Source organism: Dendrobates tinctorius, unplaced genomic scaffold (assembly GCF_039654945.1).
Source record: "Dendrobates tinctorius isolate UK_male_01 unplaced genomic scaffold, ASM3965494v1 ptg000065l, whole genome shotgun sequence".
Lineage (NCBI taxonomy): Eukaryota > Metazoa > Chordata > Amphibia > Anura > Dendrobatidae > Dendrobates > Dendrobates tinctorius.
The window spans coordinates 14,847,985-14,911,426 of NW_027361733.1; the positions used below are offsets into that span (position 1 = coordinate 14,847,985).

Here is a 63,442-nt window from a genome sequence, read left to right on the forward strand (position 1 = left end):
GCGGGTTATGTCAGGTTTGGAAGCAATGAAGGGTCTCTCTAGCAGTTAACCATAACATGCAACACAGTTTCCACTCCAGGCCAGCAGAGGGAGCTCTGAACCAGAATTGGGGGAGGAGTGCTCTCTGAGGGTCAGGAGGGGAAATTAGTCAGTTCTGTGAGGAAGGCAAAGTGTGTAGATGTGGAGAGAGAAGCTGGGGGACTGAGCAGAGTTGAGAGCTCGTTCCTAGCTGGAGCACATGATCTGGAGCCTGGTCTCTACGGTTATTCCACCACTCTACCCCTTTTACATGGACGCCCAGGGCCACGGACTGGGTCACCGCTGCTGTGACATTCCCCTCTGTGAGACCGGCCCGGTACCGAGTACCCCACAGCCCTGGGAGGGCGACCCACATGCACTTTTGACACGCTTTTCATGTGCGCTCGATACGCTGCGCAAAAAGGCGCAAGTGTGAAACTAGCCTTAGTTCTCTGGAAAACTGTGCACCCCAACTGATCCTCATAGCTTCCTGACACCATACTGCTGTCATTAGTAAAGTCTATTAAATGATTGGGCAGTTGGATGCTGTGTGGTAAATCCTTGACATGGAACTCATTCTTGCAAGGTTGAAACAGAGATGGGCGTCCTTTCTCCAATGTATTTGGGGGCGTGCATGTGTCCCAAGCATACGTTTCCTATTATGACCCATCCTAGGTCTAGCTTTTGGGCATAGGGAGCATTGTGGAGTCCATTGATATGACTTCTCACTTTATGAACCTGTAGGATATCTCTTACCAACAGCAGTATTATCTGTGCCTGAGGGTCGAGTTCCGGTATAAGGTGTGCTATGCGTTTCAAGTGAGCATGATGGATTGCCACATCTGGTGTAGGGATTTCAGATCTGTTGTCTGGGATCTGATTACACTCGAGGATTGTATGTAGTGGTAGGTAGAATTGTCCATCTAAGGAGTCAATTTGGTAGTCAGTGGCTTTCCTACCCGCTGTTGTCACAGTACCTGCACATGTCTTTAATGAGTAAGGAGTGCTTGATCCTTTGATGTTGAATAGGTCAAAGAATGTTGATCTAGCCAGGGATCGATTACTTTGATCATCCAAGATAGCATACAGTCTCACAGCTTTGTCTCTATGACCCTTTGGGTACACTCTGACGAGGCATATTTTTGATCAAGACCTACTGGCTATTGTCCCTTTACAGACTTCAGTACATTGTGAAGTGATCTCTGGCTTAGCGGCATCAGTGCTCCTTTCCTCCCCACCATGGTCACTGTCAGCTGGCGTGTTTTGCGCACTCCATGGAGCTAGGCCAGGGTGTAGGGCAGTGTTATGATCTGTGGTGCCACCTTCAGTGCATTTTACACTGACCTTACAATCTTTGGTGAGATGAGTGGTGGATGAGCAGCACTTGTAGCAGATACTGTTCTCTTTCAGGAAGCTTTTGCGATCCGGCATGGATTTTCCTCTGAAGGCTCTGCATTTCAGGAGAGGATGAGGCTTCTGATGAAGCGAACACTGCTTGTCAGGGTCCTGCACCTTTGTCTCTGATTGAGAGCGGCCAGCAGACGTGTAATTGGAACTTGGAGAAGAAACATAAGTCTTGTGCACTGCCACAGATGTTCTGCGTGGGTTTGCAGCTGGTGGTGGTGCAGCATATGACATTACAAAGTCAAAGCTGGGATCATTTCTGATTGTCGCTTGTTCGTGTATAAAGTCTACAAAAACGGAGAAGGGAGGGAATGAAACACTGTGTTTGTATTTGTACGTGGAACCACATGTGAGCCACCTCTCCTGTAGATTGTAGGGCTACTTTTGGACTACAGACCTTTGGCTGTTTCAAAGTATGCAAGTCCTTGTAGGTCACCTTCACATTTGGCAACTAGGACCTCTTGTAGCAGGTCACCTAGCTCCCTAAGTTTTGGGAGACATTTGTTAGATATTTTAGGAAAGTCATCGATTCTTTTGAACAAGGCTCCCTCTATGACCTCTGCTGAGCCATAACACTCATCCAGCCTCTTCCAGATCTCTTTGAGGCTGATTTGAGGGTGGTTTATGTTAATGTCTTTGATCCTTACTGCGTGTTTGACTGACTCATCCCCTAGGTATTTGACCAAGAGGTCTATCTCTTCCCTGTGTTGTAGCCCCAAGTCTCTAGTGTCATTTTGGAAGGAAGCTTTCCAAGCTCTGTAACCTTCAGTGTGGTTAGTGAATTTCATGAGTCCCTTGGCAACCAGATCACGTCGTGTGATGAGCTTAGCAAATTCTGATGTGAACCGGTTGTCAGCAGAGTATACTAATGATGGGTCACCCTGACAGTGATGTGAGGTGCGTTCATACCTGATAGTATCCTCAGGGTGGCGCCAGCCAATGTCATTTTGCTTCGGTCTGATGTGTGGTGTGTGAACAAGGTGATTCACATTGGTTACCTGGTGAGGGGCAAGATAGAGATTAGCAGAATTGTGTTGTTCCACGTTTTCCTGGAGCTGAGCCTCATGGTGACTCTCACTCGTTTCACTAGATGTGTCGTGTTCTTGGTTATAGTTTGGATCAGGAAGATCATTAACATATTGAGATGTGCGTTGTGGCAAATCTTGCAGCGGCAACTTCAGACTTGACGCGCCGCTACGGTTAGGCAGCTCAGGGTTGTGCGCGGCTTCTTGTGATTCTGCCTTGGCTAGAGCTGCAGCAGCCTCTCTTTTTACTGCTAGGCTCTCCAAGGCGGCATCCACACACGCTTTCTCATTATCTATGCATGCTTTCTCTAACTTAAGTTGCATCTCTTCTTCAGCATAGCATGCTCGCATTTTGGCAGCGTCCACATTTGCGCTGGCAATGGCGACTGTGCTGCTGATGGATACAGTCTTTGAGGAGATGGATGTAGCGGAATTTGTCCTGTGTGATTTGTGGGACATGGTGTTTTAGAGGGATGCTTGGCTGTGCAGAGATTGCTGTAGCTGTATTAGTCTCTACAAATGCACGATTACCGAGAGGTAATGCCTCCTTAGCGCCCTCTTAAGGGGGGAGGTGTGATGTACAATATCTGCAAGATATGTTTTCTGTTGCAATGTGCTAACAAATCCTCCATCCTAGGACATTGTAAACTGTCAGTAGTAGGAATTCCTTCCCCCCAGGTTTTACCAACCCTGCCACTTCCTCTGGAAGAGCAGGAATGTTAATTAGCTAGACCATCTTCCTCACACCATTTGGCTTCTCTCAGCTGAAAGAGAAAAAGTGCGGGAACTAAACTTCTTTGTTTGAAACGAATAAAACTATGAGAGACTATACCATAAGAACCAAATACCCTAGAGATATGAAAATCATATTTTTGTAACCTGAGCGGTCCCAGCTTCGAGACCGCGTATGTTTCGAAGTTCTACCCTGTCCAGAACATGAGATAGGATTTGCGCCCAAATGGACGGTCATATCGCATAGATGTTTGATGTTTTCTTGATGGGCTCATTACGCTGGGAAACATGATACCACTGATGAGTCCATACCAGCTTCTCCCATAAAGTTATAGCTAATCTAAGTTTTGTAGCCAAAACATAACTTGGATAAGAGAGGTGGGATCAACCCAGAATGCACCTCTCTGTGATGTCACATAGGAAAGTCTATAAGCCATTTCCTGGGCAAACCAGCTCAGAACAGCTGCAGAGTCCGTGCTGACAAGAACTCAGATGAGCGGAGAAGTGCAGCTCCGCCTCCACCCACCTTAGCCGCATGGTCTGCCTAAGGAACAATATGGAACTGTGAGTGTAATCTCTTTGTTTTCTCCACTTTTATTTTATACCTGTACTGTACATATTTTATGTCTCAATTTTATAGCAACTTTTATCTGTAATCACTGTCCTCTTTCGGGAAATAAATGAAATAATTATTTAGATCTGTCTCTATGCTCTAAGACTCGAACTATACGCCTTTGATAGATAATCGCTACTAATTCAAGGGGTTTGCCATGGACCCTCTTAATTTAACACTGTGAATTAAGTAACCATGACTGGTGGCAGCGCGTTGTGTACGGCTATTACGGCTTGCTGGCAGTACAGAAGGGTCTTATATTGCTGAATAAGGGTCTGCGGCCACAGCATTGATAATTCCCTTACTGCAGAAGCCTAATTGCCGGTTCACAACAGGCAGCCCGTCCGGTGACTAATTATCCTAGGTGCAGTTCCCTGACTGACCTGAGGGTAAGGGGGGCACCGGAGAGCTGCGAGTTCCAAAGTGGAACTGAGAAAGTGGGATATACATAAATCCCCGCAGTACTTGAAAGATTGATAGCAGTGGTGGGGCATCCAAATTAAACTCCCCCTGCGGCAAATTGTAGAGCGAGATTAGCTTGCTGGATATTTTTGGTCACATGGTGCCAGTGTTGGGATAACTAAGATAAGCCCCACTGCGCCTGTGATAGCCGTGTGCCGGCATTGTGTCACGTCCCTCCGTCCGCTGATACACCCGTGTCAGTGGTGGGACTGTGACATAGTGGTGACACAGGGTCCGCTGTCCGTCGCGTTTTGGTGGCAGCGGGACTCCCGTTAGTGTCGCCCGTAAGTAGACGAACGGCGGTGGGCTGTTCGTCACATATACACGCTCTGCAAATGACTTTCGACTAACCTCTGCCCTAATCCGTACCTCCCACTCCCGACTCCAAGACTTCTCCCGTGCTGCGCCAATCCTCTGGAATGCTCTACCCCAAAATATTAGGACCATCCACAATTTGCATAGTTTTAGGCGCTCGCTCAAAACACATTTGTTCAGAGCGGCCTATCACATTCAGTAATCAAAGTCATGTTTGTGTGTGTGTAGCCCATTCACTATCTCCATCTAACCCCCACCCCCTGAAGATGGCTGGACCGTCATTGTAAATACATCATTGTAAATACAAACCTGTGCTTTGTATCCCCCCCACCTCATTGTAGATTGTAAGCTCCACGAGCAGGGTCGTCTTATTTCGCTTTAATTATTGTATTGTTAACGTTGTTACTTATGACTGTTGTGTTTGAAACTGTTCAACTGTAAAGCGCTGCGGAATATGTTGGCGCTATATAAATAAAGATTATTATTATATTATTATTATTAGTCTCTGTGTAGCCGGTGACTTGAATCTCACTAGATGGATTTCTGCAATTTCACTGGTTCCTGCAAGCTGGATGAAGGGCTGTCTTTTCCCTGAATTGCACTAGCTGGATGGTGCTGTGTAACTGGCCTCTGCTGGACGGAAGACTCTTCTATCTCTGAGTTCCACTAGCTGGAGAGCTCTTGTTTCACTGCGGACCTGCAGGATGGAAGGCTCTTCTCTCTGTATTCCCACTAGCTGAGAGCTGCTGTTTCACTGTCATGTCCTCACTAAATGAACTGAGATTCATGTAGCTTAATAGGCAGCTAAACCGCTATATCAGGGTCCAATAAGGGAGACTGTAGTTGAATCTGTGCTTTATTGAATGTAGAGTATATTGATGTGGTGAAACTACAACAAAACATATAAATACAATCAGTACTGGGTTCATAGGAACACATATATACATAACATACATTATCTGCACTAATAGCTGACCAAGGGAGCTAACTATGCTGGCTAATATGAGATAGGGATTACATACAGGAAGCGTGACCACCTACCAGCGAGTAGAGAAATGAGATGTTCACAAAATGCAGGCTCGATAGAAAATGGAGAACTGGAGGGAGAAATGGGGGCTGGACTTAACCATGATGCTTTGCAACTCACCAGGGTGCTTTGCAAACCTTCCCAAAATACATTGTGAAGAGAGGGAAATAGAATTTAGGAAGTACAGTGTATAATAACATGCAGTTATGACTCTGGTCACTAGATGGAGCCAAAAACAATGAAAATGCCAAACCCATGGCTGAAACTGAACTTTATGGGTGCTCTCAGCAAATCACTGTATATTATCAAATAAACAAGTAGACAGTCAAAGAACATTAATTATGTCGGAGACAAAACAGCAACTTACAATCTAAAATAAGGTGGGGGAGATAAAAAATATTCAGGGGTGTATTTACAAGAAGGTATTTATAATGATGTTTGTACAATGATATTACTGAGGTTAGTTCTAAGTGTTGGAGGTCTGAGGACAAGGAGGAAGAGGAGAGCATGGTCAATCCTCCTCTTGGTGAGGACACGGAAGTATTGACTGTTAGCAGTCTTGCACGCATGGCTGAGTTTATGTTACGCTGCCTTTCCCATCACCCTCGCGTTATCAAAATTTTGGGTGACGGGCAATACTGATTGGTGACACTTCTAGACCCATGCTACAAGGAGAACTTTACATCTCTTATTCCAGGGACAGACAGATGTACTAAAATGTTGGAGGATCAGATGACCCTTCTTGCAGAATTATTAAAAAAAATCACATCTGAAAATGCTGGCAGCAGAGGTCAAAGTTTGTTGGCCAAGCAAGGAGTACAGATGAGAGAGACACAACTCCAAGCCAGCTAACCACCTCATTGATGTTATTGAGTTTCTTTGTTGAGAAAACAACAGCTACACCAATGCCACGTGCTTTTCCTATTAATTATTAATTCATCATGCTGCTGAAGTAGAGGTGAGATTAGGGACCTAGGGACTTACATAACATCTGGGGACTGTAGACAACTTGACACAGTGCCAACACCCACTGGGGTATAGCTACCAAGTTGATATAATTTGTGCACAGCTGAACAGCTGAACAGAGTTGTCAGAAAAAAAATTCCTTCAATAACATGTTTGATAGATTGTCTAGTGGAAACACCCATATAGTATTATTATTATTTAGTTATTTATATAGCGCCATTAATTCCATGGTGCGGTACATGACAAGGTGTTACATAAATAGTAATAGATATCGTTTACCCCGAAAAAATTACAATGACAGACTGTTACAGAGGAGAGAGGACCTTGTCCTTTCCGACTTTCATTCTGTGGGAGAATGGGAAAGAGACAGAAGGTGGTGGGTGCCGCAACTCGGGTGGTGAAGAGGCAGCAGCTCGTGTGGTGGTGTAGAAGTCACATCTCCGACCACCACGCTCTCCAATTGACATCTCTGGAAATGCATCTGAAATGTCAAAATCTTTAGCTTCAGTTATAGAAAATGCATGGGCTCCTTTTAAATGTCATCGCCCAACCAGTTCAGTATAAGTAGGTGAAGGCTTGTCAGAATCCTTCCCAGGAACACCAGGCTTCAGTAGTTGCGAGTCCTGTCCCCGTGATCTTCAACATTATCTTGCTATGGCTCTTCCAGGCATGATTTCATCAAGAAGATTTAGCCTTCATAATACAGAGACAGAGTATAATACAGAGTACAACACCGCCTAAGCGTTCATCTTCTGCTACTTAGACTTTCTATCTGCACAGTGACTGCCTCTAGGCTGAAGATGATGATGGTGGTAGTAGTTGGAGCATTTAACACAGTCATGAAGCTGCCATAACAACTTGAAACAGAAATCTTTTTACCGACATACTCCACTGTAAAAAAATTGTAAAAGAGTGCTGGATATAACGAGAGTGACAGACTGCAAAAACAAGTGAATTTAGGCCTAAAAAGCCTCAATTTTTGGTACACGGATGTATGAGGCATGTCACCGATATACCACACTGTAAAATATGGGTTTTTTTTTATTTGGTGGATGCAAAAGATTGCTGGATATAACGAGAGTGACAGACTGCCCAAAAAAGGGAATTTAGGCCTAAAATGCCTCAATTTTTGGCACACGGATGTTTGAGGCGTGTCACAGATATACCCCATTGTAAAATGTGGCCTGTTTTTTAAAATAACGCAACACAGTGCTGTATATAACTTGAGTACCAGACAGGAAAACACTGGAGTACTGACCTAAAATCCACAAATTTTTATCACATGGACGTATGAGGCGTGTCACAGATAAACCACACTGTAAAATATGTTTTGTTTTTTTTGGTGGATGCAAAAGAGTGCTGGATATAATGAGAGTGACAGACTGCCCAAAAAAGGAAATTTAGGCCTAAAATGCCTCAATTTTTGGCACACGGATGTATGAGGTGTGTCACAGTAAGACCTCACTGTAAAATGTGGCCTGTTTTTTAAAATAATGCAACATAGTGCTGTATATAAGTACTGTGACACCCAGGACAAAAAAAAGAAAACTGCCTTAAATTGGCCAAATTTTGAGCATGCACAGATATGAGCTGGCAAGGAGATACCATACCGAAGAATGTGTGGCCTGTTTTTTTTTCTTTTGCGAAATACTGCTGTATATAAGTACAGTGACACCCAGGACAAAAAAAGATAACTGCCGTAAGCTGGCCAAATTTTGAGCACGTACAGATATGAGCTGGCAAGGAGATACCGCACCGAAAAATGTGTGGCCTGTTTTTTTTTGCTAAATACTGCTGTATATAAGTATCGTGACACCCAGGACAACAAAAAAACCCCGCCGTAAACTGGCCAAACTTTGAGCAGGCACAGATATGATCTGACGCGGAGATACCACTACAAAAAATGTGTGGCCTGTATTTTTTTATTTTTTTGGCTAAATACTGCTGTATGTAAGTACAGTGCCAGACAGCAAAAAAAAAATTGAATTTAGGGCTAAAAAGACCAAAATTTTTAGCAGATGATGGATGAGGCGTGTCACAGATATACCACACTGTAAAATATGTGGCCTGTATGTATTTTTTGGGGGGTTCAGCAAAATAGTGTCAAGAAATTGTGTAAGACACTCAAAAAAAATCTACTCAACCATATCACATAAAAATTAAATATTTCTCTGCGCACTCAAAAGGGATGTTTGGGACCCCTTTATAATTGCTGGATGGTCACCCTGTGCTAGGAAAAGGATCTGGCTGTATTGTGCACTGTCAAAAAGCAAATGGAGGAAAAAAAAGGGCTCTGGATTGCTTTGCAATAAAAAAAGCTCTATTAGCCCTGGCTAAAAAATTTTCAAAGCCTATTACACCTGGGGCTAGGTATATACGGCCAATATATCCTACAGGTAGCAGCAGCAGCACCAGAACACAGGAAGAGAATGGACCCTATTCATGTATGCAATGATCTATATACACATATACAGTGCCTGCAGGCTTTGCACTGATGTGTATAGAGTGACGTACACTACTCTGCCTACCTAACACTGGAACCTATATGCTCTGGAATTAGTCCTTAGAAGGACTGTTGGTTTATCTGGATTTGAGTAGTTTACGATGGTAGACCCCACACTGACTAATAAATGCCCAATTCTGACCCTATCTCGGCAGCAGCTCTCCCTACACTATCTAAATCCGGAGCTGAATGAGCCGAGCAGGTCGGCGTCCGGTCTCTTATACCCCTGATGATGCTGTGCGGCCAGCCAATCACTGCACAACCACAACAAAGATGGCTGCAGCATTTCGTAGCCTGGCAGACAATCCCTGCATCGTTATTGGGTCTGTAAAATCCGCCAAAAAAGCTGGGTGGAGACCCAAGTTCCCACCGAGTAATCACAGAAATGCTCGGTGCTCGCCGAGTACACCGATTACCGTGATACTCGGGCGAGTAACGAGTAGTGGCAAGCACATTCGCTCATCACTAATTATAACAAGCACCACAATTTTATTAAAAAATGTTCCCCTATTTTTCTCCTCAAAATTTGAGGTGCTTCTTTTAATCCGGAGCTTTTCATAATCCGAAAAGTACGGTAAGTGGTCAGCGTAGAGCGCCGGATAACTGTGATCCAAAACATTATGTAAAATGCTCCCAATAAAATTTTCAACTCAATCCACAAAATAAAGCAAGTCCCCAATCAGATCTGTCGTCTGTTAATGGAATTATAGGGGGCTATATAGGGGCTTCCATGTTACTTGTGGTGCAACAGGCTCGGGAAAAGTGAAATGGCTCCTCAGCTGCCAAAAGAAATTCAACAAATTCTTCGCTCTCAAATCCAAATGTCCTCTCCCTTCTGAGCCCCATAGTGTACCTAAACCACATATTGCATCCACATTTGGCATTTCTGAAAAGAGCCCGCCTAACTTACGGGTGCATGCCTCCAGAAACACAGGCTGAGCATAACATACTGGTGACTGCAACATACTGGTCACTACAGCGTACTGGTCACTACAACAGCAGTTTGCAATTTTCACTCAGCAACATTAATTACTGCTTGCTTCTGGAAAATACCCATGGAGTCAAAATTGTCGCTATACCTGTAGATAAATTCCTTAAGGGGTATAGTTTCCAAAATGGGGTCACTTGAGAGCGGATTCAGCTCTTCTAGCAATTAGGAGCTCTGTATATGGAGTCCGCAAACTGTTCTAGGAAAATCTGCGCTCCAGGAGGCAAATAGTGCTCCGTTCCTCCCGAGTCTCTCCATATGGCTAAGTAGTACTGTACAGCCACGTATGGGATATTGCCACGTTCAGTAGAAATTGTGGGACAAATTTTAGTGTCATTTTACTCACTTCTTGTGTGAAAATGTAAAATCTGGGGTTAAAACAAAAAATTTTGGTGGTAAAAATGTAATTATTTTTTCTTCACTGCCCAATGGTATAAAATTCTGTGACACACCCATGGTGTCAATATGAATTGATCACTGCTCCTCTAGAAGAATTCATTGAGAGGTGTAGTTTGTAAAATGGTGTCATTTATGGGGAGCTCTGCTGTTCTGGCACCTCATGTGCTCTTCCAGTGGGTCATGGCATCTGCAAACCATAACAGTAAAATCTGGCACTACTTGCCTTCTGAGCTTTGCACTGTGCCTGAAAATATTACCCGATTACATTTAGGGTATTTGCGCTCTCAGGAAAAAATGGACCTTTTAGCCCTTAGAAAAATTAAAAACTTGGGGCTAAAACAATATTTTAGTGGTAAAAATGTAATTTATTCTTTCTTCACAGCTCAGTGGTATAAAATACTGTGAGGCACTTGTGATGTCAATATGATCACTGCACCACTAGATGAATTCATTGTGGTGTGTAGTTTGTAAAATGACTTCACAAACAGCGGGTTTTTGTTATTCTGGCACCTCAGGGTCTCTGCCAATGTGACATGGCACCCTCAATCCATTCCAGCAAAATCCGATCTCCAATATGACGCCTCTTCCCTTCTGAGCTTTGCACTGTGACTCAAAAGTAATATTCCCCCACATGTGGGGTATCACCATACTCAGAAAAAAATGCACAAGATACTTTATGGTGCAATTTCTCCTGTTACTCTTATGAACATGCAAAATTTGGGGTTAAAATTAAAATTATTGTGGGTATTTTTTATTTTCACGGCTCAATGTTATAAACTGTTGTGAAGCACCTGGGGGTTGAAGGTGCTCACCACGCATCTAAGTACATTCCTTGAGGGGTCTAGTTTCCAAAATGGGGTCACTTGTGGTGGGTTTCCACTGCTTAGGCACATCACGGGCTCTTCAAATGGAACATGACATCCGCTAATGATTCCAGGAAATTTTATCTTTCTCTTCTGAGCCCTGTTGAGCACCCAAAAAGTTAGTTTTCTCCCTCATATGGGGTATCAGTATACTCTGCCGAAATTGCACTACAAATTGTATGGTGCAATTTCTCCTGTTACTTATGAAAAAGCAAAATTTGGGGCTAAAATATCATTTTTGTGAGGAAAATGTGATATTATATTCACGGCTCAACATTATAAACGTCTGTGAAGCACCTGGGGGTTCAAGGTGCTCATCACGTATCAAAATACCTTCTTTGTGGGGTCTAGTATACAAAATGGGGTCATTTGTGGGGGGTTCCACTGTTTAGGCACATCAGAAGCTTTCCGAATGGGATATGATGTCCGCTAATGGTTCCAGGAAATTTTACATTCAAAAACTGAAATGACGCTCCTTCCCTTCCGTTCCCTGCCATGTGCCCAAACAGTAGTTTTCTCCATCATATTGGGTAATGGAGTACTTTTTTTTTTATTTTTACGGCTCATTGTTATAAGCTTCTGTGAAGCACCTGAGGGTTCAATTTGCTCACCACACATCTAGATAAGTTCCCTGAGGGGTTTAGCTTCCAAAATGGTGAATATAATAAACTAGGCACTCAATTTGTGAAGAATTATTTTTGGGTTTTTTAATGCAGCCAAAAAATAAAACGTTTCGGCCAACTGGCGGCCTTCCTCAATTGCTACAAAAAGAAAATAACATAAATAAATAGTTTCCATTACAAGGACTATTGAATAGAAAACAAAGGAAAAAGAAAAAAAGAGAAAAAATTACAGTATATATAATGAAAAAAATATTAATGTTTGGTCAGTGGATACATGGTTACATAGATATGCGGGAGAGACAGGAAACATGGCTCATAACAGATTATAATCGATTTTAATGATTAGCCAAAGGCAGGTTAATTGTTTGGACATAATAGTAAAATCTAGTGAATTTTAGTTTAAAAAAGGTTATATTCAATAAGAACCTACCAGGCTGAAAAGAAGAAGGTGGGTACGTAGTGAATGTTGGTGGATTGATTAGACACATATCTGTTATACAGTAGAATGGTGTGAGATATATTGAGTTAATACCTTACAGATAAATATTCTCTATGTATGGTATGGGAACCTATTAAGACACCTATTCTAGTAGTGCATACGGTATTTCTTCACATAGCTTCCAAAATGGTATCACGTGTGAGGGATTTTCATTGTTTAGGCACATCAGGGATTCTCTAAACGCGATATGGCATCCGCCAATTGTTCCAGCAAATTTTACATTCAAAAAGTTAAAAGGCACTCCTTCCTTTCCGTGCTCTGCCATGAGACCAAACAGAGATTTTGTCCACTCCATCGTATGGGGTATCGGCATGCTCAGGAGAAATTACACAACAAATTTTGGGGTCCATTTTTTCCTGTTACCCTTGTCAGAACAAAAAAATTGGATCTGAAGTCAATTTTTTGTGAAAAAAGTTAAATGTTAATTTATTTTTTTAAATTCCTGTGAAGCACCTAAAGGATTAATAACATTTTTGAATGTGGTTTTGAGCACCTTGAGGGTTGCAGTTTTTAGAATGGCGTTACTTTTGGGTATCTTCTATCATATAGACCCATCAAAGTGAATTCATATGTGATGCGGTCCCTAAAAAAATGTTTTTTTAAATTTTGCTGGAAAAATGAAAAATCGCTGGTCATCTTTTAACCCTTATAACTTCCTAACAAAAAAAAAATGTTGGTTCCAAAATTGTGCTGATGTAAAGTAGACATGTGAGAAATGTTATTTAGTAACTATTTTACGTGACATATATCTGTGATTTAAGGGCATGGCTATTCAAAGTTGGAAAATTGTGAAATTTTCAAAATTTTCACCAAATTTCCAATTTTTTCACAAATAAAGTCATACCAAATAAATTTTATCATTATCATGAAGTACAATATGTCACAAAAAAAATCTCATAATCAACGGGATCCGTTGAAGCATTCCTGAGTTATTACCTCATAAAGTGACAGTGAGGAATTGTAAAAATGGCCTGGTCATTAACGTGCAAACCACCCTCGGGGGTAAAGGGGTTAAGTGATTGGATTGTTTAACCTGAAACTATAATCATTGTTCTCAGCAGCACATGTCTGGAGAAAATTGCAGATATGCATGATAACATGATACTGTATGGGGACAGATTGATCAACTAGTGATCATTCTGTGCTCATCATTCTTCCTCAGCCGGTGTAAAGAGGCCGGGAAACAAGAATAGAATGACTTCAATACTGTCGATCACACTCGTTTAACGGCCTCAACTCAGCGTATGGAAATACAACTGAAATGTTTCTGTGTGATGGTGCAATATGTGAGCATTAAAGTTTAAACAATGTCAGAATCACCAGGATCCATGGAAGAATTCCAGAGTTATTACCTCATAAAGGGACAGGGGTCAGAATTGTAAAAATTGGCCTGGTCATTAACGTGCATCCCATCTTTAGCGGGACAAGATTACGTTTTCAGTGGTACCATGTTTATTTATATATTTTTGATTGCTCGTTATTGCACTTTTTGTTCGGCAGTATGATGATAAAGCATTGTTTATTCTTTTTTTTCTAAAGGGTTCACTAAAGGGGTTAACTAGTGGGACAGTTTTATAGGGTGGGTCGTTACGGACGCGGCGGTACAAAATATGAGTATTTTTATTGTTTTTTTATTTACAAAAAAATGAATTTATTAGGGAATTTTTTTATTTATTTAGGATTTTTTTAAAAATTGTTTCTACATATGGTTTTTTTTTAACTTTATTATATTGTCCCGGGGGGTACATCACTGTATAGTGTCAGATCGCTGATTTGACACTTTGCAGTGCACTGTATCAGATCAGCGATCTGACAGGCAGTGTAGTGTAGGAGGCTTTTCAGCGCCTGTACTCAGCAGGCACTGAGAAAGCCGCCTCCCTGCAGGACCCGGAAGGCCCCCACGGCCATTTTGGATCCGGGGGCCTGCAGGGAGGATGCCCTCGGAACAACCCGAGCACATCACGTTGTTCCGAGGGTCTCAGGTAAGCACACAGGGTGCCCACTCACTCCCTGCGTGATTCTTGCTTATGCCCCTGGAACACTGCGATCATGTTTGATCGCAGTGTGCCGGGGGTTAATGTGCCGGGAGTGATCCGTGACTGTTCCTGGCACATAGTGCCGGTTGTCAGCTGTGATAATCAGCTGACACCCAGCCACGATCAGTAGCGCTCTCCCTGTGAGCGCTGCTGATCGGCTATGACACACTATCCTGTCCTTGGGAATTAAGTCCCAGGGCACATGGATGGGATAGTATGTCATATGGCCGAAAGGGGTTAAAGACACAGGATTTCCCTAAATATAAGAGCAATCTAAGAGGAACTAATGAATGTTTTGTCTGTAAAAAGCCCAGCCACCTTAAAGCAGACTGCAGAATTTGGAAAGCAAGAATGAGTCAGCTTAAAAAGCTGAACAGTCATCAAAGGTTTAAAACAGCTGTAAAGTAAGATTCTGCACATATTGAAGCTGCATTTAATGCGAGTACAGGCTCATCTGCAAAGCATATATGGTGTATAGATTCTGGTGCACGCAGTCATATGACAAATAACAAGGATTTCTTCACTGACCTTAATGATAGCAAGTCAGACAAGGTCATCTTAGCTAGCAGTCACTATATGACTTCAGAAGGAGTAGGAGACTGCTACCTCCACTGTCCAGTTTCCTCAGCACAAAGCAGAAAGAGCCCAATAAAGGATGATCTCTATGTTCCCAGCCTTGAAAGCAATCTTCTGTCAGTAAAGAAGCTCAGGCAAAAGGGGAATGTAGTTACATTTAGAGATAACAGCTGCATCATCTCAAAGAAGGGTCACACTCTTGCAGAAGGAAAAATCCAAGATGAACTTTATCAGCTAAAATGTAAAGAAAGAGTGTACAGTATTAGACAAGACCTACATAAGAACTGTATCCATGTATGGCACAGACGTCTTGGGCACAGAAGTGATGAAAGAGGAACAGCATCCACTCCAGGTGAAGAAATAAATGTCTTTATTCTGCCAATGGTAGATACAACATTTTGTCCATAAGGTCTTTATCAAGTACTTTTATCATCACTTGGTTGCCTTATTGATCCATCCTGGGATCTTTGGAGCATGCATCCCATTAAGTCCGTGTGCTGTTGGCTGCTTTTTTTCCTTCTTTTTTGTCTTGGGCACAGAGTCTGAAACAAAAAAAACTACTTGAAAAATAATTACAAAAATTCACTTAATATATTCCATTTTATTTAGTTAAGTATAGACACCACAAATAAGAAATATTAAAAAATAGAAGACAAGACATGATAAAAAAAAGAAAAAACATATAATAAAACCAAATGAGAGCAAGTCAGCACATACAGCAAAATATAAATACGGTATACAGAGTTGAAATCCTTACAGAATGAGGTGCATTGAATACAGAGAAGCAGTGCCAATAATTAAAATCAATATTAAGTGCAGTGCATATATACTATCAGATTATATTAATTTTGATTCCATTGTCCTGCTATCTCTGAGACCCACACCGAAGGTGTAATCAATAATCATCAATGATCATCATGGTCACAAAAGAATTGTCAGTGAGAGAGTTACAAAATGCATGGTGAAAGTCTCATATCACAAATAATGCGACCATTAGGCCACAAGAAGTATACCACACTGACCGAATTCATGCTGCTTTCATAAAACTCCAAGGGATTTGTTACCACCGTATCCGGGGTGGGTGCTGCATCTTCTCTTCCGGCCGGGTGGCGTCCTCGGGTTTCCCACCGTCTGTGCATATGAGCTTGCCGGGTGCCTTAGGTCGCAGCCTGAGTACTAACCCAGAAGTTACCTTACCCGGCGTCTGGTGTCAGGTATATCTGGCAGCTGCAGCCTTGCTTCGACACCTGATTATTGTTTTCCTGCACTTGTCCTGTGCAGACTGGCCCTCAAGTCCCTGTACACTTCCCAGTGCATACTCAGCTCTGTACCCGTTTTTGTGTATTTCCCTGTGCGTGCTCTGCTCTGTCCCTGTATGCATCCCATTGCGTGCTCTGCTCCGTACCTGTTATTGTGTGTTTCTCTGTGTGAGCTCTTCTCTGTCCCTGCCCCTGTACGCTTCCCAGTGCATACTCTGCTCCGTACCTGTCACTGTATGTCTCCCTGTGCGCACTCTGCCCTGCCCTGGATCTCGATTCTCCCTGTGAGTAACCTGCCCCATCCAGAGTCCCGTACCCACTGTGTGGACTCTGCCTGGTCCTGGTCCTTGTGCCTCTAGGTGAACGCACTGCTCTGTACTGTTCTTGGTGAGTACCCTGGTTCTTTCCGTTTCCTTTGAGTCATCCCTCTGGCAGTAGCTATCACGGCATACCTTCCCCCTGGGCCTACCCCTAAGGGTCCCTGTATAGGGGTTGGTTCCATCTGGTCAGCTTGCTTGGGATTGGTCGGCGCCGCAATCCACTGGGTCCACTCCAGAATTCGCAACAGGATTCAAAACCAAAACAGCCTCTTCTGGGCACAACGGTATCACAGAAAATAAGCACTTCATTAAGCAGGTACATATATCAATCAATGAGGGTTCACCCACACAGATCACAGTCCTTTCTCACAGAGTAAGCGTTATACACAGGAGAGATACGATCCTTTCCGTCATGGTATCACATTCAGCCTGAGCTCCAGCAGCTTCCAGCTCCAAACAGTGGTTCAACTCTGTGCACAGTTTACATTAAATGGGCTTCAGCTTCCACAAGTTACTTTGCTTCTCCAAGACACATATTGCTCAACTTTTCTAGCTGACCCTTGCAGTGTCCATTCAGAGAGAGATGCTGGCCTGTTTCTCTACTAGCTACAGCTCAAATTTTGACTGGTCACTCGCCAGCTCCAACACACTCGACTCTGCTCAGCATTCAGCAGACTGACAAACGGTGAACCCATTTCCTAGTTCTCAGTCAAAGTTAGTCAGATGCATATAATTAAGATTGCAGTGCTAGGATTTAACCCAGTCTTACCTGGCTTTGCTAAAATATATGTAATAGAAATGTCAATTCCAGCTTGGTGATTGTTTCCATTTGTTAACAGGATTTGTTTTTATTTTTCACATTGTGAAACCAAATTATCCAACAATTAAAATATCAGAATAAATAATTTGAGAAATATTTTACAGGCAACACATTTTACATCTCCAAACTATGACAGTCATAACTATTAAAGGAGGGTCATGTTTTCTATAAATTGCTGCATATTTTTTGTATAAATTGTTTTTGGTCATGTCTTATGTTCTATTTCCAGTAACAAACAGGTTAATTCCATTGATCTAGCGCACACAGTTTTCTTGCGGTTATAAAGCATAATCTATACCATACATCTTTGGCTGGAAATCTACAGCCGGAGATCATGTTTTATGCACAAGGCGGATCCATCTTATTTTTTGGTGTTGAAAAGGAGGATGAAAAATGCACAGGACGGTAATAAATGGCTGTTTTTGTGTCCGTACAAAGAAGCACATTAGTTATTTGGTTTCCCCTCAGCTGCCATCATTTACACGTGCAGAGCTATTAATCACAACAATTACTGAATCCAGGTACTGGTGAGCAGAGTGGGGGAGCGAGCACAGTCAGACGAGCCACCACCACCTCAGATATCGATTTCAACCATTCATCTAATTTTGGCTTCTAAAAAGTTTGATCAAAGATTAACATTTGCAAAAAGAAAAAAAAATTAAGTCACTTCTCTTCTAGTGTCTGCGTAAAAATGTAAGCGATAAATTAAAGCCCCCTCCCCTACCGAAGAGAAAATATCCCCAGTACCTTTGAGATCAAGTTTACATTTCTTTATTCTAAGTATCCTAAAAGGCAAATTTATATTGTTCTATGTATCCTTTATTATAAATATAATAAAAACAAATGACAAAGAAGGTGCAAGACAAAAAAGGAAGGACTACAATGCCATGATATCCCACTCAAACAACTGGTATGAAATACAGAATAACTAACAGGCCATTAACAGACACAAGCAGTGTAATTCCACACAGAAGAAAAACATACAACCACAACCTGCTTAGTAAATACAGACTGCCCCTATGAGCATGTAGCAATTTTGACAAGAGCCGCTAATATGCAGTAGTAACCCTATTTGGATAAATGCTGACTATATAATGTATAAGGTGCTGTGTATAAATGAAACATGGCACTGAAAAATATATTGCACATACCAATGTTGCGGCTGGTGGATATCCCCGGACGTCCCTCTGCCCCGACGTGCGTTTCGCTCAGCTTCTTCGGGAGGCGTGTCAGGGCAGGGGGCAATCTGGTATAAATAAGGAGCCTGCTTGTGCTATTGGTCAAGTGATATAGTATGCACCTGCGTATATTAATCAGGCAGCACCATGGGACTGCGCAGTGAGTGTAAGGTCCTGTTTCTAAGTGAAAGCAAAAGGCACAACGGCACATACATTGAACTCATGAGATCTGCTCAACAAATGAGAGGGACAGCAAGTGATCACGTGACCCGATGAACGTCAGGTCCTCAAGGAAGACGTGGATACACCGCAGACACTATAGATCACTATATATCCCTCAGCAGCTCAATATAACACACATGCGCACCGCCTAAATGGAAGGGAATAACAATGTGATTGTGCTGTGAATGTGCTGCAAAAAATGCCTAGGCAATAATTAGTGCACACATGAAAAAACCTATAAGAAGAATGGCACAACTGCAAAAACCGATGTGCTAAACAAATACATATATAAATAGAAATACACTGACATGTGCAAACACGTGAACAGACAATGTCTTAATTAACAGACATAACAAACATATAAATACAAATATAATCATATCCAATAAATAGATAAAGTGCATATGAATGTAAAGTGGCAATGCTGACAACTAGTGATGGGCGAGCACTAAAATGCTTGGGTACTCGTTGCTCAGGTCAAGCAAATTGGAATACTCGGGTACTCGGACAGAACAGCGAGCCCAATGTAAGTCTATGGGAGACCCGAGCATCTTTACAGCAATCCCCCCGGGTCTCCTTTTAAGGTCTAAAAACATCAGAAAATGCTGGAAATACTGCTCAAATGACACGGGGACATCATGGGGATCGCCCCTGGAAGCATTCCTGACTCCTAGTTCACAGTTTTAAACAATGTTGTCAGAGTTTCATGCCACTTTTAGGCTGTGTGCCCGCGTTGTGTTTTTTATGTGTTTCCACTGCATTTTTGCCGCAGCAGAAAACGCATCCTCATGCAATCCTATGGGATTTCGTAGTTGCTGTGCTCATGCTGCGGATTTTTCAGCTGCGGAATCGCAATAGAGGTAAAATCCATAGCATGTCCATGATTTCTGCGGAATCGCGGCGATTCCGCTGTCATAGGATTGCATTGAAATGCTCACTTTACGCACATGGCTATGCCCACCATGCGTGAAGTAAGCGCTTCACTTGCGGTTGGTACCCAGGGTCTGGAGGAGAGGAGACTCTTCTCCATGCCCTGGGTACTAAATACCTGTTAAAAATAGAATTAAAAAGAATTAAAAGAAAAAATATGGATATACTCACCTTCTGGCAGCCCCTGGTCTCTTCAGCGGTGCATAGACAGCATAAATAGTAAAAAATTGGTCACACATGTCAAGTACATGCAAATTCCCCATGCATTTTACCCACGGCAGGGAGTTGCGGAAATGTTGCAGACATTTCCGCAGCATTTCTGCAACGTTTGCACTTAGCCTTACCGGTGCACCAGAAAGCATACCAAAACGAAACCAAAACAGATTTTGCTGGGAAATACTGCATGTTAAGGAACATCCTTTCCAGGTTAATGACTTGTATATAAGGCAAAATAATTAACCCCAGACCAAAATGTTCCTCCACCACTTGGGCTATGTTAAGACACAGCGTTTTTGAAGTGTTTTTCAACTTTAACATTGCTTTCAACCAAAACAAATGCATTCATGGGGAAATGTCATTGTAACATTTACCAACTCTAGCTGGCCATGTGGTGTGTGACACATAAGCAGACACATCTTGTTACATTTATGAAGGAGGGACTCTTACAGTCACAGAACCTATTTTTACAGGGGCATCAGGCAGCATTAATCTGCTTAAAGGGCCATTATTAAACAGTGAGTCTCCTAAACTGTCATAGCCTATGCAGTGAGTGGATGGGCTGCCAAGAATTACGACGCACCCCAATACCCATTTCACGAGATGTCCAGGAGGGCTCCCCTAAAAAATGTTGCATTGAATGCAAGGCCTGCCCTGCTACCAAATCATATGCACCCCAATATGCCTTAGAACCCAGGTACTGGATGGGCCAATGAAAATCCACTTCACATTATTCATTTTGTACTCGCATTCTGTTTTCTTATGCATTGACTGCAATGCCTACCCTGCTACCAAGTCATATGCACCCCAATAAGCCTTCGAACCCACATACTGTATGAGCACAGGAAAATCCACTTCACATTATTTATTTTTTACTCCCTTTCTGTTTTCTTATGGATTGACTGCAAGGCCTGCCCAGCTACCAAGTCATATGCACCCCAATAAGCCTTTGAACCCACCTACTGGATGGGCACAGGAAAATCCACTTCACATCATTCATTTTGTACTCCCATTCTGTTTTCTTATGCATTGACTGCAAGGCCTGCCCTGCTACCAAGTCATATGCACCCCCATCCCCCCTTGGAAGAAACATGGTGGGGGGCCTCTTAACAAAAAATGTCCCATTAAAAAGGAGCGGGTCTCCTAGACTTGTAATACCCATACAGTAAGTGTGTTGGCTGGCAAACATGTTCCCTTGTGGGGTACACCTCAACCTATTCCATAACAAGTATTTTACGCCCAGCAAAACCACCTACCCTTTTTCGTGTGACGACGCCTGCAGTGGACCCTCTGGGCCGTGATACCAACCCACCCCGGGCGAGCTGATCTAGTGAGGACCACCCTCTATACATAGAGCGTCAGGGGCAGGCCCAGGGGAATAAAGTACCGTGACTACTGGAACCAAGTGACCAGCTCGAAGGCGGCACGAGTGACCGTGTTTAGCAGGGTGAAGACGGGGGCACGCAGGGTACAGGAATATGTAAAGTGTGGACTCGGGGCATGCTGGTTACAGAAGTGCGTAGAACGTGTACACGGGGGCACGCAGGGTACAAGATGGTGCAGGATGCATACTGGGAAGCACGCCTGGGTACAAAATAGAGCAGAGAGCGTGCTGGGAAGCATGCCTGAGTACAATACATAGCAGAGCGCATGCTGGGAAGCATGCCAGAGTACAAGGTAGTGGACCTGAGTACAGAGAGCCACCATTCAGGAGCAGAAGCGATAATCAGGTGCCGCCAACAGGACGAGGCGGCCTGATATAGGGAATGCGCGCCGGGACTTCTGGGTAAGGTCCTCCAGGACATAGAGATTTCAGAGTCCGTGCAGCCGCAGTCAGAGCTGCGGGTTGAACGCAAGCACACCCAATGGGATCTGGTACTGGGCACGCAGCCGCAGAGTCAATAGCGTGCGGCACACGCACTCATCCTATGGGACCTCAGCGCCGGACGCGAGACCGGAAGTGAAGAAGTTGGTCGGCGTGCACCAGCTGCAGAGGTACACGGTGAGAGTAGTGTAACAGTTCGGAATCCGACACTGGTTGTAGCAACATGGAACACGTTACCCCTGTTGATCTAGTGGGGGTTGATGATGAGACGTGGAGGAAAGCCTGATTTAAAACTATGCCCAATTTAAAGGAGCGGGTCTCCTAGATATGGAATGCCCATACATTAAGTGTATGGCCTGGCAAACATTTCCCCCTGGGGGTAGATATCAACATAGTGTGGCCTTTTTTGGGGGGGCATCATAAACACCAAAATAATCGGTTTCATGCTCGTCAGAAGATCGGTGTACCAGGTGCGCATGTGAGACTCGCCCTAAGAAATGCCCGTCCCAAATATGTTGCCAAACAAGCACATGTCTGTATAAAGGGCAAAGTGCAACATGTTTGTGGAGGAAAACCAAGCAAACTGATGGATGCTCGTGAAAAATTAAGTTTAAAGAGGAGTGCACTGTCCATAACTATAAACACACCCGTGGCACAAGCTTCTTCATCTTCACCCATACATATTACCAATAATATACAAATGTCACTGTCTAAATGTAATTGTCCGAGTGTAACCAACATTTTTAAAGGAATGCCACAAAACTTACATAACCCCGACCCTTTGAAAACCCTGATTTCCTCTTTACAACATATGTACGATGATAGTATTGATTAAGACTTAGAAAATTTCCACATCCACACCAAGAAGATGAAGATCACAACTGCAAAAAAATGTTCAAAAACGGAACTGAATGTCTGAATGTCTTGAATATCATTTTCTCTAGGGCAAAGTTTGCCTCTTACTAAAGTGGTACCGAATGAGGCATACACAGCTCTCAGGTGTACTCAGTGTGAGATGCTTGAAAAATTATGTATTCTGATTTGTCCATGTCCACTTTTTGAAAGCGAGCAGAAAAGAAGGATGATTAGGCAGGAAGACGTGTGATTTTGGTCAGTAAGGAGGTGATGTCAGGTACAGATAGGTAGATCTGCGTGTCATCGCCGTAGTGATGATATTGCAAACCATGCCATTACATCACCTGGCCCAGGCCGAAGGCATAGATGGAGAAGAGTAGGGGTTCTAGAGCAGAGCCTTGGGGAACAACAAAAGACAGTTGTCGAGGTGAGGAGGTGGTGTGGTAGAATGAATGTCCCTTACCAATCTTCTTGTTTTTTAAAGACTCTGCCGATAACCCCAAAAAGGACATTTTCACCACTGGCCATGGCTGCATCAGCAGGGGTGGTAAAACTGCCAGCCTTACCACCACCAGCATGATCAGGCACATGGCAGCAAAGCAACCAACTTTGTTGGTTGAACACCAGGCTCCTTGAACAGTGTCTTCGGGTGATACCACTGCTTCTTCCGCTGTTCTGCGTGCAAGCCAATCCCCTGTCCACAGTGAATGCGAAGATGCCTCCTTCCCTGCACCTACCACAGTCAAATAGTACCATCATCAAGCACATTCACGTCCTTGTCCCAGCACAGCCTTCAGTTGTCTATACCCCAGTCATTGGACCGTAAGCGGATAGACGCAGCCAACGCCCCACAGGCCACAGTACTAAATTCACAAATTTCTCGCCTGCTTGCGCTCGAAATGTTGCATTTTAGGCTCATGGGAAATGGACGCTTTCCACAACTTGATGGCGGTGACCATAACAAGGTACTCAGTCCCCACCCAACACTGTTTCTCCCGGTCTGCCGTCACGACATTAGACAAGCAAGCACGTGTCCCACAACATTACCCGGGCCATCAACAATGCCGGTACAGGGAATGTGCACCTAACCACAGACCCGTGCACAAGTGCTTGTGGGCAGGGACGGTACATCTCGCTGACGGCACACTGGGTTTGCATTGAAGAAGCCATAAGCCAGTGGGACAATGGGAGACCATGTCACAGATGTATGGAGGAGACAGGTTGTGAAAGGCTTTGTATGTCATATTTAGGGTTTTGAACGGTTGCATATGAGCAATAGGAAGGCAGTGAAGGGCATAGCAGAGAGGAGAGGCTAGGTAATAATGGAGGGACAGTTGGATTACTCTGGTAACAGAGTTTTGGATAGATTTGAGTGGGGCAAGAGTGCTAGAGGGGAGGCTAGAGAGTATAAGGTTGCAATAGTCGAGGAGGGAGATCATGAGGGCGTGCACAAACATTTTTGAATTTTCTTGGAATGTATGGATCCAGGAAATGTTTTTGAGTTGTAATGGGCAGGAGGAGGTAAGGGCTTGGATCTTAGCTTGAAAGAGAGGGCAGAGTCGAGTGTCACCCTGAGGGCACGAACATGCGGGAATATTTGTCCCGGTGTGCCGTCCCAGCATTACACAGGCACGTGTCCCACAATATTACCCATGCCATCCACAATGCTGTTACTTGGAAAGTACACCTAACCACAAACACGTGGGCAAGGGCTTGTGGTCAGGTGCGGTACATCTCACTGAGGGCACAATGGGTTAACATAGTGGAAGCCGGGACCCGTATGGTGCACGTCCTCCCAAACCCCGAGTATTGCAGGCCCTACATCAATCTGGGTTGCCCCACAGTCTACAGCTCCTGCACCACCTCCTCCTTTGCCTCCTATTCAGCCTTCAGCTACAAAAGGTAGCACATGAGTCACAAGCTGGATGCACTGCCGCACTGCCAAAATGAAAGCGGGAACAGGCTGTGCTGAAGCTAATATGCTTCTGTGACAAACCCCAAAATGCTGAAGAGTTTTGGACAGCTCTGAAAGAGCAGTCAGATCAGTGGCTGAGACGACTGAACCCACAGCCAGGCATGGTTGTGTGTGACAATGGCTGGAACCTGGTGGCTGCTCTGTGGCGCTGCAAGCTCACACATGTGCCATGCCTGGCTCAAGCACTTAACCAAATTGGTCAGCGTTTTTGGAAAAGCGACACAGAGCTGGCAGATCTGCTTGGAAAAGTGCAACGCTCGAAATACCCATTTTAGAAAGTCAGCTACAGCTTCATCCGCCCTTGCCGTGATTCAGCAGCGCTTGCAGCTTTTGGCTCAATGGCTGGTGTGTGATGCCCCCAGCCCTTGGAACTCTACACTGCAGATGTTGTAAAGGATTTGTGAGCAGAAGAGGGCAGTTGGTGAATAGTCTACCATCATCAACAAGTTTGTCGTTATTCAGTTCTGTCTTCACACATAACATGTGAGGAGTGGAAATGGATGTCTGACATGTGTACCATCCTCCAAAACATTGAGGAATCCACCAAGAGGGTAAGCTTCAATGACACCATAATTAACGTCTCCATCCTGCTTATCTGTGTTCTAATTTGAATATTGAGAGTTATTATAGAGCGAAATCATATTTACAGTTTAACAGTTTCAAACACAACAGTCCTAAATAACAACTATAACAATAATCCAATAATTAAACCCAAATGAAACTACCCTGCTCAAAACAGCTTACAATCTACACTAAGTAACAACGATAACAATAATTTAACCCAAACAAAAAAATCCTGCTTGTGACAACTTACAATCTAAAATGAAGTGTGGGAGCTTAAAAATCCAGGGGTGTATTTACAATAAGGTATTTACAATGTTATTTGTACTATGATCTTACTAAGGTTCGTTGTAAGTGTTGTAGGCCTGAGGACAAGGAGGAGGACAGCATGGTCAGTCGTCCCCTTGGTGATGACACGGAAGTGTTGCCTGGTAGCAGTCTGGGATGCTTTGGACTGACTTTATGTTATGATGCCTTTCCCGTGACCCTCGTGCTCTAAAAATTTTGGATGAGAGACAGGCAATACTGATTTGTGACACTTATAGACCCAAGGTAATCGGAGAACTTTATATCTTTTAGTCCTGAGGCAGACAGGTGTAATAAAATGTTGCAGTACCAGAGGGCCCTTATAGCGGAATTATTAATAAAATTATCTCAAACACTGGTGGCAGAGGACACAGTTCGTTGGCCAACCAAAGAGTACTGGTGAGAGAGACACAACTCCAGCACAGCAGAGGCAGTGGAACAATGGCAAAGTTCTTGTAGCGTTTTAACAGACCCTCTCATCACCCTGACACAGAGGTGCAGGATACTGTCACAAGGAATGCATTGTTTTGGAAGATGCTGAGGGAGTACCTTGCTGACTGCAGCAACGTCCTCGTCTTTCCTCTGTGCTTTCTAATTATTGGTTATCCATGTTGAACACGTGGCATGAACAGGCTCTCTCTACTGTGCACGTGCACTGTACCAACGGTCAAGGAGCGCACGGCGCATCGCTCTCTGGCGGTTACTGGGCAAACGGAACCTTGGTAAATGGCAGTACCGATTTTAGTGGAGGGAGACAATGGGAACTGTCCTTTGCAGCGCCACTGCTCTAAGGACGGAGCACGCTACTCAGTCTCCTATGCGCTGCCTGTCCACACCAAAAATCTCTGCTGTCTTGCCCGCTTTCTCTTAAGCTGGCCCTTTGCCTCTAGGTCACCAGGTCTGTCTGTCTGCTGCATTTTGCCGCAGCATTGGCGCTTCGGGTGCTTATTTCACTGCCCCCCTTGCTGCTCACACGGTCACAGCTGAGGACTTACTCCTTCTTCTCTTTTTTTTACCCCTCAGCTTCCGGGCTTGTTCCCTGTCTAAACACAGGCCCTCATTCTGTGTAATGGGGCCTTACCGTTCCCCTATTCCTTCTGCTGGTAAACAGGGGACGCAGCCAAAATATGTCCAGAACCGGCGCTGCACAGGAACCCGCAGACCGGTCATCCTGACTCCGTACATATCTGGCAAATCAGTTCTTTAATGCAAACAGCATAGAGGGCATGTACTTCCACATTTCAAGAGAAAATTGTACAGTGTATCCAGAACAGTTTCAATTTGAAGGGCTTTGTGGCTCATATCATTCCACAAGATGACACTAGTCTCATACTTAAAATTTTGGGCGGAAAATAATTTCCCCACTGATAGCTTGTGTATGTTTTGAATTATGTTACATCATTTGTGTGATTAATTATTCATACCTATTTGGTTCACATTATATTCATCTTTTTCTTCAAGGCTTTGGAATATAATGTTGTAAGAGTTAAAGCAACTTGTTGAAGTGTGTTTTACCTCAAATGTGAAACTACTTGTCAATTGTCATCTTTACTATTTCTTCATTCCGTGTGCAGCTAGCCACCTCATTGATGTTATTGAGTTTCTTTGTCAAGAAAACAGCTACACCAATACCATGTGCTTTTCCTATTAATTCAGCATGATGCTGAAGTAGAGGTGAGATTAGGGACCTACATAACATCTGGGAACTGTAGTCAACATGACACTGTGCCAACACCCACTGGGGTATAGCTACCAAGTTGACATAGTTTGTGCACAGCTGAACAGAGTTGTCAGGTAAAAAAAATCCTTCAATAAAAATGTTTGATAGATTGTCTAGTGGAAACACCCATATAGTATTATTATTATTTTTGTTATTTATATAGCGCCATAAATTCCATGGTGCTGTACATGACAAGGGGTTACATACATAGTAATAGATATTGTTTACCCCCAAAAAATTACAATGACAGACTGTTACATAGGGGAGAGGACCTTGTCCTTGCTGACTTTCATTTTGCGGGAGAAGAAGAGACAGAAGGTGGTGGATGCAGCACCTCGGGTGGTAGAGAGGCGGCAGCTCGTGTGGTGGTGTAGAATTCACATCTACGACCACCACGCTCTCCAATTGACATCTCTGGGAATGCATCCGAAATGTCCAAATCACTAGCTTCAGTTATAAAAAATACATGGGCTCCTTGTAAACGTCATCGTCCAACCAGTTCAGTATTAGTAGGTGAGGGGTTGTCAGAATCCTGCCCAGGAACACCAGGCTTCAGCAGTTGCGTGTCCTGTCCCCGTGATCTTCAATGTTATCTTGCTATTGCTCTTCCAGGCATGATTTTATCATGAGGATTTAGCCTTCATAATACAGAGTACAACAACGCCTAAGCGTTCACCCTCAGCTACGTCTATCTGCGCAGTGACTGCCTCTAGGCTGAAGATGATGATAGTGGTAGTATTTGGAGCATTTAACACAGTCATGAAGCTGCCATAACAACTTGAAATAAAAATCTTTTTACCGATATACCCCACTGTAAAAATATTTACGTTTTTTGTTTGGGATAAAAGAGTGCTGGATATAACGAGAGTGAGAGACTGCCCAAAAAAGGGAATTTAGGCCTAAAATGACTCAATTTTTGGCACACGGATGTATGAGGCGTGTCAGAGATAGACCCCACTGTAAAATGAGGCCTGTTTTTTTAAAAAAATGCAACATAGTGCTGTATATAACTTGAGTACCAGACAGGAAAACTTTGGAGTACCGGCCTAAAATACACAAATTTTTATCACATGGACGTATGTGGCGTGTCACACATATACCACACTGTAAAATATGTTTCTTTGTTTTTTGGTGGATGCAAAAGACTGCTGGATATAACGAGAGTGACAGACTGCCCAAAAAAGGGAATTTAGGCCTAAAATGCCTCAATTTTTTGCACCCAGACGTATGAGGGGTGTCAGAGATAGACCCCACTGTAAAATGTGGCCTGTTTTTTAAAAAAATGCAACATAGTGCTGTATATAAGTACAGTTTCACCCAGGACAAAAAAAGAAAACCGCCGTAAACTGGCAAAACTTTGAGCACAAAGAGATATGAGCTACAACGGAGATACCACTAAGACAAAAGTGTGCCGTTTTTTTTTATTTTTGGGCTAACTAGTGCTGTATATAAGTGAAGTTTCACCCAGGACAAAAAAAGAAAACAGCGGTAAACTGGCAAAACTTTGAACACACACAGATATGAGCTACAACGGAGATATCACTACGACAAATGTGTGCCCTGTTTTTTTTATTTTTGGGCTAGCTAGTGCTGTATATAAGTAAAAGTTTCACCCAGGACAAAAAAAGAAAACCGCCATAAACTGATATGAGCTAGCACGAAGATACCACTACGAGTAGTGGCGAGCAGCACGTTCGCTCATCACTAATAGAAAGTCATTCCTCTGTATCCCTGATGACGAACAGGTCAGCAGGGTCACAAAGTGAGGTGAAGATGGTGAGTCTCAAGACAGGACGGGGACAAGGAATGATGGATCACAAAACAAAGGGAACAACACTCAAAAGAACGTTTGTCTTAATATGTATGCTGCAACCAGTGGCGGATTATAATGAGGTCAATTTGGGCAGTTGCCCCGGGCCCAGTGGGGTTAAGGGGCCCACAGCCCAGGCCAGTAAATTGCCCCATTATAATCCGCCACCGCGCAGGGCCGGATTATAGGCAGGGCAGGCGGGGCTTCAGCCCCAGGGCCCCCACCACAAAGAGCTTCTAAGGGGGCCCCCACCACATTCCTGCTGGCTGCTGCAATGGCACTCCATCTTCTCCCCACCTAAAAGTGAGTGACCGTGGGGGCGGCATTATGTGCTCTGCTACCAGCAGCATCTACAAGTAGCGTGAACGCTGATGCTGCTGGTAGCGTGCAAAGGCTTGTGATGAGATCACAGGAGGTAAGGTGTCAGGACCCCCGATCATGTGACCCGTCTCCTCCCCTCCTGTGACCTCATCACAGGTCCTGTGCGCACAGCACAGAGCACTGAGAGCAGCCATGTATGTGGAGTGCGGCTCTGCGGGTGGAGGTCGGTGCTGGAGGCTCCATTATTCTCTATGTGGAGTGTGGCTCTGCGGGTGGAGGTCAGTGCTGGAGGCTCCATTATTCTCTATGTGGAGTGAGGCTCTGTGGGTGGAGGTCGGTGCTGGAGGCTCCATTATTCTCTATGTGGAGTGTGGCTCTGCGGGTGGAGGTCAGTGCTGGAGGCTCCATTATTCTCTATGTGGAGTGCGGCTCTGCGGGTGGAGGTCGGTGCTGGAGGCTCCATTATTCTCTATGTGGAGTGTGGCTCTGCGGGTGGAGGTCAGTGCTGGAGGCTCCATTATTCTCTATGTGGAGTGTGGCTCTGCGGGTGGAGGTCGGTGCTGGAGGCTCCATTATTCTCTATGTGGAGTGTGGCTCTGCGGGTGGAGGTCAGTGCTGGAGGCTCCATTATTTTCTATGTGGAGTGAGGCTCTGCGGGTGGAGGTAGGTGCTGGAGGCCCCATTATTCTCTATGTGGAGTGCGGTTCTGCGGGTGGAGGTCGGTGCTGGAGGCCCCATTATTCTCTATGTGGAGTGCGGTTCTGCGGGTGGAGGTCGGTGCTGGAGGCTCCATTATTCTCTATGTGGAGTGCGGCTCTGCGGGTGGAGGTCGGTGCTGGAGGCTCCATTATTCTCTATGTGGAGTGCGGCTCTGCGGGTGGAGGTCGGTGCTGGAGGCCCCATTATTCTCTATGTGGAGTGCGGCTCTGCGGGTGGAGGTCGGTGCTGGAGGCTCCATTATTCTCTATGTGGAGTGCGGCTCTGCGGGTGGAGGTAGGTGCTGGAGGCCCCATTATTCTCTATGTGGAGTGCGGCTCTGCGGGTGGAGGTCGGTGCTGGAGGCTCCATTATTCTCTATGTGGAGTGCGGCTCTGCGGGTGGAGGTAGGTGCTGGAGGCCCCATTATTCTCTATGTAGAGTGCGGTTCTGCGGGTGGAGGTCGGTGCTGGAGGCCCCATTATTCTCTATGTGGAGTGTGGCTCTGCGGGTGGAGGTAGGTGCTGGAGGCCCCATTATTCTCTATGTGAAGTGCGGCTCTGCGGGTGGAGGTCGGTGCTGGAGGCTCCATTATTCTCTATGTGGAGTGCGGCTCTGCGGGTGGAGGTCGGTGCTGGAGGCTCCATTATTCTCTATGTGGAGTGCGGTTCTGCGGGTGGAGGTAGGTGCTGGAGGCCCCATTATTCTCTATGTGGAGTGCGGCTCTGCGGGTGGAGGTCGGTGCTGGAGGCTCCATTATTCTCTATGTGGAGTGCGGCTCTGCGGGTGGAGGTAGGTGCTGGAGGCCCCATTATTCTCTATGTAGAGTGCGGTTCTGCGGGTGGAGGTCGGTGCTGGAGGCTCCATTATTCTCTATGTGGAGTGCGGCTCTGCGGGTGGAGGTCGGTGCTGGAGGCTCCATTATTCTCTATGTGGAGTGCGGCTCTGCGGGTGGAGGTCGGTGCTGGAGGCCCCATTATTCTCTATGTGGAGTGGGGCTCTGCTGGTGGAGGTCGGTGCTGGAGGCCCCATTATTCTCTATGTGGAGTGGGGCTCTGCTGGTGGAGGTCGGTGCTGGAGGCCCCATTATTCTCTATGTGGAGTGGGGCTCTGCTGGTGGAGGTCGGTGCTGGAGGCTCCATTATTCTCTATGTGGAGTGCGGCTCTGCGGGTGGAGGTCGGTGCTGGAGGCTCCATTATTCTCTATGTGGAGTGCGGCTCTGCGGTTGGAGGTCGGTGCTGGAGGCTCCATTATTCTCTATGTGGAGTGCGGCTCTGCGGGTGGAGGCCGGAGCTGGAGGCTCCATTATTCTCTATGTGGAGTGCAGCTCTGCGGGTGGAGGTCGGTGCTGGAGGCTCCATTATTCTCTATGTGGAGTGCGGCTCTGCGGGTGGAGGTCGGTGCTGGAGGCTCCATTATTCTCTATGTGGAGTGCGGCTCTGCGGGTGGAGGTCAGTGCTGGAGGCTCCATTATTCTCTATGTGGAGTGCGGCTCTGCGGGTGGAGGTCGGTGCTGGAGGCCCCATTATTCTCTATGTTGAGTGCGGCTCTGCGGGTGGAGGTCGGTGCCGGAGGCTCCATTATTCTCTATGTGGAGTGTGGCTCTGCGGGTGGAGGTCGGTGCCGGAGGCTCCATTATTCTCTATGTGGAGTGTGGCTCTGCGGGTGGAGGTCGGTGCCGGAGGCTCCATTATTCTCTATGTGGAGTGTGGCTCTGCGGGTGGAGGTCGGTGCCGGAGGCTCCATTATTCTCTATGTGGAGTGCGGCTCTGCGGGTGGTGATCGGTGCTGGAGGCTCCATTATTCTCTATGTGAAGTGGGGCTCTGCGGGTGGAGGTCGGTGCTGGAGGCTCCATTATTCTCTATGTGGAGTGCGGCTCTGCGGGTGGAGGTCGGTGCTGGAGGCTCCATTATTCTCTATGTGGAGTGCGGCTCTGCGGCTGGTGATCGGTGCTGGAGGCTCCATTATTCTCTATGTGAAGTGGGGCGCTGCGGGTGGAGGTCGGTGCTGGAGGCTCCATTATTCTCTATGTGGAGTGCGGCTCTGCGGGTGGAGGTCGGTGCTGGAGGCTCCATTATTCTCTATGTGGAGTGCGGCTCTGCGGGTGGAGGTCGGTGCTGGAGGCTCCATTATTCTCTCTGTGGAGTGGGGCTCTGCAGGTGGAGGTCGGTGCTGGAGGCTCCATTATTCTCTATGTGGAGTGCGGCTCTGCGGGTGGAGGTCGGTGCTGGAGGCCCCATTATTCTCTGTGGAGTGTGGCTCTGCGGGTGGAGGTCGGTGCTGGAGGCCCCATTATTCTCTATGTAGAGTGTGGCTCTACGATTCGTGACCCCCGTCACGTGACAAGGGGGGCCCACAGAGTCTGAACTGCCCCGGGCCCTGGCTACCCTTAATCCACCCCTGGCTGCAACCATGTGTAAAAAAATGGAACAGTAAAGTCGGACTTGTTAACCTGGACCAGATCTTCTGTCTTGTTTGTAGCTGGAACCGGTCCCAGGGACAGGGAGGTAACAAGGGATCCTGAAGCAAAAGTGAGTAAGGAACGTATGCACCTACTCCACCACACCACACACTACAGACATCCATTTAGAAGAGGGGTTGCGAGGCAATCAGAATTAAGTTGAAGCAAACAGCAAGCACAAATGTGGCGCCCCTGAGGCTCAGTCGCCACAGAGGTACTGCACCTTCTCCTAAGGTGTGGTGCCCCACCATCCAGGTAAGGTGGGAACTCCTGACCACGCTCCAACACTCGCACCCCACACAACAGGGTAGTTCAGCAAAGCCACATTGTGGCTCTTGCTTAGAGTGTAGCAGAGCACCTTTGGTGGCTCCCTGCTTGGAACATGAAACGTGCTGGGAGGTGGGTGGAGTTGAGAATACATAAAAGAGTGGGAGGTTTAGGATTTAGGTCAGTCAGTCGTCAGTCAGTCGGGGAGACTGAGGGAGGAAGTCACTCAGAGAGGAGTTAGCGAAGGAGATCCCTGAGAGAGGGATGGAGGAAGGAGTGCTGCAGCAGACCTGAGTGACTCGGGTCTGCTGGCACGGGAAAGGAAAGAAGGAGACAGACATTGAACTGAAGCCTGAGCTTCCATAGGAAAGAAAGACAAGTACGGAACGTAGGAGAATAAGAGAACACAGAGGATGTGGGTTAGGAGAGAACCCTGCCTAGAAGTTCTAAGCGCAAGGCCGGGGCCCGATCCCCGAGGTTGTATGGACACTAATGGTCCTGCAGCAGACTCCGGTGGAGTAGTGGGCTGTAAATGCACTACTCCCATCTAAGACTTGGGGGCACAACAGCAACACAGATACAGAGCCAGGCTACAGCTGTCTGCCGTACAAGTAGAGTTCTTGGGAACATCTGTTAGGAAGAACTCCAGTGTAACTCAGTACTAGGAGATCTTCACACTAAAAGGCGCTATAAGAGGAGACGTTCAGAAAGGCACATGTTGGCGGAGCGTTGGAAGGGAGCATTCCATCTTGCCTGGAGGTTGGCTGAGTCTCTGACCCGGAGTACATGGCATGGAGGCCGGCACCTGTGTGTACTACAGACTGTGAGTAAAGCTTTGGAACTACAAGCCCTGGTGTCCTCCATTGATTCTTGCGCCAACACACCCAGCACCGCTACATCTGGGTACAAGCTTCTACACCGCCTGCGCCTCTCCTCTTCCCCTACATCTACACTGCCCTGGGGCTACAGCTCCACCTGTGGGGAGCTTCACCATCTTGGCGCAACCCATCACCAGCCCCAGAGGATCTGCAAGTAGCGTCGGCCTAACATCTCACTTGCCGAACACCACAGGTGGCGTCACGAACTATTCCATCTAACTACAATCCACCAGTCACAATTTCCCCATTACTTGGGCACCCAGGGCCACGGTCCGGGTCACTGCTGCTGTGACACATCCCACTGATACCGGCCTGGTACCGAGCACCCCACGGCCCTGGGAGGGCGACCCACAAACATGTGTGTTCTGGCCCCGCTTTAATGCAACGGGAGCACTTAACGTCATTGCCCCCAGTCACGTGCACGCCGATGTCAGCAGCTGGCCTCTGATTGGCCAGCAGTGTGTATTGCAGTCAACAGACCTGTTGGGTCTGTACATTGCACTACACTGCAGATGGATGTGCATCCAAGGACGCAGACCCTGTTGAAGTTTATGCTGGCATCAGAGTGAAAACCTACATGAGAGAAAAGATCCTCCAATAGATCTTTTCTTTTATCTTTTTCTCTCATGTAGGTTTTTGCTCCTCACGGTCCTCTGTGTTTATGTTAGGGTATTTTTCATTTGGCATCAGTGTGACCCTGACCCACCTGGTTTGGTCGCGACAGCGACCGTTGTGACTGCGGTCATTAAACCCCTGTCTGTAATTTATGCCATCTCCCATCTCAGTAATGGGAAGGAAAGTCTGTCTGCACTTAGCAAAGATTTTACCTTAGAATTGAGAATTTTGATAATGACTGATCAATTTTGACAGAGAAAGAAGTAGATTTCTCTGATAAGGAATATTACAAAGTTGCTTATTTTCATGTGTGCTATTGATTAATGGAATAAAAATGAGTTACGCTTTAAATTTCCCATGTAAAATAAAATTACCCTTTAGTCACCTCCAGTACTGACGTCGATTCATAGATGTCAGCTTGGGATCTCCTGAACCGAGCACAAGGGTCGGTTCAGCACAACACACACCGACAACAGGATGGGAAAAAGGGAAGGAAGGCCCTTAGTAGGGAACGAGGAATGGGGCACCTCCTAAGTCAGTCTGTGCCTATCCCTAAGCTCCCCTAATGCCCTCTGCGGGTCCTTCCCCCCACCACTGTTACGTACCTGGTCCCTAGCTGTCATCTCACTAAACCATGGCTAGCACACTGGCCGGCAAGGGCGTTAGCATCACCACTGCAAATTGTACAAACACAGGGGGTAGTGACAAGCATGAGACAGACAAGGTAAATACACAAGTAACTTCGCTCCAGACTCTGCTGCCAAGCTCCACACCGCAGAGGATATGGAAACAGGACACCGAACTCCACAGAAGATTCAGTGCTGACACCAGAGAACTGCACATTCCAGGGCTGGTCTACATCGAAAACTCTATTACCAACAGTCAGCTGATGCGTCATGCGACTATTTAAAGGATGGTGGTCACCACCCACATCAACTGACCTAGGAACACAACAGTTTCCAGCAAGGAAATCTACTGGCACGAAAGCAAAAAAAAGTGTTTAAATTAAAGCAGAGCCAGAGGTGTCACGAATCCAAAAATGGATCGTGACAAGCAGCTACTGATTTCTACAGGGCTCATGTGACATATCATCACGTGATGTGAGCCTTGGGATACAAGTAGGAATATAATTTTTAGGAAGGGATTGTCTGAGTAGTGGACAATCCATTTTTAGAAAATATCAACATGTATTAACAGATTTGCCAGTCTTGAAAATCTAGGACCCGCATCCATCACGATAACGGGGCACCATTTCATGATGCCGGGAATAAAGAGTTGGTTGCACATGCACAAATTTCTATATTTACTTATGTGGGAACTGAAAAAATTGCCCAGCAAACCTGTTTGAAGTTTTGGCAACTCCAATACAACTGAATGGAGAGAATGGATGATTTGTGTTCACCTCTCCCCATTCCTACTAGTGCAAGACAGGAACCTGAGAATTTCTTGAGTAATATAAAAAAATATGATCAGAGAAAACACTTTTGTTTTTCTGCTAATAATATCCTAATTAGCCAGTATTAGGCTAGTTTCACACTAGCGTGTTTTACATGCAGCGCACGGCGCCATTAAGCCCCGCCCCCTGCCCGCCCCGTCCGGTCATCTCCTCCTACTATCGCACACGGCCACATGTGATCTGCGCGCCCTATCTTTAGCATAGGGTGCGCAGACCGTGCGCTGGCAGTGCACTAGTAGGAATTTTGCATGCGCTGCGCACCTTTGAAGGTGCGCCGAGCACGCCGAAATGCAACATGGTGCGTTCGGCGCGCACCTTCAAAAGTGCGCAGCGCATGCAAAAAATCCTACTAAAGCGCACGGCCAGCGCACGGTCTGCGCACCCTATGCTAAAGATAGGGTGCGCAGATCGCATGCAGCCGTGTGCGATAGTAGGAGGAGATGACCGGACAGGGCGGGCAGGTGGCGGGTCTTAGCGGCGCAGTGCGCTGCATGTAAAATACGCTAGTGTGAAACTAGCTTTAGTCCGGCATCTATTCTCCTAGACTAGTCCCAACTTTAGGGGTCACGTACTAAAATCATGACCACTCGTCATGATTGCCATTTTCTTCATTGTACCCCATCATGGCTCCAGGACAAAATTTTATGGGCCTTTGCAAGATGTCCTCCACTGAAACTATGACTGAGTGGGTGTGAGTACGACACCCAAGGCTGGGACTAATGAGGGGAAAGACGTCCCTTGGACTAGTCTGGGCTAATTACCACATCATGAGCGGCAAAAAAAAGGTGCTTTTGCCACTAGTAGCTCCAGATTCACACCAGACACTTGGTTAAAAAGCAGAGATAGAAAACTGATGGAGGTTTGGGGGCTTTTGGGAAACTGACAACTTTCCTTCAGTAATTTTCCTCGATTTTAAAGGAATATTCTTCCAAAAGATGAACAAGTAGGAGGAATGAATCTCGCAGCCACCATCATGGATACTTTGCATTGTTTGTTTCGGCCTCTAGCACTGGAGGTTTAGAGGCAGCATATAGGGGGCTTGGAGCAGCGGTGTTCAGTCTCATTGATCATGGTTTTGCAGCTGCTGGAATCACTTAGTGAGGAGGAGTATTAAATAAATACTCAGAATCCATCATCCAGGAAATAAGCATTGCTGGTGTCATCAGAAATGTCCCCGCCACCGCAGCGACTGACGCAAGTCACAGATACTTATGCAAATTTTCCTTCATCTTTATGAGTGGTGGCTGTAATCAGAGTGACATCTTATTGTGAGATTAACATAGGATGGACTTGAAGCTGCCTCTTCTTATGCAAGAGATTTCTCAGAGGTTCCTCAGTATAATATGATCCTCCCAGATCACGCCAGGGGTTTTGTGCTACCCTCATAGGGTCAGTTCTCCCACCACAGTCACTGTACCCTTATCATATTCAATGTTTTCACCAGCACACCCCATACACAGCCTCATAGGTGGATTTTAATGAGGACAATCTGGGCTACAACCCAGGACCCTCATTATAATGTTTTGTGATGGCCCAATTATCCCGAAAGGGAGCTTTGCTGGAGCTGTATTGCTGGCAATATAGAATAGCAGCACAGCTCAAGGGGAACGCCCATCAGCTCAGCTGTGATATGTCTGTGCAATGACCTCAACAGTCGGCACGCGCCAACATGTATGTGCAAAAAGTGGGGGGCTCATACTGTATATAAGGTGCTATGTGAGATATTTCACTGTATATAGGAGCCTATATAAGGGCTCACACTGTGTATATGGGGTTATGTGGGGCTCATGCTGTATATAGGAGGCTATGGGGGGCTCATGCTGCATATAGGAGGCTACGTAGGGGCTCAGATGTATATAGGGAGCTATGTGCGGGCTCATACTGTATATAAGAGGCTATGTGAAGGCTCATACCATATATAGTAGGCTATGTGGGAACACATGCTGTATATAGGACTCTATGAGGGGTCTCATACTGTATTAAGGAGGCTATGTGGGGGTTCATGCTGTATTTAGGAGGCTATGTTGGAGCTCATACTCTAGATAGCTATGTGAGGATCATATTGTATATTAGGGCTATGTGAGGGTTCATAATGTATGTAGGGGGATGTGTGGACTCATAGTGCATAAAAGGGGTTGTGTGTGTGCTCATAATGTATATATGGGAACTACATGAGGGCTCATATTGTAAGTAGGGACTGTGTGGGGGCATACTGCATGGGTCTATGAGCTGTTATCCTCATTGCAGCACGGCTTATGGTCTCCTTTTCTTGTCCCGCTTGAAGGAATTCCCTGATTAACCCCTAAATGGCCAAAGGCTAAGTACACAAATGTTCTGGCCATAAAAGATCTGTATTATATGGGTGCTTCTCACAAAATTAGAATATAATCAAAAAGTTAATTTATTTCAGTTCTTCAATACAAAAAGTGAAACTCATATATTATATAGAGTCATTACAAATAGAGTGATCTATCAAGTGTTTATTTCTGTTAATATTAATGATTATGGCCAACAGCCAATGAAAACCAAAAAGTCAATATCTCAGTAAATTATAATAATCAACAAAAACACCTGCAAATGCTTCCTAAGCATTCAAAAAGGTCTCTTTTTAGTGTGTTTCACTATGCTCCACAATCATGGGGAAGACTGCTGACTTGACAGATGTCCAGAAGGCTGTCATTGACACACTCTACAAGGAGGGTAGGCCAGTAAAGGTCATTGCTAAAGAAGCTGGCTATTCAGAGTGCTGTATCCAAACATATTATTGGAAAATTTAGTGGAAGTACACATTATCCTTTGATCCATCCTCTGTGTCTAACTATCGCCCGATATCTCTTCTCCCTTACGCCTCAAAACTACTGGAACAGCATGTATATCTTGAACTGTCCTCTCACCTCTCCTCCTGTTCCCGCTTTGACCGGTTACAATCTGGCTTCCGACCGCATCACTCAACTGAAACTGCCCTAACTAAAGTCACTAACGACTTACTAACCGCCAAGAGCAAGCGACACTACTCTGTCCTCCTTCTCCTGGACCTGTTCTCTGAGATCAACACTGTACACCATTCCCTCCTGCTAAATACTCTCTCATCTCTTTGCATCACAGACTTGGCCCTATCCTGGATCTCATCATACCTAACAGACCGAACATTTAGTGTCTCCCTCTCACACACCACCTTCTCACCTCGCCACCTGTCTGTTGGTGTTCCTCAAGGCTCTGTCCTAAGACCCCTACTATTCTCCATCTACACCTTTGGCTTGGGACAACTCATAGAATCCTACGGTTTGCAGTATCACCTCTATGCCGATAACACGCAGATCTACCTATCTGGACCCAACCTCGCCTCCTTACTGACTGAAATCCCACAATGTCTGTCTGCTATCTCAGCCTTCTTCTCTGCTCGCTTTCTCAAACTGAACATGGACAAAACAGAATTCATCATCTTTCCCCCATCTCACTCCATCTCTCCACCAGACCTATCCATCAATGTCAATGGCTGCTTTCTTTCCCCAGTCCCGCACGCTCGGTGCCTTGGGGTGATCCTCGACTCTGCGCTTTCTTTCAAACCACATATCCAAGCCCTCGCCTCCTCCTACCGCCTCAAACTCAAAAATATTTCCCAGATCTGCTCATTCCTCAACCACGAAAACACTAGTGCATGCTCTTATCATCTCCCGCCTCGACTACTGCAAGCTCCTACAGTCCATCCTACACTCTGCTGCCCGATTAATCCACCTGTCTCCCCGCTATTCCCCCGCCTCCCCCTTATGCGAGGCCCTTCACTGGCTTCCTATTGCCCAGAGGCTCCAATTCAAAACCATAGCCATGGCATACAAAGCCATTCACAACCTGTCTCCTCCATACATCTGTGACATGGTCTCTAGGTACCTACCCGCACGCAACCTTCGATCATCAAAAGATCTCCTTCTCTACTCCCCCTTATCTCTTCCTCCCACAACCGCATACAAGACTTCTCCCGTGCTTCCCTCATACTCTGGAACTCTCTGCCGCAACACATCAGACTCTCACCATCAACGGAAACCTTCAAGAAGAACCTGAAGACCCACCTGTTCCGACAAGCCTACAGCCTGCAATGATCCTCGGTCTACTGAACCACCGCACGACCTGCTCTACCCTCTCCTACTGTATCCTCACGGGCATCCTGTGAGCCCTCACGGGCAGGGTCCCCTCTCCTTATGTACTTGTGTGTCCTTTGTCTTACACATGTTTATTATGTGCTGCCCCTGAGGCTCAGTCGCCACAGAGATACTGCACATTCTCCTAAGGTGTAGTGCCCCACCATCCGGGTAAGCTGGGAACCCCTTTCCACACTCCAACACTCGCACCCCACACAACAGGGTAGTTCTGCACAACCACATTGCGGCTTCTTGCTCGGAGAGTAGCAGAGCACCTTTGGTGGTTCCCTGCTTGGAACACTGGATGTGCTGGGAGGTGGGTGGAGTTAAGATACATAAAAGAGTGGGAAAGTGTAGGATGACAGGTTCAGTCTGGCAGAAGGTCAGGCGGGTAGGAAGTCACTCAGACAGGAGTGAGGATCCCTGGAAGTAGGGATGGAGGAAGGAGTGCTGCAGCTGCCTCAGTGATCTGAGCCAGCTGGCACGGGAAAGGAAAAGAAGGAGAAAGACGTAGAACTGAAACCTAAGCTTCCATATGAAAGAAAGACAAGTACGGAACGAAGGAGTAGAGAGAACAGAGAGGACGTGGGTTAGAAGAGGAACCCTGCCTATAGGTTCTCAGTGCAAGGCCGGGGCCCAGTCCCCGAGGTTGTTTGGACACTTATGGTTCTGCAGCAGACACCGGTGGAGTAGTTGGTTGTAAATGCACTACTCCCATCTAAGACTTGGGGCACAACAGCAATTGAATAGAGAGCCGGGACTCAGGAGAAGGGAGTCCCCGAAGCAGGCTACAGCTGTCTGCCGTACAAGTAGAATTCTTAGGAACATCTGACAGGAGGAACTCCAGAGTACCACGGTACTAGAGATCTTCACACTAAAAGGCGCTATAGAGGAGACATTCAGAAAGGAACATGTTGGCGGAGTGTTGGAGGGGAGCTTTCCATCTTGCCTGGAGGTTGGCTGAGTCTCTGACCTGGAGGACACGGTACAGAAGCAGGCACTACAGACTGTGAGTAAAGCGGTGGAACTACATGCCCTGGTGTCCTCCATTCCTTCCTGCGTCCGCCAGCACTGCTACATCCCCTGCGCCAGACATAACACCATCTAAGTGTCTCACCATCTACACTGCCCTGGGACAGCAGCCCTTCCTGTGGAGGGCTATACCATCATTGCTGCACCACACCATCTGTCCCAGAGGATCTGTCTGCAGCGTCGGCTTAACACCTGCCTTGCCAAACACCACAGGTGGCATCACGAACTATTCATCTAACTACATTACACCATTAACATTCCCCGCCATTGACTTGGGCGCCCAGGGCCACGGTCCGGGTCACTGCTGCTATGACACATCCCACTGATACCGGCCTGGCACCGAGTACCCCGCGGCCCTGGGAGGGCGACCCAATTACACTTGTCTAATTTCCCGTTTTCACATGTAAAGCGCCATGGAATAAATGGCGCCATATACAGTCATGGCCAAAAGTATTGACACCCCTGCAATTCTGTCAGATAATACTCAGTTTCTTCCTGAAAATGATTGCAAACACAAATTCTTTGGTATTACTATCTTCATTTAATTTGTCTTAAATGAAAAAACACAAAAAGAATTGTCCTAAAGCCAAATTGGATATAATTCCACAACAAACATAAAAAAGAGGGTGGACAAAAGTATTGGCACTGTTCGAAAAATCATGTGATGCTTCTCTAATTTGTGTAATTAACAGCACCTGTAACTTACCTGTGACACCTAACAGGTGTTGGCAATAACTAAATCACACTTGCAGCCAGTTGACATGGATTAAAGTTGACTCAACCTCTGTCCTGTGTCCTTGTGTGTACCACATTGAGAATGGAGAAAAGAAAGAAGACCAGAGAAATGTCTGAGGACTTGAGAAACCAAATTGTGAGGAAGCATGAGCAATCACAAGGCTACAAGTCCATCTCCAAAGACCTGAATGTTCCTGTGTCTACCGTGCGCAGTGTCATCAAGCAGTTTAAAGCCCATGGCACTGTGGCTAACCTCCCTAGATGTGGACGGAAAAGAAAAATTGACAAGAGATTTCAACAAAAGATTGTGCGGATGTTGGACAAAGAACCTCGACTAACATCCAAACAAGTTCAAGCTGCCCTGCAGTCCGAGGGTACAACAGTGTCAACCCGTACTATCCGTCGGCGTCTGAATGAAAAGGGACTGTATGGTAGGAGACCCAGGAAGACTCCACTTCTTACCCCAAGACATAAAAAAGCCAGGCTGGAGTTTGCCAAAACTTACCTGAAAAAGCCTAAAACGTTTTGGAAGAATGTTCTCTGGTCAGATGAGGCAAAAGTAGAGCTTTTTGGGCAAAGCCATCAACATAGAGTTTACAGGAGAAAAAAAAGAGGCATTCAAAGAAAAGAACACGGTCCCTACAGTCAAACATGGCGGAGGTTCCCTGATGTTTTGGGGTTGCTTTGCTGCCTCTGGCACTGGACTGCTTGACCGTGTGCATGGCATTATGAAGTCAGAAGACTACCAACAAATTTTGCAGCATAATGTAGGGCCCAGTGTGAGAAAGCTGGGTCTCCCTCAGAGGTCATGGGTCTTCCAGCAGGACAATGACCCAAAACACACTTCAAAAAGCACTAGAAAATGGTTTGAGAGAAAGCACTGGAGACTTCTAAGGTGGCCAGCAATGAGTCCAGACCTGAATCCCATAGAACACCTGTGGAGAAATCTAAAAATGGCAGTTTGGAGAAGGCACCCTTCAAATATCAGGGACCTGGAGTAGTTTGCCAAAGAAGAATGGTCTAAAATTCCAGCAGAGCATTGTAAAAAACTCATTGATGGTTACCGGAAGTGGTTGGTCGCAGTTATTTTGGTTAAAGGTTGTGCAACCAAGTATTAGGCTGAGGGTGCCAATACTTTTGTCTGGCCCATTTTTGGAGTTTTGTGTGAAATGATCAATGTTTTGCTTTTTGCTTCTTGCTTCATTCTCTTTTGTATTTTTTTATTTAAGACAAATTAAATGAAGATAATAATTAGTGTTGAGCATTCCGATACCGCAAGTATCGGGTATCGGCCGATATTAGCGGTATCGGAATTCCGATACCGACTTCCGATACTTTTGTCATATCGGATTCCGGAATCGGAATCGGAAGTTCCCATCATGCTATGAGCCTGCTTGCTTTGATTAAGCCAATGGGAATCCTCCGAAGTGTGGGCACATCCTGTTAGGCATGTAGGCATGTTAACTATTGGCATGGCTGTGATTGGCTGCCGAAATGATGTCATGATGCACTATAAAAGCCACCGCAGCCGCCATTTCTGGTCACTCTGCTGTGAATTCAGTTAGGGACAGGCTGCTGTAGAAGACTGTGAGGGACAGTTAGAAATAGCGATTCCACCAAACATCTAGTGCTTTACCCAGGCTACATAAACCACCACTGTAGCCTTCTTTGCCCTAGCAGCAGTGTTCACAGCTGTCTGCAAGGGCTGTGTGAGTGCAGCTCATGCTGTGGAGTGGGTCCTGCAGCCACGTCAGGCTGTAGGCCACCCAGTGTGATCACTGCTGCCTCATACATCTTTTATTTTTTGAGCTGCATTTTTTACATAATTTCAATCTAGTGTGCTTCCATCCGTATCCATATACGTTGGTTGCAAACACTAGTAGTAGACAGCGGAGCCTTTCTGCAGCCTTTCAGTGCTAGTGTCCACTTTGCTGCACTGTTCACGGCTGTCTGAGAGGTCTCTGACTGTGTGTGAGTGCAGCTCACGCTGAGTAGTGTGTCCTGCAGCTACGTCTGGCTGTAGGACGCTCAGCGTGCGTCAGTGCCTCACACATATTTTTATTTGAGTGCAGCTCATTTTTTCTTCTATTAGTGTGCATCCATCCGTCTCCATCTACGGTGGTTGCAAACACTATATAGGAGTACACAGCGGAGCCTTTCTGCAGCCTGTCAGTGCCAGTGCCCACTTAGCTGCACTGTTGACGGCTGTCTGAGAGGTCTCTGACTGTGTGTGAGTGCAGCTCACGCTGAGTAGAGTGTCCTGCAGCTACGTCTGGTTGTAGGACGCTCAACGTGCGTCACTGCCTCACACATATTTGTCTTTGAGTGCAGCTCATTTTTTCTTCTCCTATTAGTGTGCATCCATCCGTATCCATCAACATTGGTTGGTTGCAAACACTATATAGGAGTAGATAGAGGAGCCTTTTTTTCTGGCTTGTGCCCTGCCGGCGCAGCCAGATTAGTATTACCCAATTTTTTTGGAGCCTCATCTTTTGCATTGTAGGTTACCTGCCTGCATTGTAATAGCTCCAAAAAGTTGGTGATACTATCAGTTTCAATTCTTTGTTCACATACTTTGAGTTTGTTTCCAACAAAGAAACCACAAAAAAAGTTCACCAAACACTACATTTGGAACTTGTGTAGGCCACATCAGCTCCTATTAAAGTGTAGTCCACACACACACACTTCATAAAATTAGTGTTTCTTGTACCTGTAACCAGCTGTTCAGGAATAAGCACACTAAGGCCCCCCCTTTGTACTTTTCTGCCTATCTTAAGCAGTCTTGCAAGATGAAGAAGGCAGGGAGTAAGGCGCGTGGGCGTGGGCGTGGAGTTTCAGCAGGGAGAGGACGTGGGGATTCTGCAGGGAGAGGACGTGGGGATTCTACAGGTAGAGGACGTGGGGATTCTGGGCCTGCTGCGGGCACCAGTGGATCAGCATCCCCCAGTTTTAGCAGGCAACAGTCCTTTATGCGCAGCTTTGTAGGACCTCAACGTACCCCACTGCTGCGGGAGGAACAAATTGAAGCCGTTGTCGGATGGATGGCAGCTAACGCATCGACTTCAATTACTTCCGCATCCTCTCAGGGTCAGAGCACCGAAGAGCAACCATCTGTCTCTTCACCACCTGCCAAAGTGCCCAGGCAGTCAGAGAGACATGGACAGGAGCCATCACAGTCTCTACTTCTGTTCTCGGAATCTGTTGGCTTGGAAAGAGGGGGCCAGCCAAGCAGCATTCCTGAATGTGAAGAAGAGGGAGTATGCAGTGATGCGCAACTTCTTTGTCCCTCTGAATCTGAAGAGGCAAGTGGGCCAGTGCCTATGGTCAGCACACCTCAGTACGCATCAGATGATGACGAGACTCAGTTGCCACTTTCTGGTGCGTACGGTGCTGGCGAGACAACCCCGGAGAAGCAGCTGTTTGAAGAGGGGAGGGAAGATGATGAGGTCCTTGACCCATCATGGCGTGAGGAACAGGAAGGTGGTGGGAGCAGCTCGGAGGAAGAGATTCCCCTACCGGCCAAAACAGGAGGCAGAGGGAGGGGGAAGACTTGGTTGCCTGTACCCTCCACTTCGGCACCCGTTAGGAGCATTCCTCCTTCCAAAGGCAAACCGGGCGCTCCCAAGAGTTGCAGTGCGTGGTCCTTTTTTGACACAGTTGCAGATGACATTTGCTTTGTCAAATGCAAGCTGTGTCATCAGAGAGTCAAAAGAGGGAGAAATGTCAGCAACCTCAATACCACAAATATGTGGAAACATGTGCGCACCAAGCACGAGTTGGAGTTGCAGAGACACCCTGAAGACGTAGGCCAACGTACAGCACCACCTACCACCTCTTCAGTTCGTGTTGGGGCCTCTTCCTCCAGCTCACACACTGCTGGTTCGGCTTCCTCACAGGATCGCCAAGGAAGAACCTCTGCCACTGTTGTCCGGAGACCCTGTCAGATTACACCCATAGCAGCACGTTCCCATCCATCAAAGCCATCGGTAGCACAGGCATGGGATAAAAGGCGCCCTTACTCGGCAAACCATCCCCGAGCACAGTCTCTGAATGCTGGCATTGCCAAACTTCTGGCAGTTGAAATGCTGTCATTCAGGCTGGTGGACACTGACACCTTCCGGGACTTAATGGCATTGGCAGTCCCCCAATACAACGTGCCCAGCCGCTTTTATTTCAGCAGGCGAGCCGTCCCTGCCCTGCAGAAACATGTTGAGGGCAAAATAAAACATGCGCTACTAAACGCCGTTAGTAGCAAGGTCCACCTGACCACCGATGCGTGGACCAGTAACCATGGACAGGGACGATACCTTTCCCTCACTGCCCACTGGGTCAATGTTGTGGAGCCGGGTACGGATCTGGAGAGTGGCGCTGTACGTGTTCTTCCAACGCCACGGATTGCAGGACTCCAGTCTGTACACATAGACTCCTCCTCCTACTCAAGTTCCTCAGAAACAGCAGAGCAGGAGCCTGTTACGACCGATATGAGCACAGCCGTGGCCAAACGTCAACAGGCTGTACTCAAATTAATTTCTTTGGGGAATCGAAGCCACACAGCGCAGGAGCTCTGGAATGCTATCAAGCTGGAGAGCGATGTGTGGTTTGGGCCAGCGAATCTCCAGCCGGGCTTGGTAGTGTGTGACAATGGCCGAAATCTGGTGGCAGCTCTTGGCCTAGGCAACCTCACACACATCCCATGTCTGGCACATGTTCTTAACTTGGTCGTGCAGAGCTTTCTGAGGGACTATCCGGATCTTGATGCACTGTTGCACAAGGTCCGCATAGAGTGCGCTCACTTGCGACGTTCCAGCACGGCAAGATCGCGCCTCGCTGCTCTGCAGCGACGATTTGGCCTTCCGGAACATCGCATCATATGTGACCTACCCACCCGGTGGAATTCAACGTTACATATGTTGGAGCGGTTGTGTGAGCAGCAGGCAGCATTCATGGAGTACCAGCTGCATCAGGCGCAAACAAGTCGCACTGTGCGCCGTTCACACTTCAGCACCATTGAGTGGGCCTCTATGAAGGACATCTGCCTCGTTTTGCGTGCCTTCGATGAATCCACGCGGATGGCGAGTGCAGATGATGCACTAGTCAGCATGACTGTCCCCCTTATCTGCCTGCTTCAACAAACACTGCAAGCACTAAGGGATGAGGTTTCAGAAGAGGTGGAGGATGAGGAGTCCCAAATGCCATCTGCTTCTGGACAGTCTGCGCTACGTGTTTCCTCACAAAGGCCTAGGCAGGGGACACTTTGTGAGGAGGATGAGGAGGAGTCGATGGAGGAGGAAGACATCTCTCCAGAGGAGGGAGGTACACAAACCTCTACTCAGTATGTACAGCGAGGGTGGGGTGATGCAGAGCAGGCCGAGGTCACGCCTCAAACAGGGGACAGCGGTTCTTTGGCAGTTGGGAGTCTGCAGCACATGGTTGATTTCATGCTGCAGTGCCTGAGAAACGACCGCCGCATCGCCCACATTCTCGTCTCGGCTGATTATTGGGTGTACACCCTCCTAGATCCTCGCTACCGGGACAGCGTACAAAGGCTCATACCAACGTTGAACCGGGAGCGTAAAATGCGGGAGTACGAAGAGTCACTGGTGCAGTCCATAATGTTTTCCATTCCACCCGACAGCATTGTTGCTATTGCTTTAAAAAGCAGCTCTGTGCGTCGAGGCAGTGGAGGAAACTCTGCACAAAGAGGGAGCAGAGGCAGCGCCGCAGCACAAGGCAAGACCACTATGGCCCAAATGTGGCAAAGTTTTGTGTGTCCACCACAATTGTCTACAACATCAGCGACGCCTCGAGTCAGCAGGAGGCAACGCTTCCGTCAGATGGTGTCAGACAACATGTCTTGCCCTGTCGCTGTACTCCCAGATGGCTCTTCCCCCTTCAAGTTTTGGGTCTCTAAGCTGGATACATGGCCAGAGCTTAGCCAGTATGCATTGGAGGTGCTGGCTTGCCCTGCTGCCAGTGTATTATCGGAACGTGTCTTTAGTGCCGCAGGTGGTGTACTAACAGACCGTCGCACGCGACTATCTTCCGATAATGTTGACCGGCTGACTTTTCTGAAAATGAACAAGGCCTGGATCTCAAAAGACTTTGCCATTCCTCTTACAGACTAAATTAGTGGTTGGCAACTGTATCCAGGTCTGCTGGTGTGTTCATTTTTCTACCACCTGAACTATAATCCCTGTGCTTCAACACAGCCAGTTGTCGCTCAGATGTGTCGTCTGCACAGAGAAACACACTAGCTCCTGTGTTAGTGGGGTTCAGTAATGCCAGCTGATCCCCTGCTGTGTGGACGGCAAAGTCACCAGCTCCATCAACATTCAAACCACTACTGATTTTTAACCGTGCCCAACTTAGGTCTCTGGCTCCACTGTCTCTACTATTTCCCCTGACCTCCAACCCCGCCATCTACATCTCTGAAGTGGCGTCAGCACAATCTACACTTGTTCCTGTGTTCCTGTGGCTCAGTCCCATCAGTTTATCCCCTGATGTGTGTCCGGCAAGGTCTCCTGCTCTGTCCACATTCCCATAACCAGTAGTGGGAATGAGGACAGAGCTGGCGAACTTGCCGGACAAACATCAGGGGATCAACTGACGGGACTGAGCACCAGTAACACAGGAACAAGTGTAGATTGTGCTGACGCCACTTCAGAGATGTAGCTGGCGGGGTTGGAGGCCAGGGTAAATAGTAGAGACAGTGGAGCCAGAGGCCTAAGTGGAGCATGGTTAGAATCAGTAGTAGTCCACAACCTACATAAAAACCGCTGCCCATTGGCCTCTGCATGCGGCATGCGTAATCCTGGGCTCCAACAGTGTCAGTTGGTGTTCAGAAGTGTCGTCTCCACAGAGCCAAACACATTCGTTCGAGTGTTAGTGGGGTTCAGCACTGCCAGCTGTTCCCCTGCTGTGGAGATGGCAAGTCTCCTGCTGCCTTCACCTGCCAAAAACAACAGGCCCCAGCCTGCTCCTCGGCTAATCCTGGGCTCCAACAGCGTCAGTTGGTGTTCAGAAGTGTCGTCTCCACAGAGCCAAACACATTCGTTCAAGTGTTAGTGGGGTTCAGCACTGCCAGCTGTTCCCCTGCTGTGGAGATGGCAAGTCTCCTGCTGCCTTCACCTGCCAAAATCCAGTAGGCCCCAGCCTGCTCCTCGCCTAATCCTGGGCTCCAACAGCGTCAGTTGGTGTTCAGAAGTGTCGTCTCCACAGAGCCAGACACATTCGTTCGAGTGTTAGTGGGTTTCAGCACTGCCAGCTGTTCCCCTGCTGTGGAGATGTCAAGTCTCCTGCTGCCTTCACCTGCCAAAATCCAGTAGGCCCCAGCCTGCTCCTCGCCTAATCCTGGGCTCCAACAGCGTCAGTTGGTGTTCAGAAGTGTCGTCTCCACAGAGCCAGACACATTCGTTCGAGTGTTAGTGGGTTTCAGCACTGCCAGCTGTTCCCCTGCTGTGGAGATGGCAAGTCTCCTGCTGCCTTCACCTGCCAAAAACAACAGGCCCCAGCCTGCTCCTCGCCTAATCCTGGGCTCCAACAGCGTCAGTTGGTGTTCAGAAGTGTCGTCTCCACAGAGCCAAACACATTCGTTCAAGTGTTAGTGGGGTTCAGCACTGCCAGCTGTTCCCCTGCTGTGGAGATGGCAAGTCTCCTGCTGCCTTCACCTGCCAAAATCCAGTAGGCCCCAGCCTGCTCCTCGCCTAATCCTGGGCTCCAACAGCGTCAGTTGGTGTTCAGAAGTGTCGTCTCCACAGAGCCAAACACATTCGTTCAAGTGTTAGTGGGGTTCAGCACTGCCAGCTGTTCCCCTGCTGTGGAGATGGCAAGTCTCCTGCTGCCTTCACCTGCCAAAATCCAGTAGGCCCCAGCCTGCTCCTCGCCTAATCCTGGGCTCCAACAGCGTCAGTTGGTGTTCAGAAGTGTCGTCTCCACAGAGCCAAACACATTCGTTCAAGTGTTAGTGGGGTTCAGCACTGCCAGCTGTTCCCCTGCTGTGGAGATGGCAAGTCTCCTGCTGCCTTCACCTGCCAAAATCCAGTAGGCCCCAGCCTGCTCGTCGCCTAATCCTGGGCTCCAACAGCGTCAGTTGGTGTTCAGAAGTGTCGTCTCCACAGAGCCAAACACATTCGTTCAAGTGTTAGTGGGGTTCAGCACTGCCAGCTGTTCCCCTGCTGTGGAGATGGCAAGTCTCCTGCTGCCTTCACCTGCCAAAATCCAGTAGGCCCCAGCCTGCTCCTCGCCTAATCCTGGGCTCCAACAGCGTCAGTTGGTGTTCAGAAGTGTCGTCTCCACAGAGCCAGACACATTCGTTCGAGTGTTAGTGGGTTTCAGCACTGCCAGCTGTTCCCCTGCTGTGGAGATGGCAAGTCTCCTGCTGCCTTCACCTGCCAAAATCCAGTAGGCCCCAGCCTGCTCCTCACCTAATCCTGGGCTCCAACAGCGTCAGTTGGTGTTCAGAAGTGTCGTCTCCACAGAGCCAGACACATTCGTTCGAATGTTAGTGGGTTTCAGCACTGCCAGCTGTTCCCCTGCTGTGGAGATGGCAAGTCTCCTGCTGCCTTCACCTGCCAAAAACAACAGGCCCCAGCCTGCTCCTCGCCTAATCCTGGGCTCCAACAGCGTCAGTTGGTGTTCAGAAGTGTCGTCTCCACAGAGCCAAACACATTCGTTCAAGTGTTAGTGGGGTTCAGCACTGCCAGCTGTTCCCCTGCTGTGGAGATGGCAAGTCTCCTGCTGCCTTCACCTGCCAAAATCCAGTAGGCCCCAGCCTGCTCGTCGCCTAATCCTGGGCTCCAACAGCGTCAGTTGGTGTTCAGAAGTGTCGTCTCCACAGAGCCAAACACATTCGTTCAAGTGTTAGTGGGGTTCAGCACTGCCAGCTGTTCCCCTGCTGTGGAGATGGCAAGTCTCCTGCTGCCTTCACCTGCCAAAATCCAGTAGGCCCCAGCCTGCTCCTCGCCTAATCCTGGGCTCCAACAGCGTCAGTTGGTGTTCAGAAGTGTCGTCTCCACAGAGCCAAACACATTCGTTCAAGTGTTAGTGGGGTTCAGCACTGCCAGCTGTTCCCCTGCTGTGGAGATGGCAAGTCTCCTGCTGCCTTCACCTGCCAAAATCCAGTAGGCCCCAGCCTGCTCCTCGCCTAATCCTGGGCTCCAACAGCGTCAGTTGGTGTTCAGAAGTGTCGTCTCCACAGAGCCAGACACATTCGTTCGAGTGTTAGTGGGTTTCAGCACTGCCAGCTGTTCCCCTGCTGTGGAGATGGCAAGTCTCCTGCTGCCTTCACCTGCCAAAATCCAGTAGGCCCCAGCCTGCTCCTCGCCAAATCCTGGGCTCCAACAGCGTCAGTTGGTGTTCAGAAGTGTCGTCTCCACAGAGCCAAACACATTCGTTCGAGTGTTAGTGGGTTTCAGCACTGCCAGCTGTTCCCCTGCTGTGGAGATGGCAAGTCTCCTGCTGCCTTCACCTGCCAAAATCCAGTAGGCCCCAGCCTGCTCCACGCCTAATCCTGGGCTCCAACAGCGTCAGTTGGTGTTCAGAAGTGTCGTCTCCACAGAGCCAAACACATTCGTTCAAGTGTTAGTGGGTTTCAGCACTGCCAGCTGTTCCCCTGCTGTGGAGATGGCAAGTCTCCTGCTGCCTTCACCTGCCAAAATCCAGTAGGCCCCAGCCTGCTCCACGCCTAATCCTGGGCTCCAACAGCGTCAGTTGGTGTTCAGAAGTGTCGTCTCCACAGAGCCAAACACATTCGTTCAAGTGTTAGTGGGGTTCAGCACTGCCAGCTGTTCCCCTGCTGTGGAGATGGCAAGTCTCCTGCTGCCTTCACCTGCCAAAATCCAGTAGGCCCCAGCCTGCTCCTCGCCAAATCCTGGGCTCCAACAGCGTCAGTTGGTGTTCAGAAGTGTCGTCTCCACAGAGCCAAACACATTCGTTCGCGTGTTAGTGGGTTTCAGCACTGCCAGCTGTTCCCCTGCTGTGGAGATGGCAAGTCTCCTGCTGCCTTCACCTGCCAAAATCCAGTAGGCCCCAGCCTGCTCCTCGCCTAATCCTGGGCTCCAACAGCGTCAGTTGGTGTTCAGAAGTGTCGTCTCCACAGAGCCAAACACATTCGTTCAAGTGTTAGTGGGGTTCAGCAATGCCAGCTGTTCCCCTGCTGTGGAGATGGCAGTCTCTCCTGCTGTCTCCGCATTCCAAAGACAGTAGGCCTCTGCCTACACCCTCCTATTTCCTGGGCTTCAACACAGCCAGTTGTAGCTCGGAAGTGCCGTCCACACGGAAAGAGACACTTGCTCCCGTGTCTCATTGGGGTTCAGTAATGTCAGCTGATCCCCTGCTGTGTGGATGGCAGTCTCTCCTGCTGTCACCTCATTCAAAATACAGTAGGCCTCTGCCTCCACCCTCCAATTTCCTGGGCTTCAACACAGCCAGTTGTAGTTCGGAAGTGCCGTCCACACGGAAAGAGACACTTGCTCCCGTGTCTCAGTGGGGTTCAGTAACGTCAGCTGATCCCCTGCTGTGTGGATGGCAGTCTCTCCTGCTGTCACCTCATTCAAAATACAGTAGGCCTCTGCCTACACCCTCCAATTTCCTGGGCTTCAACACAGCCAGTTGTAGTTCGGAAGTGCCGTCCACACGGAAAGAGACACTTGCTCCCGTGTCTCAGTGGGGTTCAGTAACGTCAGCTGATCCCCTGCTGTGTGGATGGCAGTCTCTCCTGCTGTCACCTCATTCAAAATACAGTAGGCCTCTGCCTACACCCTCCAATTTCCTGGGCTTCAACACAGCCAGTTGTAGTTCGGAAGTGCCGTCCACACGGAAAGAGACACTTGCTCCCGTGTCTCAGTGGGGTTCAGTAACGTCAGCTGATCCCCTGCTGTGTGGATGGCAGTCTCTCCTGCTGTCACCACATTCCAAATACAGTAGGCCTCTGCCTACACCCTCCTATTTCCTGGGCTTCAACACAGCCAGTTGTAGCTCGGAAGTGCCGTCCACACGGAAAGAGACACTTGCTCCCGTGTCTCAGTGGGGTTCAGTAACGTCAGCTGATCCCCTGCTGTGTGGATGGCAGTCTCTCCTGCTGTCACCTCATTCAAAATACAGTAGGCCTCTGCCTACACCCTCCAATTTCCTGGGCTTCAACACAGCCAGTTGTAGTTCGGAAGTGCCGTCCACACGGAAAGAGACACTTGCTCCCGTGTTTCAGTGGGGTTCAGTAACGTCAGCTGATCCCCTGCTGTGTGGATGGCAGTCTCTCCTGCTGTCACCTCATTCAAAATACAGTAGGCCTCTGCCTACACCCTCCAATTTCCTGGGCTTCAACTCAGCCAGTTGTAGCTCGGAAGTGCCGTCCACATGGAAAGAGATACTTGCTCCCGTGTCTCAGTGGGGTTCAGTAACGTCAGCTGATCCCCTGCTGTGTGGATGGCAGTCTCTCCTGCTGTCACCTCATTCAAAATACAGTAGGCCTCTGCCTACACCCTCCTATTTCCTGGGCTTCAACACAGCCAGTTGTAGTTCGGAAGTGCCGTCCACACGGAAAGAGATACTTGCTCCCGTGTCTCAGTGGGGTTCAGTAACGTCAGCTGATCCCCTGCTGTGTGGATGGCAGTCTCTCCTGCTGTCACCTCATTCAAAATACAGTAGGCCTCTGCCTACACCCTCCTATTTCCTGGGCTTCAACACAGCCAGTTGTAGTTCGGAAGTGCCGTCCACACGGAAAGAGATACTTGCTCCCGTGTCTCAGTGGGGTTCAGTAACGTCAGCTGATCCCCTGCTGTGTGGATGGCAGTCTCTCCTGCTGTCACCTCATTCAAAATACAGTAGGCCTCTGCCTACACCCTCCTATTTCCTGGGCTTCAACACAGCCAGTTGTAGTTCGGAAGTGCCGTCCACACGGAAAGAGATACTTGCTCCCGTGTCTCAGTGGGGTTCAGTAACGTCAGCTGATCCCCTGCTGTGTGGATGGCAGTCTCTCCTGCTGTCACCTCATTCAAAATACAGTAGGCCTCTGCCTACACCCTCCAATTTCCTGGGCTTCAACACAGCCAGTTGTAGTTCGGAAGTGCCGTCCACACGGAAAGAGACACTTGCTCCCGTGTCTCAGTGGGGTTCAGTAACGTCAGCTGATCCCCTGCTGTGTGGATGGCAGTCTCTCCTGCTGTCACCTCATTCAAAATACAGTAGGCCTCTGCCTACACCCTCCTATTTCCTGGGCTTCAACACAGCCAGTTGTAGTTCGGAAGTGCCGTCCACACGGAAAGAGACACTTGCTCCCGTGTCTCAGTGGGGTTCAGTCAAGTCAGCTGATCCCCTGCTGTGTAGATGGCAAAGTCTCCTGCTGCCTACACAGTCGTACCACTACTGATTTTTAACCGTGCTCCAATTAGGCCTGTGGCTCCACTGTCTCTCGTATTTCCCCTGTCCTCCAACCCCGCCAGTTACAGCTCCGAAGTGGCGTCTGCACAATCCACACTTGTTCCTGTGTTACAGGTGTTCAGTCCGGTCAGTTAATCCCCTGATGTGTGTCCGGCAATGTCGCCTGCTCTGTCCACATTCCCATTATGGGAATGTGGACAGAGCAGGCGACATTGCCGGACACACATCAGGGGATTAACTGACCGGACTGAACACCTGTAACACAGGAACAAGTGTGGATTGTGCAGACGCCACTTCGGAGCTGTAACTGGTGGGGTTGGAGGACAGGGGAAATACGAAAATCAGTGAAGCCACAGACCTAAGTGGAGCCTGGTTAAAATTAGTAGTCTACAACCGATCTTAAAATTTCTTCAATTCAGCCTCAGCCTGCTCCGTGCTTGTCCCTGGGCTTCAACACAGCCAGTTGTTGCTCGGAAGTGCCGTCTTCACAGAGTAAAACACTAGCTCCTGTGTTTGTGGGGTTCAGTAACGTCAGCTGTTCCCCTGCTGTTTTGATGGCAATCTGTCCTGCTGCCTCCCAATTGACAGCACATCAGGCCTCAGCCTGCTAAGTGCTTGTCCTGGGCTCCAACATCGCCAGTTGCTGCTCATAACTGACTTTGGCACGGGTACTCCCTCCTGCCCAGCTTGGTTCCAGCCCTGCCTGCTGTTTCTGGGAAGTGTCAATGTCAGTTTGCCACCCCAAGTTGCCATGTCGTGTTGCGGTTGGGTTAGCCGAGGCTAGGGTGCCAGCAGTTTAGGTGCTTCCTATGTGGACTGCGGGTTCTGGTAAGAAAGGCTTGTTCCATAGTGCCAGTAGGACAAGCACCCCCTGTAGGACTGTGTGATTCGGTAACTGCGGCCAGCTTGCGGCATGCCAACTTTGCTTTTCAGGGGTAACTTCTGATACCCCTCCGGGTTCCAGCACCGTCAGCTGGTTCTCGTCAGAGCCTTTGGCCTAGGTGCCTCCATCTCGGTATCCGAGTTCCGGCAACGTCTGCTGGTCCTTGGTAGTGCTTTGTAGCACAGGTACCTCCTGCTTTGTAACCGGGTTCCAGCACCGTCAGCTGGTCCTCGGTTGTGCCATTGGCTCTTATTCCTTCTGCTGCCCCTCCGGGTGCCAGCACTGTCAGCTGGTCCTCGCTATTTCCATTTGCTCTTGCAGCTTATGCTACCCCTCCGGGTTCCAGCACCGTCAGCTGGTTCTCGTCAGAGCCTTTGGCCTAGGTGCCTCCATCTCGGTATCCGAGTTCCGGCAACGTCTGCTGGTCCTTGGTAGTGCTTTGTAGCACAGGTACCTCCTGCTTAGTAACCGGGTTCCAGCACCGTCAGCTGGTCCTCGGTAGTGCCATTGGCTCTTGTTCCTTCTGCTGCCCCTCCGGGTGCCAGTACCGTCAGCTGGTTCAAGAGGACAAAGAACAGGAAGACAACCACCAAGATGCAGAACAACAAGAGAGAGAAGACAAAGAAGCATAAAAAAAACAAAGCAGAAGAACATTAAGCATAAGACTAATACTCTGAGCAAATGATATTATCTTATTTATAAGCAGAAGAAGACTAAGCAGTGTATGGGGGTGAGTCCGTTCCGCCTCGTGGTGCCCCTGGAAAAGGCCTGCTGCTGCAGGCCAAACTGAACGCGGACAAATCCTGTTGTAAATCTTTTGTGACAGGCAGAACGGAAGGTGTAAACTTCTAACTTTTCTAGATAACAACTACAGGAATGCCTGACACAAACAAGAATATGATGAAGAAGAATAGGAAGAAGATGAAGAAGTTGAATATGTAGAATAATAATTGTTGAATAAGAAGAATATGAAGAATGTAAGAAAAGGAAGAAGAAGAAGAAGAATGTAAAAAAAGGAAGTAGAAGAATTTAAAAAAGGAAGAAGAAGAAGAATGTAAAAAAAGGAATAAGAAGAAGAATGTAAAAAAAGGAAGAAGAAGAATGTAAAAAAAGGAAGTAGAAGAATGTAAAAAAAGGAAGTAGAAGAAGAAGAATGTAAAAAAAGGAATAAGAAGAAGAAGAAGAAGAAGGTAAAAAAGGGAAGAAGAATAAGAAAGAAGAAGAAAGAAGAAGAAGACATACATGTCTGCCAAAATATAAATGAGGCTAACATAGTCAATATCTTTGTAACTCCTAACGTCTTTAAAAAAAAAGTTTAATTCCTGCTATTCCTTTTGATTGGGCTAAAACTCTATGGCTTTAATGTCTCCTCCACCTCCCACAATACATTCTACATTATTCTTAGTTGTTTTTCTTCATGTAGAATTAACCTACAAGGAAAGAAAGGGTTTTTTTTAATTCCGATATTTTGGCCCCATTGACTTGCATTGGTTACCGGTATCGGAATCGGCGATACCGATATTTTTTTTTAAGATCGGCCGATCCATTCCGATCCGATATTTTCAAGTATCGGCTGGTATCGCTCAACTCTAATAATAATGCCAAAGAATTTGTGTTTGCAATCATTTTCAGGAAGAAACTGAGTTTTATCTGACAGAATTGCAGGGGTGTCAATACTTTTGGCCATGACTGTAAATGCATAATAATAATAAATATATATATATATATATATATACACACACAAAAGTTCGGTAAATACTCTAGTTTACGTCAAATGTCAGTGTTTTTGGTGGCATTGTAAGGGGAAGGAATTAACTAGGCTTGTCTCTTCCGTGACATGTCCGGAAATGTGGGGGCTGTCATCTAAGTTGCAGGGGGGAAAGCTTAAAGCACGAGACCTGTACTCAGGAGAAGGGGGCATGGTCAAGCTGAGAAAACATTCGCACGCGAGGATTCAAACAGTTTGGGTGGGAACATCGAGCGCGCGAGATGCCTGTGACGTAATATCTGCTGAGAGGCGACTGGGCAGAGAAAAGAAGAGACTGGGACAGCAAAGTGCTTTGATAGGAGACTACCGACTGGGTACCGCTCAGATACCGCTGTCTCCGCTAACATCGTTGCCCTCACTGAGACCACTGACACAGCCGACAATGCTGCCACAGCCACCCCACTGACAGCACTGACCGTGAGAGACAAGGTCTGTGAACGGGACTTAGGCGCGCATCCAGGGGTGGATTAAGGGTAGCCAGGGCCCGGGGCAGTTCAGACTCTGTGGGCCCCCCTCGTCACGTGACGGGGGTCACGAATCGAAGAGCCACACTCTACATAGAGAATAATGGGGCCTCCAGCACCGACCTCCACCCGCAGAGCCACACTCTACATAGAGAATAATGGGGCCTCCAGTACCGACCTCCACCCGCAGAGCCGCACTCCACATAGAGAATAATGGAGCCTCCAGCACCGACCTCCACCTGCAGAGCCCCACTCCACATAGAGAATAATGGAGCCTCCAGCACTGACCTCCACCTGCAGAGCCACACTCCACACAGAGAATAATGGAGCCTCCAGCACCGACCTCCACCCGCAGAGCCCCACTCCACATAGAGAATAATGGAGCCTCCAGCACCGACCTCCACCCGCAGAGCCGCACTCCACATAGAGAATAATGGAGCCTCCAGCACCGACCTCCACCCGCAGAGCCACACTCCACATAGAGAATAATGGAGCCTCCAGCACCTACCTCCACCCGCAGAGCCGCACTCCACATAGAGAATAATGGAGCCTCCGGCACCGACCTCCACCCACAGAGCCACACTCCACATAGAGAATAATGGAGCCTCCAGGACCGACCTCCACCCGCAGAGCCCCACTCCACATAGAGAATAATGGAGCCTCCAGCACCGACCTCCACCCGCAGAGCCCCACTCCACATAGAGAATAATGGAGCCTCCAGCACCGACCTCCACCCGCAGAGCCGCACTCCACATAGAGAATAATGGAGCCTCCAGCACCGACCTCCACCCGCAGAGCCGCACTCCACATAGAGAATAATGGGGCCTCCAGCACCGACCTCCACCCGCAGAGCCCCACTCCACATAGAGAATAATGGGGCCTCCAGCACCGACCTCCACCCGCAGAGCCCCACTCCACATAGAGAATAATGGAGCCTCCAGCACCGACCTCCACCCGCAGAGCCTCACTCCACATAGAGAATAATGGAGCCTCCAGCACCGACCTCCACCCGCAGAGCCGCACTCCACATACTGTAGAGAATAATGGGGCCTCCAGCACCGACCTCCACCCGCACTCCACATAGAGAATAATGGAGCCTCCAGCACCGACCTCCACCCGCAGAGCCCCACTCCACATAGAGAATAATGGGGCCTCCGACACCGACCTCCACCCGCAGAGCCCCACTCCACATAGAGAATAATGGGGCCTCCAGCACTGACCTCCACCCGCAGAGCCGCACTCCACATAGAGAATAATGGAGCCTCCAGCACCGACCTCCACCCGCAGAGCCTCACTCCACATAGAGAATAATGGAGCCTCCAGCACTGACCTCCACCCACAGAGCCGCACTCCACATAGAGAATAAAGGGGCCTCCAGCACCTACCTCCACCCGCAGAGCCGCACTCCACATAGAGAATAATGGAGCCTCCAGCACCGACCTCCACCGGCAGAGCCGCACTCCACATAGAGAATAATGGAGCCTCCAGCACCGACCTCCACCCGCAGAGCCGCACTCCACATACATGGCTGCTCTCAGTGCTGTGCGCACAGGACCTGTGATGAGGTCACAGGAGGGGAGGAGACAGGGGTCACATGATCGCAGGCCCTGACACCTTACCTCCTGTGATCTCATCACAAGCCTTTGCACGCTACCAGCAGCATCAGCGTTCACGCTACTTGTAGATGCTGCTGGTAGCAGAGCACATAATGCTGCCCCCACGGTCACTCACTTTTAGGTGGGGAGAAGATGGAGTGCCATTGCAGCAGCCAGCAGGAATGTGGTGGGGGCCCCCTTAGAAGCTCTTGTGGTGGGGGCCCCGGGGCTGAAGCCCCGCCTGCCCTGCCTATAATCCGGCCCTGCGCGGTGGCGGATTATAATGGGGCAATTTACTGGCCTGGGCTGTGGGCCCCTTAACCCCACTGGGCCCGGGGCGACTGCCCAAATTGACCTCATTATAATCCGCCACTGCGCGCATCGATACGGCACAGGGAACCAGGCTGACCATTGTAAACTCTGTTTGGGCAGTGCTGCAGGTCTGTGTAGTGTTGGGACATTCGCCGTTGAGGATAAGGACATTTCCCTCTTCGTCACCTCATCTCCTGGACCCAATACCTGCGTCCGGATTCCGGATTCCGGGAGGACACCGCCAACGTAAAGAGATTTTACACCATCTTCCTCAGAACTGTGACAGACTCCCGCTGTGACCCCCAGTCACAGACAGGAGTTCAACCGTGACTGGCGCCTGAGTGATAAGTTATATTTACGATATATACTCACGTATAAGCCGAAATTTTCATCAAAATTTTTTGTGCTGAAAACGCCCCTCTCGGCTTATACACAAGTCATACATCAATACTCACCCTCCATAGCTGGATCTCCATCTTCCCTGCATCTCTCTGTTATCCTGGGGCTGGCATCTCTTCCTGTTCCTTTCCAGAGCGGACACGTGACCCCGTTCATTAAGGTCATGAATATAGACACATTTCCACTCCCATTCATTACCTTAATGAGCCGGGTCACATGACCGCTCTGCAAAGGAACAGGAAGAGATGCCAGCCCCAGGATAAAGAGATGCAGGGAAGATGGAGATCCAGGGAAGCCAGGAGGGTGAGTAGGAGGGGAGGAGGTTATGTGTACTGTTTGGCACTGCTTATGGGGCACTCTGGCACTGTTTGTGTGCTCTCTGGCATTGTTTATGGGGGAATTCTGCCGCTGCTTATGGGGCACTATGGTACAGTTTATGTGTACTCTCTGACACTGTCTATGGGGACAATATGACACTGAGGACAATATGGCACTGTTTATGGGGGGGAATTTTGGTACTGTTATGTACTCTTTGGCATTGCTTATGTGTACTCCCTGACTGCTTATGGGGCGCTCTGGCATTGTTATATGTACTCCTTGACTGTTTATGGGGGTGCTATGATATTATGTGTACTCCCTGACTGCTTATGGGGGCGCTCTGGTACTGTTATGTGTACTCCCTGTTTATGGGGGCGCTCTGACACTTGGAGCTTTCTCAGTGTCACCGGTGATTATACCATTATTACATGATATTATGTGATAACTGTGATACCAGGGATGAGGGGACTATGCATACCCGGCTTATACTCGAGTCAATAAGCTTACCCGGCTTTCTTTGGCAAAATTAGCTGCCTCGGCTTATACTCGGGTCGGCTTATACATGAGTATATACAGTAATTGTATTGTCAGCTTTACTTGTCCTTGTTCCTTAACTAAACCCCAAGAGTCCTTTGCTGTATTAGGAAATAGTATCCATCCGTTTCCTCCCTGTGTGGCGTTTCTGCTGTGTAAATAAACCCCTATCACCCTTCGTCTGTGCACAGTCTGTTACTGCATCCTACGTGTCTGCGGTCTTCTCACAGCAGCATGGGCCGCAAAATGTCCCGCGAGTGTTTACACTGATGACATACGGATGCCATTCCTGTGTCATCAAGGAGATACGCACCAGTGCCTGGGAATCACTGATGGAAATATTCATCAGCTGCCGCCTGCGCAATAAATAAATACACACGTGGTCAAAATTGTTGGTCCCCCTCGTTTAATGCCAGAAAAACCCACAATGGTGACAGAAATAACTTGATTCTGACAAAAGTAATAATAAATCAAAAATCTACATGAATGAACAAATGAAAGTCAGACATTGCTTTTCAACCATGCTTCCACAGAATTAAAAAAAAAAAAAAACTCATGAAATAGGCCTGGACAGAAATGATGGTATCCTTAGCTTAATATTTTGTTGCACAACCTTTTGAGGCAATCACTGCAGTCAAACGATTCCTGTAACTGTCAATGAGACTTCTACACCTCTCCACAGGTATTTTGGCCCACTCCTCAAGGGCAAACTGCTCCAGTTGTCTCGTGTTTGAGGCTATGTGCACACGTTGCGGAATTTTAGCTTTTTTGCCGCGTTTTTTTGCTGCAAAAACACTTGCACAACGCAACCCATTGTGTTCCATGGCATTCTGCACATGCTGTGCTAATGCTGCGTATTTTTCCACTGCGGAATCGCATGCTCATACAGGACACATAGGAATGCATTGTTCCGCTTACTTTCCGCATGTGGCTATGTGCGGATGGTACCCAGGGTCTGGAGGAGAGGAGACTCTCCAGGCCCTGGGTACCATATCCCTGTTAAAAAAAGAATTAATTAAAAAGAATTAAAATAAAAAATTGTGATATTCTCACCTTCCAGCAGCCCCTGCAGCTTTCCCAGGCCTCAGCGATGCTCCCAGCAAGTCCTGTTGCCAGTGATGCCTTACGACAATGACCTGTGATGCTACGTCATCTAGGGTCATTGTCAAAAGGCATCGCTGGGAATGGGAGTTGTCGGGAGCATCACAAGGATCGGTAACGCTGTGGAGGACGCCGGAAGGTGAGAATATCACGATTTTTTTTTTTTTAATTATTTCTAACATTTTATCTTTTTACTATTAATGCTACAAAGGCAGCCTCATCGTAAAAAGTTAGTCACACTTGTCAAACACTATGTTTGACAAGTGTGATCAAGCTGTTAATCAATTTTCCAAGTGATGCTACAGATCGCTTGGAAAACGCTAGCATTCTGCAAGCTAAATACTTCCGCGACAGGGAGTTGCAGAATTGCGGCAGAAATTTCCGCAGCAATTCCGCATGTGTGCACATAGCCTGAAGGTTGCCTTTTTCAGGAGGCACGTTTAAGCTCTTTCCAAAGATGTGTGGCTCCCCTGAGGCTCAGTCGCCACAGAGTTACTTCACCTCCTCCTGAGGTGTGGTATCCCACCATCCAGGTAAGGTGGAGACTCCTGACCATGCTCCAACACCTGCACGATACTCCACAAAGTAGTGTAGCAAGGCAGCTTCGGCAGCTCCCTGCTTGGAGTATAGCAAAGCAGCCATTGGTGGCTCCCTGCTTGGAACACAAAACGTGCTTTGAGGTGGGTGGAGTTAGATTACATTACAAGGAGCGGGAAGAGTTTAGGACGACAGTCAGTCAGTTGGTTAGAGAGTTGGAGAGAAGAAGATCCCTGGAGAGAGGGATAGATGGATGGAAGTGCTGCAGCAGATCCCAGTGACCTGGGTCTGCTGGCACGGGAAAGGAAGAGAGAGAGCAACATAGACTGAAAGCCTGATTCTCCATAGAAAGAAAGACTAGTATGGAATGTGAGGAGTAAAAGGGAACAGAGGACGTGGGTTAGAAGAGGACCCTTCCTAGAGGTTTCAAGCGCAAGGTCGGGGCCCGGTCCCCGAGGTTGTATGGATACTAATGGTCCTGCAGCAGACACCGTAGGAATAGAAGTAGTGACCACTTTATTCCCACACAAGACTTGGGGGCACAAAAGCAACTGGATAGTGAGCCGGGACTTAGTAGCAAGAAGACCCCAAAGCAGGCTACAGCTGTAGAGTAGAGTTCATAAGAACATCTGACAGGAGGAACTCCAGTGTAACTCAGTACTAGGAGAACTTCATTTAAAGGCGCTATAAGAGGAGGCGTTCAGAAAGGCACATATTGGCGGTGTGTTAGAACGGAGTATTCCATCTGGCTTGGAGGTTGACTGAGTCCCTGACCCGGAGGACACGGCACGGAGGCAGGCACCTGTTTGTACAACAGACTGTGAGTAAAACTTTGGAACTACATGCCCTGGTGTCCTCCACTTATTCCTGCGCCAACCTCCCCCGCACTGCTACATCCCTTGCGCCTGACACTACACCATCTACGTGTCACTTCACCTACTCTGCCCTGGGACTACAGCCCTGCCTGTGGAGGGCTATAACATCACTGCTGCACCACACCATCTCTCCCAGAGGATCTGTCTGCAGCGTCGGCTTACATCTTCATTGCCGAACACCACAGGTGGCGTCATGACTTGCACATTGACACTGAACATTTACAATGGACACCCAGGGCCACGGGCCGGGTTCCAGATATCGTGACATCTCCCAGTGAGGACCATCGGGCCCGGTACCGAGTACCCCACTGCCCTGGGTGTGAGGGCGTCCCAGATGCTCAATAGGATTTTGGTCAGGGCTCATAGAAGGCCACTTCAGAATAGTCCAACATTTTCCTCTTAGCCATTCTTGGGTGATTTTACCTGTATGTTCTGGGTCATTATCCTGTGGCAAGACCCATGACCTGCAATTGAGACCAAGCTTTCTAACACTGGGCAGCACATTTCTCTCTAGAATCCCTTGAAAGTCTTGAGATTTCATCGTATTCTGCACAGATTCTAGACACCCTGTGCCAGATGCAACAAAGCAACCCCAGAACATAACAGAGCCTCCTCCATGTTTCACAGTAGGGACAG

General features: G+C 47.7%; 1 long non-coding RNA gene across 1 annotated transcript; it reads right to left on the minus strand.

Annotated features, from left to right (window-relative positions):
• Positions 1 to 15,257: 15,257 nt before the first annotated feature.
• LOC141094931 (uncharacterized) lies at positions 15,258 to 59,579 on the minus strand. The gene is made up of 2 exons (XR_012233205.1): positions 59,498 to 59,579; positions 15,258 to 15,591 (listed from the first exon to the last, which is right to left on the minus strand). It is a non-coding gene; the product is annotated as an uncharacterized lncRNA (long non-coding RNA).
• Between the last annotated feature and the right edge of the window lie 3,863 nt (positions 59,580 to 63,442).